This window comes from Schistocerca americana, chromosome 5, assembly GCF_021461395.2.
Source record: "Schistocerca americana isolate TAMUIC-IGC-003095 chromosome 5, iqSchAmer2.1, whole genome shotgun sequence".
NCBI classification, from domain to species: domain Eukaryota; kingdom Metazoa; phylum Arthropoda; class Insecta; order Orthoptera; family Acrididae; genus Schistocerca; species Schistocerca americana.
Genome location: NC_060123.1, coordinates 686307393 through 686379481, shown reverse-complemented (window position 1 = coordinate 686379481; position 72089 = coordinate 686307393).

The window sequence follows — 72089 nt, the reverse complement described above, 5'->3', positions numbered from 1 at the left end:
CCCTATCAGAGCCATGAAATTCCGGCAGATTTCAGTATGAGGTGTACCCGTTAACTGGGTTGGCCAAACCAATTTGACTCAAGGGCATGACGGTGCAAGCTGGAACTGTCAAACGTCATACAGCCCATTCAGGATAAAAAAGTTCACTCTCACATGTTATGTCCAAGATGATATGCAGTTCTACTGTCTGCACAGTTGGAAACTGACACTCGCTCTCTGTTCACCACAAGATACAGACTAAAAGCCTCACCCACAAGGGAGCGACCTGGAGTCTCCCGCCAGGGGACGATCAGAAGACGAAGAAGGCAAAGAACCGCAACCACTTTCCACCAAGCCTCAGTATGGGAGAAGAATTAGGAAAAACGAAACTACCCCCTATTTGCACAAAACCGATCGAATTATCCTCTACTCACTGAATTTCCCCTCTGTTCTCTTGGCCTGATAACCAACCCAGGCACAGCGCCGAAATTCCCATGCTGAGGGGAGAAAGCCTCTACCTTGCATATCCTGAGAAGAGCCAAACAACGACTCCAAGACTCTCTTGCCTGAAAAAGGGCTATTTTAGACTAGAGAGACATTGTTCCCACGGTAAGCATGGCCATGTTTGTGTCAAAAACGAAATCTACCTAGATAGGAAAACAAAACCTACCTAGATGGGACCACAGTCCCCAATTTAAGGAGAGATATAATGTTTCCAGACCGATCGCTTCCAAATTCTGAAAGCAGGACGTTAAGCTCCCCAGACAGTCGTGCCGCTGAAAGAACCTGGCGACTTCCTGACATCAGGATAGTTCCCGTGTTGCCTCTACTAAACGCGTGCACCAGCTACTGTGTCTCTTCCCAGCAAACAACCCTACGCTGGTGCAGCATGAGAATGCACAGAGTTTAATGACCTTAACATCATTTGCACAAAGGCTCTGTTTACAGCCATCTCTCTTAAATGGCTTCCTCAACCCACTTTCCACCAACAGGCTGCCTTCGCGATGTACTGCCGCCTGGCACAGGTAAAATGTTTTGTGAGCCAGAGCCATCCTGCACCAACCCTAAATGGAAATAGTGGAGAGCTTCAACCAGAAGTACTTCTGCCGGCACAATCCACTGAGTGCTGCTTCCCAGAATCACTCACACAGCCTGGTCGCTGCACACAGAATTCATGACCTGCAATCCGCGTCTCTCCCTGTTCTCTTGTGCCTCCTCTACGGTCTCTTGGGTAAACTTTACCCATGCAGTTATAAGAATATTCGACCCTTAATTTCCTCATGTAAAATAAAAAAGAAAAAAAAACATAAACCACACATACCACCAAATGTAGTTCTGCGGAACACCGACATGATGACCTAAGAACCTAAGATATGAATATTAATCTGACTGAGAATGTTGTTAAAGTGAGAGAGTGGCGTGCCATCCCTCACTACCTCCCTGTTATGCAACAATTTCTCCATTGGGAGTGTCACACTTCTACGAGGGCCACTCCAAAAGAAATGCACACTATTTTTTTAAATCCATCTTTTATTATACATGTTTGAAAGTTTTACAGTGTGTAGATATATCCTTTAGGAACAATATTTTCATTTCTGCACATAATTTCCACCCCTCTCAATTGCCTTAAGCCATATTGGAACCAGCGCCTGTATACCCGCACGGTAAAATTCTGGACCAACGTGTTGGAGCCACTCTTTGGCAGCGTGCACAAGGGAGTCATCATCTTCAAACCTTGTTCCACGAAGAGAGTCTTTCAGTTTCCCAAAGAGATGATGGTCACATGGAGCCAGGTCAGGACTGTAAGGGGGGTGTTTCAGTGTTGTCCATCCGAGTTTTGTCATCGCTTCCATGGTTTTTTGAGTGACATGTGGCCGTGCATTGTCGTGCAACAGCAAAACATCCTGCTTTTGACGATGTGGTCGAACACGACTCAGTCGAGCTTGAAGTTTCTTCAGTGTCATCACATATGCATCAAAATTTATGGTGGTTCACTTGACATGATATCCACAAGCAAGAGTCCTTCGGAATCCAAAAACACCGTAGCCATAACTTTTAAAGCAGAATGTGCGGTTTCGAATTTTTTTTTTTTTTTTGGTGAATTTGCATGCTACCACTCCATTGATTGCCTGTTCGTCTCTGGTAAAAAATGGTAGAGCCATGTTTCACCACCTGTCTCAATTCTTCCAAGAAATTCGTCTCCAACATTCTCATACTGCTCCAAAACTTCGCTACATACCGTTTTTATTGTTTCTTTGTGAGCCACTGTCAACATCCTGGGAATCCACCTGGCACAAAGGTTTTTAACGCCAACACTTTCAGTATTCTGCAAACACTTCCTTCCCCTATCCTAACGTAGCGTGACAATTCGTTCACTGTGATGCGTCTGACATCAGCCCCCAATTCGTTAACTTCCTCCACATTGTCTGGAGCGTGTGCAGTACGATGCCTGCCGCTACGAGGACAATCCTCGACATTGTCATGCCCGCTTTCATCACGTAACCTGCTTGCCCACCGACTAACTGTACTGAAATCGACAGCAGCATCTCTGTACACCTTTTTCCTCGATTTCACAGCACAGGAATTCTATGACAGCACGTTGCTCCTGACGAACGTCAAGTGTAGCAGCCATCTTGAAGACATGCTGTGACGGCCCCACTCACGGAAACAGGTTGAACTAAGTTTGCAAATAAGCGGGAAGGATGTATCTACACACTGTAAAACTTTCACACATGCAGAAAGAAAACTCTATTCTTACAAAAATAGTGTGCATTTCTTTTAGAGTGACCCTCGTATATGGAGGTTAGTATAACACGGCGCAGAAGAAATTATGACACTCTATTTGGATCTTTGAGAAATATATGCTAGACCATGACACCTTTTCCAATCAAAAACCGAAAAATACCACACGCTGCCGTAACCTCATTGAACTAGGGGTCATACACACACTCACTGCCAAATACCTGAAAGTTTTGTGGTTTACTGGGCGTCAGAATTGTTCCTGCGGACCCACGGGTCTTTGACATACACCCTTGGCCATAAATACAGTGACTGAGCAGTTAAAAGGGGATGCAGACATTTAACTAACCCATTCACTCCGAAGCTGAGGTCAGACATGATTGGTTCCCTAACCACTACACACTATCATTGAGCAGTGAATATTCTCTTCCTCAGAGATTTTGTTACTCCTGCCCAAGCATTCATAGCGGTTCACTCTTCCATGAGCCTCCATGAGATGACAAATTCTATCCAAGAATTCAGAAAAATCTAGCTTTTTTAGTACAACCGAGTAAATGGAGTTAACACAAAATAAACAACACTTAAATGACACCTAAGACTTTAAAAAATGCCAAAGACAAAATAAAAACGTGAGTCAGTTTTGAAAAGTGGTTTGAATATCTGTGTGTGTTTTGTGTGTGATCTTCTGTCAGTCTTAGATTTTAGATGAGAGTGATCTTGTACTACAGCACTCATGTAAAAATAAAGTGTTGTCCCTCATAACAAACATAGTAAGAAAGATGAGTAAAAAGATTGCATTTAACCTAACAAAATAAATACTGCACGTCATATAAAAATAAGAATTAAAAACACAAACATATTTTGTCTTCTACTGCCTTTAGCGAGTACAAATTAACTTCAAAATTAGATAGACAAATAAACGCAGCACTACACTCAAGAGGTGTGTAACAGGTTGGAAGTGGCAAGTGTAGTGGGTGTGTTGGTGGTAAGAGAGGGGATAACACTTTTACCTAATAACATCAGTGGTGGCAGGGGTGTTGGGCCTGGACTTGTCTCCAGTCTATGGCTATGGGAGCAACAGGTAGGCATCTGGACCGTTGACAGACGGTTGCACTTATTGAAGACAGTCCACCAGCAGCAGTTGTCAGTCTTGTGGCAAGTGTCCGGAGACATCAGTCACTTGGTCTGATGCTCTGTAATCTCTTCTTTCTGGTCAGCAGTGACATAGATTACATTCAGATCCAGTCCCTCGAGACTCTTGCGCCAAACAGTAATGGTCCCAGTTGGTCACGTGGTATCAGGAGCGAGCCTCCGGTACCTGTTATCTGTAGGCGAGGCATCCCTGCAGTTGCTTTCACTTTCCGTTGGCATGACTGAAAGGGATGAACGTATCTGTTACCCTTCAGCTTCTCCAGTGTCATCATGTCAGCCAATTGCTTGAAGTGTCACCTCAGGGTGGAGGGATATGTCATCTGTAGCCGAAAGCTGCCGATGTAGCCATGCCGTGAAGTCACATCAGCCTAGGGTGGTTCTGCTCTAACGTCACGCCGGCAGCTGCGCCCTGGGTAAGAGCGTGACGTTACCTGGTGGTTGCCTTCCCAACCGCTCAGCCACGCCTATTTCTCGCTAGCCATTTCGACCACCCTAATCCTCTGCATATTTCAGTGCCATGTTGTTACAATGAATATCTACAAAAACAGATACATAGAAAATCATAACAAAAATATGATCTGCTTGCTGTTAAACTTGCGAGGTGCCAGGGCTAGCAGTGTATTTAACACTAAATTCTTCTAGAATCTTCATATAGAAATGATGCTTTAAGTCCCCCCTTTTCTAACTCCGACTTTTGCTGTTGCACATGGATTAAGAAGAAACGTGAACTGACTATAATCGACACTGCAAGTGGAGTAGAAAAGAGTTTGGCACCTGCAATAATTTAATTTGATAGAAATTATTTAGATAAAGGAAAGTTTCATTAACGTAATGAGAAATGAAATGGTTGCTCTACCAATTAACAGAATGAAAGTTCAGTCCAAAATAACAATTTGATTTATTGTGGCTAAACTCAAAATAATAAACAAAACACATGAATCATTTACAATACATCAAATTGGATACTCAAAGAAATGTTGAGAAGGTGAGGTAGTCCATAAACTAGATTGTGACATTTATGACCAAGTGGTATGGGGAGCCAATTCCTTGCAACTCAAATCTTAAGAGAAACACCCAGCCAATCCAACATTAATTGCTGCTACAGTAGTGAGAACTCAGACAATGAGCACCCAAGACAGAACAAAGTTAGAAAAGATGAACAGGCGCGCTCTGCCGAGCTCTGCCGGTGCTGTGAACATACATTACCAAGCTGTCTTACTAACTGCAAGGACACGATCTGGCGTACCGAGGGCGATGGCTGGTTGCTTCGACGTCCCGTCGTGGTGATGATAATGTCGCGAGTATAGCCCGAAACAAATTATCCTGGTCTGGTTGTTCCAGACTAAAGACTTCCTAGCAATACAAATGCGCCTCTGAGGAAGACGAAAAGGCTCGCCACGCAATCACTGACGGTACAGTGATTGATTTTAACAAGCAAAGTCACACAGTAACTCTGGTACAGTCAACTTTAGCCAAAACTTCTCAAGACGGACAACATAGGCCGCTTGTACACAGAATGCTCAATTGCCAACTGTACTCGGAAAGTTACGTTGAAGTCGAAACTTCAGCAACTTCGTCAAACAGTTACAATTAAATGAAAGTGTATTAGAGAGCCAACGGAAGGTAGGCTGTCCAGAGCAGCGAGAGCTCCATCTTGTAACCTACTCCGACCGAAAGGCGAGAGCCGACTCCTTCAAGAGCACCCATACAAGCCGAACACAGAACATTCCCACCCCCACGACATTGGCCGTGGTTAAACGTTCCAATCAGCTACTCGAAAACCAGCAGAAAATTACACTCTATTGCTGAAGCACTACGATTCCACCAATGGAGATTCTTGGCGCCAATTTCTGCGCCGATTTTGCTACGTCACGGAGCTATCCCCTCAGCGAGCCAATCACAGTTATGATTTTGCAGAAAACGCGGGAATTTGCCCGTCAATACTGCCTGGGAACACAAGTCATTCCCACGCCTCGCTGGTAGCCCGCCAGAAAGTGTTTTCACTAAGTTTCTGCAAAGTAACGGAATCTCTAGCCCAGCTGCTCCGTCAGGCCCCTGTGGGCGTGTCGGCCCCGCTCTTATGACAATGTCGGCGTCTGGACAGCATCCACTCGACTCCCTCACACCTGTCGGCTTAACCCTCTCAAGATCAGCAGAACCCGCCTGTCACTGGACCACCCAGGTGACGAGAGACGCTGTGTGGGAAGTCCGCATGTGAAGGAATAGCAACTTTTCACCGCATGCAATTAGAGAGGAAAATCGAATCACTCAGAGTAAGATAGAAATATGAGATGGGGCTCATGCCACCTCTCAAACATAACAATATTATTAATGAAAAAAGTGCCTTGCTGCTTTCTTTCGCTTAAACATTGTTACTACTAATGTTCATTTGAAGAAAATTCCATTCGTCAATAATTAATTGCTTATCTAAAACACATAAACTAATCGTTTTGCAATTGTGAAGCCATGTTGCTGTTATGTTATATCAGTGCTTTGTTAGTTTCCCAACACCACATATGCACCCAAATGGTCTAAGCTGGAACATCCTACGTATTCATATTTCAGGCATTCTCATACCGTGCAGCACCTACTTCTAATCATCTTACCCATTACCAGGCTTTGCTACTTCTAACCCTTTCTTCGTTACGCTGACCTGGTCATTGATACGTCTCCTGATGTCAGTTTACCCTTTATGGTTGTTAAGTGCTAGTTATGTTTTGAAGGATGATTCAAGTGACATCTAGTTTCGTGACATTTATTTATTTGTCATGCACTTTCACTATATTAAAAAACAGTGCATTTCGCCTAATTGATTATCACTTTTTTCAGTTTTACCTTTAACTCCTAGAGGGGTCATATTTATCCCTTTAGAAAAAATTTTGTTTATAGTTATGCTATATGAGGTGTTTTAAGAATGGATCCGCTGCTGCTTACTGGTCTGTCAGGCAAGTACACGGAGCGTGGGGAGTGGGTCTTGAACGCAGTCTGACAAGAAACTTTGTTTCCTTTATTCAGTTCGTTGTGGTAGCTGGTTGAGTGCGGGTCTGTTAGGGCTTATTACCGGATTCTGTCTGCGTGAAAATGGACGTAAAAACGGAGCAACGAGTTTGTGTGCAATTTTGTTTTAAAACTGGGAAATCAGCTACCGAGACTTACGAACTATTAAAAACAGCTCTCGCAGATAATTGTATGAGCCAGTCAAATGTTTTTTTCTGGTTCAACAGATTTAAAAATGGCCACTAATCATTTGAAGTTGAACCACGGTCCGGCCGTCCTTCCACCTCAAAAACGAATGAAAATGTTGTGAAAGTTCGCGACTTCATGTGCTCTGATCTTAGACTTACAATTAGAGAGATGGCTGATGAACTTAGTTTGAGTTTCTATGCAGTTCAGTCAATTTTAGCTGAAGATCTGAACATGTGTCGAGTGTCTGCAAAATTCGTTCCAAAAGTGTTGTCAAGTGACCCGAGAATATACCGACTTGAAGTGTGCCAAGAACTGATTAATCGGACTAAAAATGACCCAGGTTTGTTAAATAGTTTAATTATATGTGACGAATCATGGATTTATGATCCTGAAACCAAAGTGCAGTCTTTACAGTGGAAGACTGCAGGTTCACCACGACCGAGAAAAGCGCAGCAAAGTCGGTCGAAGGTGAAGACAATGTTGGTGAGTTTTTCGATTCTACCGGTATTGTACATCGTGAATTTGCCGCTGGAGGACATACTATTACCAGGGAATACTACAAATGTGTCCTTGAGCGTTTGTGCGAAAAGGTGCGGAAGAAAAGGTCTGCATTGTGGAAGACAGGGTTTGGGTGCCACACCATGACTACGCTCCGGCTCATCGTGCCTTCTCCATCGTTGAATTTGTGACCAAATTCAAAATTCGTGTGCTTCCAAAACCGCCTGCGGACTTCTATCTGTTTCCTAAACTGAAGTTTTCACTGAAAGGGAAGCAATTTGACTCGATTGAAGACATCCAGGCAAACAAGGAGAGCATCCTTAGCACACTTCCGGAAAAGAATTTCCAGGAATGTTTCCAAAAGTGGAAACACCGTTGGAGTCGGTGTGTTCAGTCGGAAGGCGACTATTTTGAAGGAGATGCATCACAGTAGCATGTAAGTACCACCATTGTACAATTACAAGCCCATTCTTAAAATTGTCGAATCACATCTCGTACATTAATCTCATGCATTCTCAAGCCTCGGATACTTTACTCTGTAGTGCAATAATTTACTTTCGTTCATATTATTGCCGTACGAAATGACAACAATGGCCTCGGTTCACCATTGTTCGTCATTCCCTTGTATGAATCAAGGGTGATTGTGAGCTGCAGATTGAAATGAATCGGAAAGAATATTTACGAGATGAAGAGCTTCTTGCAGAGCCAGAAAGAGTTATGGAGTGTTCCGTCGTTATGACCACAGACAAGCAGTAAAGAATGAAAATGAAGATAAAGACGAAATGCCACAGAAGCAACGTAAATGTCAAATTCTCAAATTCTGCAAATGTGATAAAACTATTTCCAAGTACAGTGTTTGTAGGAAGATGGATTGTGGAAAATGTATAAAGGAAACTGAATAAAAATGTGTCAATTGTGTAAAAAACTGAAGTAGCTGAAATTCTGTACACTTGAGAAGTTCAATTTTTCATGCAAAGAAAAGCCTGTTACTGACTTGCACTTGTTTGGGTGTTACCAGGTTGAGCGGAATTTGTTTATATGTCAATAAATAATTTAATTTGTGTCTATGAAATGGCTATAAATCTTGTAAACATCAAAATATAAGAAATGCTTAAAATTTTCGAAATAACAGTTCAGAAAACTTTTTTTAAATGGTAGGGGTCAAAAAGACCTCTCTGGGCGTACGAGGGTGCGGGCAAAGTCTGGGCGTCCGAGTGGTAAGGATTTGCGATTTTCCGTTTTCGTGTGGTCCCTTTCGTTATTTCCTTCCTATTCATCCAGAAACGCACTACCGTGACTCGCACTTCACGTGCTCACGCCACGTAATACAAAGCTGGGCCGATGACGCACCTCTTGCGCTGGCGACTCACTATCGAAATACTACGAGCCAAACGTCATCGCACTACCGGCGATAATCCATAAGCGATAACCACAGAAGAAAAAGTACCACCAGCTAAAAAATATCGCACCATAGGCTATTATGCGTAGTTTAAGCACATACGGAAACGACCAACTAGAATATTTCACTGGCGACGAACCCTAACCGAACCACAGCGAGGAAAATAACCATACTGGAAAGCCAACACGCGTCTGGCGTGGACAGCCCAAGTCTATCTCGCAAGATACCCCAATCAGTATCGGTGGCACGATCCAATTCGGCTAAGATCCACTATAGGGTCACAAATCAACTTCTGTGGTGCCTCTATAGCCTTCTCACTCTGAATGGTGGAACATGCCGTGCACACGCCCTACCGGTAATCCACAAAATATCAACAGAAGAAACAAAGCCATTATTACATTCCAAGATGAATTGTGAGAATAATTGTGTCTTCAACAGTTGTGCAAACAGTTACGAACAAACAATGCAATTTTCACGTTGCTCCAACGTATACTTTTGCTGGGGCGTGACAAGCTACTAATACAGCAACGTTCAAGTGTTGAACCAACCACTTTTGTCATAAATCCATGTTCCCCCACGAAATCGACGCATTCCTATCATTGAAATAAATTTATATCTGAGAAACATGATAGGATATCAGTATGTCACAAATTTGCGGCAAATTATCAAAGTGAAAATGCTGGACAGAAAACTACGAACGCCAAACTCATTGATATGATACCACAGGAGAAGATCTCATCCGCTAATTATAATAATAAATAATCCAAAAAGTGGAAGCCAAAAGGGAACAGAACACTAAGGGACTAGACAAATGAATTGGAAACAAATTATTTTTTAACACTCACTTAATGATGTAATGGGGGCGCAGCGGCCTACTGTCAATTTCTACGCGGACTTCCGCTGCGTTTTCTGTTTGAGAGATTGGGTGGTCCGATTTCCACTACGTCATTCTGGTGATCACGTTCCAGACTTTTCTTGCCGATCCTCCCATTATTCCTTGCTTGCCCTGAGTTCCAGACCGGCTGCTAGAAGCATTTAGAATTTTGAATTTCCCTCCTATTTCTATTTATGTTTTCGTGAAAGTTGCTGCCCTACGTCCCCCGTCTGCTTCTGTCAATCCCCTAAGGCTCATTATTAAATGTTTCGCCTTGATATTGTTGACAAAGTCTAACTCTCGCAGTGCCCCATTAAAATACTGTATTGTGTCATTACGTTTGCCAATGAGCAGTTCGTGGTACCTCAATGGCACTTTCGTGTAGCAGCGTCACATTATCTCCTTACGGCTATACTGTCAGTCCACGGTTCTTGTTGACAAGTGTCTCGAAAAATTTTACCGGACTGCGGCACCCCGATGTTTCGTAATCCTTCCCTAACACAAACTCCTGTTTAATCCTTCCTTGGCTAGCCTGTGACCAGACGTTATTTAGGAAAACCTCTCTGAATTCGCCGTAAGTGAAGCAGTTTGCTGCAACGCGTGTGCTCTGCTACTGACCCTTCCGGGTATCCACAGATAAATTCCAATTAATTTACTAGTGGCCATGACTCGTGTAGTTCCTCTTCATACTAATCAATCCATGACTTATGTTGTAATGAATTGTGGTTCTCTCTGTAAACCTGAGAATTCTGAATTGAGAGAAAATGTCTTAAGTCGAAATATTTACAATTTTGCGCTCCTGGACTTCCTCTAAATTCTGGCGCGCGTGCGCCAAAGATTTCATGGCCGGCCGATCCCTGAATGCCGTTGTGCCCTCGTCCCGTGTCATCAGAGTCATGTATAAGTAGTAATGTTTCCGTACGTCCGAGTCGCGGGCAATTGTGGTCCGGCTCAGTTCCTTGTATGCTATGCGCCATTGACTGCGCACGCTCGGCAGAGCGTCCTACTCCGCAAAGTGAGCGCTCCTGCCGTATATCGGCCTGAGCCGTGGATGTGGCTCCTGGTTGGTTGCACTACTTTGTCTTTGACATTCCTGGTGACCAACGAACTCACGGCGACGTGCTGTTGCTTCTGGCTGAATTTCTACACGAGGGAGCCGTTCGCGTATTTGTCTCATATCATTCACCAGGTAATTCTGCTGCGTGGGAATATGTGTTTGCTCGTCTCTGATTTTTCAGATTTCTTCCTGTGTCTTTTCTGTTTCTCCACGTCCTTTTTATTTTTTATTTTTTATCTTATTTTATTTTATTTTATTATTATTTTTTTTTTTTTGAGCAGATATAGCCTTCTTCGTTGCGCTCACTTCGACCTTTACCAGCGCAATTTGGTCATTTTTCCGTGTGTCTCGTGCTACTAATCTGGCAGTCCTAGCCTCAGGTCTGGAATCTACCGCCACGTCTCGCGTCTCATTTGACGCTTTCCTAATGTCTTTAATCTCTGCTTTTACACCCTAAACTTCGTTCCTGACCTGATTTACGTTTTAAACTAGCTCATCAACCCTTCTTTGAATTTCCTTAATTTCTTTCATTACTCCGACATGTCTATTTTTCTCCTTGTTTTGTCGCTTCTGACTTTCCTTAGTTTCATTAATGAGGATACCCTGTCTTTGATCTTCTTCCTGTCGCCGTCTCTTCTCCGCCTCTTGCATAAACTGGATGATCGATTCTAACTGCGTACTTCCAGGAAACGAACGTATCCCGGAATAGACGCACGCGACTCAGCCGCTCTGCGGCACAATGACCTCGAAATCAGACTGTCACTTTCCCTGACTGTACCTCTTTCTCTATTTACGAAACCTACGTGACCTGCCACCTCAGCATCATTTTCACTTTCATTTTCTGAGTGAACTGAACCCTCATCATCGGAGTACGCAGCATTTGACATTTGTGCCCTGTTTGCGGAGTGATTTAAATTAGCTTCTTCTGCCATCCTATTTTATTCTGCATCAATGACTGTCTCGAGTTCCATTTTGGACGACATTATTGCGCAGACTTTCCCACTACACACAAGAGCTTTGCTTCTCGTAAGCGTTCACGTCAATTGCTACTTCCGCAAGTTTCCGCCTCAAATGCATTACGCGCCCTGATCTTTCTAATAGGGCACACATTTGTGCCTAAGCTCATGAAACAAAATCTGCTCTGAAATGTCGTACAAGAAACAACTGAAAGATTAGAAAACAAGTAAATCATCAGGTCCAGATGAAATCAAAGTTCGATTTTTTATAGAGTGCTCTACGGCACTGGCCTCTTACCTAGCTTGCATTTATCGTGAATCTGTTGCCAAGGACAAAGTCCCAAGCGACGGGAAAAATGAGTGGGTGGATCCAGTATACAAGAAATTTAAAAGAATGGACCCGCAAAATTACAGATCAATATCCCTAACATCTATCTGCTGCAGAATCCCTGAACATATTCTCCGTTCGAATATAATAAATTTTCTTGAGGCTAAGAAGCTTATGTTCACGAACCAGGATGATTTTAGAAACCATCGCTCTTGCGAAACTCAGCTTGCCGTTTTCTCACATGATATACTGAGAACTACAGATGGAGGGCAACAAGCAGATTCCATATTTCTAGATTTCCGGAAAGGATATGGCACGGTGCCCCATTGCTGGCTCTTAACTTAGGTATGGAATACGTTCACAGGTATGTGAGTGGCTTGAGGACTTCTTAAGTAATAGAACCCAGTTATCTTGTCTTCGACGGCGAGTGTTCATCGGAGACATGAAGAGCGCTTCATTTGTAAAGGAGACCGCATATAGGACGCTGTTGCGACCTATTCTTGAGTACCGCTAGAGTGTTTGCGATCTGCACCAGGTCGGAGTGATGGAAGACATCGAAGCAATTCAGAGCCGGGTAGCTAGATTCGTTACCGGCAGATTCGAACAGAACGTAAGTGTTAATGGAAATGCTTCGGGAACTCAAAAAGGAATCCCTGGAGAGAGGCTACGTTCTTCGCGAGAAATACTATTCAGAAAAATTAGAGAACCAGCATCTGAAGCTGACTGCCGAACGATTCTACTGCCGCAACATACATCGGGCATAAGGACCACGAAAATAAGATACAAGAAGTTATGGCTCCTACGGAGGCATACAGACAGTCGCTTTTCCCTTGCTCTGTTTGCGAGTGGAACAGGAGGAGAAATGACAAACAGTGGTACAGGGTACCCTTTCCTACACACCGTACGGTGACCTGCAGAACGTCTATGTAGATGCAGAAGTGAGTGACAAGACACAATGAGAAACAAAAATAGATGACACAAACAGTACATACACTGAAATAAAGTGACTACAATATAGTAAAAATTGCTGAGGTACAACGCGTGGCGCCAAAACCCAGTCTAGTTGATTTCAGTGAACCTTAGTCTCACGTTGAAAACTAAGGAAAACACGCCTTATCCACAAGATAACGCACTAACTATCTCATAAAGGTGAAATATCTTGGTATCCTGACAGGGTCGTCAACTGCTGATGGTTGCTTTAATCATAAGTACACACTGTGATCAAAAGTATCCGGACACATTGCTGGAAATGACTTACAAGTTCGTGGCACCCCCCAGCGGTAATGTTGGAATTCAATGTGGTGTTGACCAACCCTTAACCTTGACGACGGCTTCCTCTATCGCAGACATACGTTCAGTCAGGTGCTGGAAGGTTTCTTAGGGAATGGCAGCCCGTTCTTCATGGTGTGCTGCTCTGAGGAGAGGTATTGATGTCGGTCAGTGAGGCCTGGCACGAAGTCGGCGGTCCAAAACATCCAAAGGTGCTCTGTAGGATTCAGATCAAGACTCTGTGCAGACCAGTTCATTACAGGGATGTTATTGTCGTGTAACCACTCCGCTGCAGGCCTTGCGTTATGAACAGGTGCTCGATCGTGTTGGAGAAGAGGGATGAATCACGCTGGGGCTTGCACAGATGCACGGACAAGTTGGGCATTGACTTTTATACTGATAAAGCCTTCCCATGACGTGGTGGGGCCTGCAGTGTGTGTCAGCCGATCCGGAAGGCTCGTGCCTATCATCCAGAGTGCGACAGGCTCTTCCCTCAAGTGCTACTCGTAGTCACCTTGATGAGTACCGAAAGGAATCATCTAGCAGCCACCGTTGTAATAGAGTCTCAGCAGATCTTATCACCTACCCTGGACGAGAAATCGCGCTCCAGCTCCACACTTACAGGTATCAGCTGGACAATGGCATCCAGAGAGTAGAGGCTGGCTGGCCCTTGCTGTGGTAGTGACGCGTCTATACCACGGAGCTTTGTGGCTGATGCAGTGGTCTAGTTGGACACAGAAGTCCATCACCAGATAGTCGTCGCAGCTGGCCTGCAATTTAAACAATCGTCATACTCTCCAGTTTCGGATGCAGATAGAATAGCAACACAACCGCTTGCCTTTAGCCTATGGTTTACCTCATTTACACTTATTTTCCCATGTCATTGATATTGAGCCTCTGGAGGGAAATGAGTGGCATGTTCCTGAATAATTATAGCATGAGCTTTTTCTAGGCTGCTTCACATACAGGTTGCTAGGTCCTGTTGCAATGTACAGATTTTCCCATAGCGCGTCAGTGCCCTGTGTAGCGCCTGACTACTCTACATCTATCTCCACACTTGTTTATATTCCTGTTCGCAGTAATCCTGCTTAGCTGAGCAGTTTGCTCAATAGCAACATGGCTGCGCCCACTACATGGTATGTCCATTGGTCCCTTCTACCTTCTGGTTATAGCTGCACAAAATTTCCAATAATTATCCGGATCAATGCCTATACTTATCCATGACACAGCAGTCTGTTCAGTAAGTTCAGGGCAACAGTGTTCTAGGAAGATTGGGTGACAATTCTGCTGTCACTTTCGTACACCTGGCGTCGGTGTCATGAGAATAGGGCACGAGAGACTAGGGCTCGTGTCGAGACCTAATATAGACAGTAATTTTTTTTCGTTCATTCCATGTATGGTATAGTGTAGAATATAGTTAATACGAATTCTGGTTCAAATGTGGAATACGTGAACCTCTGTACTCAAGATGGATGGGTGAAAGGTTGTTCCTAAGAAAGCACTGCGGTCTCTTGTCGTAAATAGTATTTACCTATATTAGTGGGTAGTTCTCACGTGTTTATTCAGAAAGGCCACACGTATTGCAAAAAACTTCTTTGAGTCACACAGAGCACATAGAGCACTAATAATATTCACATTGTTATTAGGTGACGAAACATTTTCTTTATTAGCCTGTAATTGTTAAAATCGATACATCTGACACACACTGTTGATCTCGGCCAACATAGAAGTTGTGCTACAATAATACCTGCAGTTACAACCAAATGCTACGAGTTTAAGGAGACTAAGAATCTGAGGTCTCTAGTCTCATATTCACTCCCCAGTATGGAATATGTGTACCCCATCTGTGTGCGTCTGGAGTAAGGCCTGTGTGTGAGTGTATTTATATGTTCACGTAGTGTATATGAGCAGGATTTGGGTACCAGCCCATTATTCACCTAATACGATTCCTGGATTTCCATCAAAACCACATCCAGGACGGTCTGCTCACAAGTCCTCATAATTAATCCTTGAGGTGGATTGGATCCAAGGCCAGGTTAACCACGCCAAATCCTGGAGACAGTTGTCGAACGAACGTGTCTATGTAGGCGGAATCAGCAAATTATTTATATGGGGGTATGCTGAAAAGTGATGTTTCCGAAGCTTTTATTCTGCTCTAAAGATCAGTTGAGGTATTATATGTCGCGCTTATTAGTCGGTCGACTTTCGCGCTTTGCTGCAGTAGGTTGCAACCCTCAGCTGCAGAGGGCTCCAAATTATACCATTTAACATGGCACTGTGTAATGCAAGGACGTAGATGTACTATGAGACACTCAGAAAACTGAATGTACGGGTTCAAAGAATTCGTCCACGCCAGAAACACCCTCTCCATCAGCATGACAATGGCAGTTAACACTGGAGCCCTACAACATCTGGAACAATCAGACCCCTAGAGTGCACTGTCAGCGATCATCCACCATAAAGCCCTCACGTGTGTCCATCCGACTTACATCTGTTTCTAAAACTTAGAGGACACCTTCGAGGACTTCACTTTGATAGTGATGAAGCGGTGCTAGCAGAAGTGAGGTTGTGGCTCCGTCAACAATGTAGACATTCTACAGTGATATAATCAACAAACTGGCCTCGCGTTGAGAACTGAGTTCGTGATTATATTGACAAGTATATATGCATATACGAAGAATAAAGATGTAGAATGTTGAAACTTTCTGGCAGATTAAAACTGTGTGCCGGACCGAGACTCGAACTCGGGACCTTTGCCTTTCGCGGGCAAGTGCTCTACCATCTGAGCTACCCAAGCACGCCTCACGCCCCGTCCTCACAGCTTTACTTTTACCAGTTTCTCGTCTCCTACCTTTCCTTCAGGAGTGCTCGTTCTGCACTGTTCGCAGGAGAGCTTCTGTAAAGTTTGGAAGATAGGAGACGAGATACTGGCAGAAGTAAAGCTGTGAGGACCGGGCGTGAGTCGTACTTGGGTAGCTCAAATGGTAGAGCACTTGCCCGCGAAAGGCAAAGGTCCCGAGTTCGAGTCTGGGTTCGGCACACAGTTTTAATCTGCCAGGAAGTTTCATATCAACGCACGCTCCGCTGCAGAGTGAAAATCTCATTCTGCATGTGAATGTTAATAGGTTTGTTTTAATTAAAAAAGCCTTAAGAATTTTCATATAAAAATTATGAATCATTATTTTCCAGCACACCCTAGTGAATGTTGTCACTCTATAATATTGCTCTGCTATGGACCCATGTTGGGATATATATATATATATATATATATATATATATATATATATATATATATATATATATATATATATATATATATAGGGTGAACCATAAATCAGTTGTCACCAGCAGTCCTTAGACTTTGTGTCGTCCTCCCGTCGCCGTCCTGCGCAGTGATAGTCGTTTGTGAACTGGACTAGTTCGTAGTAGCTGTACGTCATGACACTAGCAGTCTGAGGTCATGTTCTTTGTTGTTATCATAGGAACAATAAATGGGAAGTGAACTACAAAACAGCGTTAAAAAAACCATTCAACAGCCAACATCAGATAAAATGTTTCTTTATTTAAAACAACGGTTTCAACAGACTTTGTAGTCATCTTTAGGTCTAAAAGAAAGAGCATATACATGGAATATTCTCGTAAGTTTGGATGTAGCATTTGATGTAAAAAATTTAGTTTGGCATTAAATGGATCTGTATATTTATATGCTTTAAAAATCTTTTAATGTAAAACATGTTCAATTTATGCTGAACCACACGCAGAAGAAATCAAATAAATAAAAATCAGGTTTGTCATCCCTAAAATATTTAAAACATAAAGTGCCTTTGCACAAGGCTATATACATATTGTTCAAAGATGTCTTTTATATCACATAGACATGGTACACAACTGCACATCTGTTTGCATGTGGTGGACATATTCTAAAAAGTCTAATCCACATTAAATTGCCTATAAGGTACCAATGACAGGTATTATTGAAAAAATAACATATGTATAGTGTGTTGCAGCCACTAGATGGCTCTTACACAGTATCATAAATAATTCTCTTTTGATATTTGAAACCGACTACCTTAGTGACTGGCCTTCAAGAATAGTAAAGGTCATAAAATATACTTTACTAACAACACAGACACATTTTTAACTCTCACGATCACCTTTACACGTTCTTATTACTCCATGTATAATAGGAAAATTAAAGTATTTACTCTGCAAGTTTGCACCTTGTTGTTGCGGCGTTTACCTGCCACAAACGTGATAGTAAAGGCCTTCATTTGCCTATTATGCATGCAGTAGTAAGAACATCCATTTCTCTTTTTAAATTTTCTAACCTACCTGCCCAGTTAAGGGATCTGATATTCCACACTCCGAGCGGTAGGACGCCAGTTTTGTTTCTGCTGATAACGATGTCCTCCTGATTGGTCTCCGCCCGGAGATCCGATTGAACGACTGTTTTACCTCCGGAATATTTTATCCAAGAGGTTGCCATTATCATTTAACCATTTGGAAAAATTACGACTGTAGTTTCCCCACCTGTCTTTTGCAGTACCAGCACAGCAAAGCCGTATTGGTTGATCTTAAAATGCCTCATCAATCATCCAATCTGCTGCCCCTGCAACTACTGAAAAGGTTGCTACCCGTCTTCATGAATGATACGTTTGTCTAGCCTCTCAACAGACACGCAAGTCTCTCCTGTAATGGCAAGCAAGGTCCGGGTTAATGTGGGAGGGGGGGGGGGGGGGGGAGAGGGGACAGATATAAGTCGGGGGGCAGGAAAGGGAAGCAATGGCTGAGAATGGAGTGGGACAGGGTTGTAGCCTTCCCCCGATGTTATTTAACCTGTATATTGAGCAAGCAGTAAAGGAAACAGAAGAAAAATTTGGAGTACGAATTAAAGTCCAGGGAGTACAAATAAAAACTTTGAGGTTTGCTGATGACATTGTAATTCTGTCAGAGACAGCAAAGAACTTGGAAGGCCAGTTCATTGGGATGGACAGTGTTTTGAAACGAGGCTATAAGACGAACATCAACAAAAGCAAAACGAGGATGACAGAATGCAGTCGAATTAAATCAGGTGATGTTGAGGAAGTTACATTAGGAAATGAGACACTTAAAGTAATTTACTATTTGGGCAAACAAGTAAATGATGATGGTAGCAGCATAGTGGATATAAATTTTAGACCGACTGTGTTAATAATAAGTTTTTTTGTTTGTTTAGTATTGCACGAAATGTATTATTCACTAGTGACTTATGACCCGCCCTATACATTGATCGTTTGTTAAAGAGCTCGATGCATCGATACTGTTTATTTTCTGATGACAATTAGAACGACCGCCAACAACGAGTCAATAATGATATGCGAACAGTAACACAGTTTCATTTTATATTCACACAAGAGCATTATCACTATGAGGTTCGTTGAACTCTACATCTGTTTCTGCGTTGATAATAATTCTGATTTTATTTGTTTAGTATTATTGCACCAAACGTATTTTTTGTAACTAACGTATGACCCACTCTGTACATTGATGGTTTGCTAAAAAGTTCGTTGAACCGATACTGTTAATTTTCTGATGACAGAACGACAATCAACAACGAATGAATAATGATATACGAATAGTAACAGTTTCGTTTTATACCCACACAAGAGCATTCTGACTCGATAGTTTCTGTGCATCAGGGCATACTTCCCAATAACTGTGCGTGCTGCACCCAGCAGTGATAACGCTATTCTTACCTACTTTGAGAGATTGCGCTGTGATCTAAATCATTTGCATACGCAGAAATGTAATACACTTTTTGCTAATTTCATGCATGTGCTAATTCGATGTATGACGCTTTCCTGGTACTGTAATTATTTTTTGAAGGTGGAGTGTGGGGAATCTCCATGTATGACGTTGCACACAGACTCTACATCACACTCCACCTGTGTATTTTCCCGCCGGCCTTGCGCAGTTTTCCCACCTCACGGGTGCACAACCACCCCGCATGCTTCTGCGACGCCGCGCCACGTAAACACAACACACAGGGACGCTGGCCACATCGCACCCCTTGCGATACAAATTTTAATTGTTTTTGCGGCCAGAGGGAGCGCTGTGTGTTTTATAGAGCCGCTCCTCCCAAATCCACCCCTGCGACCTCGGCAACCCAGCGCTACACAGCGCCGCGTATGATTAATCTCTCTCCAAAGCCGCATCATCAATTTGTGTGTGTCAGGAGGTGCTTTTCAGGTGGTAGTGGTGGTGGGGCGGCGTATGGCGGGAAAGAGAGAGAGAGAAAGAGAGAGAGAGAGAGAGAGAGAGCATCCAGATGGGCAATGGTGGTTCCGAACTATTGACCTGGAGCTTCATCAAATACGTGTTGTTTTCCAACCAGTTATTTCTTCCGGGGCTATAGTGCAAGCGCAAGTTAGTGTAAATATTCTGTATTCACGTTCTGTCCATCTGGAAAAGCGAGCGAATTGTGGATGTGACAAAGGTATATTTATATCACTGTTCAGACCAGCGGATGTAAATCTTGTTTTCCATTACGCGAATGTAGATTACTGTAGTATGTTCCGATTTATTTTCATTTTTTGTTGAACTTAACGTTTTCCCTATAACATAGAAAAAGTAATAATTCAGTAAACACTAAGCATCTCATCAATTCATGGATCCTCTGTACTGATAATTTCTTTATAAGTCGTGAGTCAGTCATTCACTTATCATACCACAATGGCCTACGAAGCCAAAAACTCGTTCATGATGAGATGAATATAATTTACAGAACATCAGAAAGGTGTTTTATTTTTAATATTATCGAAGTATGCAGTCATTCACCGAGGGATTATTCAGTTACTGTAGCTTCACCTGAAAGTCGAAATTATTTCTATGAATAAGTCATGATCTGCCTGCTGCTAGATTAAGAAAAATTTTATGTTACAGAATGAAATCTATGTACAGATTTCCACACAGAATGGTAAAAATAAATGAGTGTCAGAGAATACAACACGTAGAAATCTTGAAAATCTTGTATGCTTAGTGCTCCTCAGCTTGAAACTGTATGTTACATAGCCTGCTGTGCACCAAGAGCTGGATTTAAACTGTTTACCAGCCAGACTGAGGTAGGGCATTAAGCCCACCGTCCGTGGCATCTAACACAAAGGACAAACAAACAAACATTTGATCACGTAACAGAAATATAAGATTAATTAAATATTATGCACGTCCATGTTAAAGAAAGTATGTGTCAGTTATAAAATTTTCACAATGTCACAACTGGATTGCATCTAAAATCGCGTCAGTACTTAAAATGTAATGAGAACTATGATGACTATATAGTCAAAGACAGAGTCCAGCACTTGCCCATCTCACAGTACACAGGTCGTTCCACACAAGCCACAGTCGTCAACCGCCAAACTATTGTTCTCTTGGTCAGAGAACAAAACCAAGGAACTGGTGCACAGGCCAAAGAGTCTCTTTTACTGGTCTCTTGTTACCTCTGAATTCATATCTACACTACTGGCCATTAAAATTGCTACACCACAAAGATGGCGTGCTACAGACGCGAAATTTAACCGACAGGAAGAAGATGCTGTGATATGCAAATGATTAGCTTTTCAGAGCATTCACACAGGGTTGGCGCCGGTGGCGACACCTACAACGTGCTGACATGAAGAAAGTTTCCAACCGATTTCTCATACACAAACAGCAGTTGACCGGCGTTGCCTGCTGAAACGTTATTGTGATGCCTCCTGTAAGGAGGAGAAAAGCGTACCGTCACGTTTCCGACTTTCATAAACGTCGTACTGTAGCCTATCGCTATTGCGGTTTATCGTATCGCGACATTGCTGCTCGCGTTAGTCGAGATCCAATGACTGTTAGCAGAATATGGAATCGGTGGTTTCAGGAGGGCAATACGGAACGCTGTGCTGGATCCCAACGGCCTCGTATCAGTAGCAGTCGAGATGACAGGCATCTTATCCGCATGGCTGTAACTGATCATGCAGCCACGACTCGATCCCTGCGTCAACAGATGGGGACGTTTGCAAGACAACAACCATCTGCACGAACAGTTCGACGACGTTTGCAGCAGCATGGACTATCAGCTCGGAGACCATGGCTGCGGTTACCCTTGACGCTGCATCACAGACAGGAGCGCCTGCGATGGTGTACTCAACGACGAACCTGGGTGCACGAATGGCAAAAAGGCATTTTTCGGATGAATCCAGGTTCTGTTTACAGCATCGTGATAGTGGCATCCGTGTTTGGCGACATCGAGGTGAACCCACAATGGAAGCGTGTATTCGTCATCGCCATACCGGCGTGATGGAATGGTGTGCCATTGGTTACACGTCTCGGTCCACCTCTTGGTCGCACTGACGGAACTTTGAACAGTGGACGTTACATTTCAGATGTGTTTCGACCCGTGGCTCTACCCTTCATTCGATCACTGCGAAACCCTACATATCAGCAGGATAATGCACGACCGTATGTTGCAGGTCCTGTACGGGCCTTTCTGGATACAGAAAATATTCGACTGCTGCCCTGACCAGCACATTCTCCAGATAACTCACCTATTGAAAACGTGTGGTTAATGGTGGCCGAGCAACTGGCTCGTCACAATACGGCAGTCACTACCTTTGATGAACTGTGGTATCGTGTTGAAGCTGCATGGGCAGCTGTATCTGTACACGCCATCCAAGCTGTGTTTGGCTCAATGCCCAGGCGTGTCAATGCCGTTATTACGTCCAGAGGTGGTTGTTCTGGGTACTGATTTCTCAGGATCTATGCACCCAGATTCCGTGAAAATGTAATCACACGTCAGTTTTAGTATAATATATTTGTCCAATGAATACCCGTTTATCATCTGCAGTTCTTCTTGGTGTAGCAATTTTAATGGCCAGTAGCGTATATACCTCTGTGACATAGACTTCCATACGATTGAATAACATGCTTGGATTAACAGAATATAAGGGTAGAACATATACATTGCGTAATAGCAGGATATATACAAAGAAATGAAACTGATGTCGACAGTCACGAACAAAAGACTCAGCTAGATGGACATGGTGCAAAAAAATCTTTGTCTCCCATATAATGAGATTATCATTTCGAACATGGAATTAAGGTGAATCAACATACCTTGTCAAAAACTGTTGTGTTTAGCTTCCAGGAAAACGGAGCAGTATCGATTCCAAACCTGTAAGATGTATATACAGACCTTAACATACTTTTAACATAAGAGGTTTGGATGAGAGTTTACTCGGGTTTTCTGCATGTTCAATTGACAAAATTTTGACACGATATTTTGGTTCACGATTATACCCATGTCCGAGTTGATGCTAATTGCCCAAGCGCGTTATTCAGTACTCGTATGTGAGTGGATGTCACATAAGAAGACAGGTGTAATATACACTATGGCCTGTGCACCATTTACATTTTTTTTTTTTTTTTTGTTCTCCGACAGTAGCGTCCAGTGTGACCAGAAAGTGAGGCAGTTTGGCGGTTGACGATTGTGACATTTGCGAGTGACCATCTGCGTACTGTCAGGTGCGACATGTGATGGATCCTGTCGTGACCACATAGACATGGTTTTGGTTAGTCCTTTGTGTTAGATGGCACTTGCGATGCCATTTATGCTTGAGTACTAGTCTGGTTAATAAATAATTTAAACGCAGTTCATGGCGGGCAACTATATTTCAATAACATGTCAATTCAATCAGTTTTGAGTCGATTGTGCGTCAAGAATTGTAGTGCTGGGGCTAGAAAAAGAGAAAAGGACGATGCTGGGCGACAACTCTTAGTCTTTCATTTCAGTTGTACACCCGCGACTTGAAAATATGAGCCGAAACGGTTGGCCGTGTGTGTCTGAGGCCTCCCAGTTGGATAGTTATAGTTCTTTAAGCTATTTGTAATATTTTAGAGAGGGAAAATGTAGCACGGTCACTAATATTTTCGTAGCTGTGTTATAAATGGCATAACTTGATATTGATCCATTTAACTTTCAGGGTCCTTACTTCCACAAGCTGTACACAGGTAAAGTAATTCAAAAATTTTGTGTATCGAATCACATGAAATTTAGGAAAGCTGGGATAAAATGGAAGTACAGTACACACAACGTGGAGGCACTGATTTCCAGAATGGCTTTGATATCGATCTCCCAGTTACCGTGACATTACGATGAAAATTTGTTGCAGCACAAGTACTGACAATAGTGAAACATGGGAAAACTACATCCAAAAACGTCAGATATTAGCGAATGATTCTAAAAAAGAAATTAAGGGTCGAAGAACTTGAGTCACTAGCATAGGGGCTGTAATTCTCATTACAAAGACAGTACAAATATTGACGCATATTTGGGATCATGTGAAGAATTTGCTGTTATTCAAACCTGTCGAGACTGTAAAAAAGATTTGCTTCTTTGGATTTAAGAAGCTTTCGATACCTTCAGACATACATTGACGAAAAAAATATCGCCACAGCAAAAAATTATTAATGCAGGGAAATGAAATTTCGGCAAACATTTGTCTGCCTAACATATTCAAGTAATTAACATTGCAAGATTACTGCTTCGTGTAAGAGACCGATAAGCCATTGTAAATGTGAAACGGTGATACATAAATAACTGTTGTAACTGCTCGAAAGCTGAAAGTAAGCATGCAAACATGCATGCTTTGTGTTTTGTATGTGGGATGGAGTTGCATGCCTGCTACGGTTGGTTAGTTAGTATAGGGACGTCTGTGTATGACGTCCGATGATGTCAAATATGTGCTCCATTGGAGACAGATCTGGCAACTCAGCAGGCGAAGGCAACACGTCGACAGTCTGTAGATCATGGTGGGTCACAACAGCGGAACGTGGAAAACATCTCATGGAATGCTTTACATGAACGGCAGCACAGCAGGTCGTTTTGCAGTCAGAGTGCGTGGGATAAGAGAGTTCTGCTGCTTTCATACGGAATGATACCACAGGTTATGTATGTAAGTCCGATGTGTCTAGGCTGCAAACAGTTGCAGGCACACATCAGGCCTCCATCAAACCAACACACGGTCATCACTACACCGAAACAGAACCAGCTTTCTTCAGAAAACACAACAGACCTCCACCCTACCCTCTCGCTTGACACCACTGAAGTCGTAAATGGTAGTGGTTTGGGATCAGTGGAATGCAAATGCGTCTGGCTCGGAGCTCTCCCTGAAGTAGCTGATTTGTAGCTGTTCGGTGTGTCACTGTGGTTTCAAGTGCATTGAGATTGCTGCTACAGATGCAGTACAATGCGCCAGAGCCATTCACATGATGGTCTTCCTTCTCAGTTGTGCCATGTGGCCATCCGGAGCCACGTCTTCGTGCGACCGTACATTCTCTTGAGCACCACTGTGAGAGTCATGTAAGGTGGCTTCATTCCTTCTAAGCCTTTCTGCATTAGCACAGAAGGGACATCCAGCTTGGTTGGTTGGTTGGTTTAAAAGAGTGGGTGAGGGTCCAAACTGCTAGGTCATCGGTCCCTCGTTGTGATTAAAATAATTCCACAAGGGTGCGAGTAAAATAATCGAGGCATACAAAACACAGCTGGAAGAAACGAGAAAACCGCAAGAATGACAGAAGGGCATCAAACAGTAAAATGGACCAAATCGGACAGGAAAACCACAGAGAGACGCAAGAAACATGTAGAAGAGATCAAAACAAGAGAGCAGATTACCATGGCTCGCTGACAATGAGAAGCCAGCCACTCTGCAACACATTGAAACCTCCACCCTAAAAGCGCAAGGGTGGAGAACACAGAGGGACAAAGGACATGTGCTCAAATTTAGATCAAATGATAAAACCCACCCTCACGAATAAAACGTAAAACTAAATCTGCTGTTGAGGCATTTTCGCCCAGCAACGAAGGTAGGGTGTTGGGAAAGTTAAAAGTCCGTCGCAGAGCGGCTAAAAGTAGGCAGTCCAGCAAGAGATGGATGACCGTCATTTTTGAACCACAGCGACACAGAGGTGGGTTCTCGCGACGGAGGAGGTAACCATGCGTTAGCCACGTGTGGGCAATGCAGAGCCGGTAGAGGAATTGAAGACTTCCACACATTCGAAGTCTCCTTAATGGCATGCAGTTTATCGTGCGTACTGCTACGCCATTCTGTCTCCCAAACCTGAAAAACCCTGCGGCGTAAGACAGAACACAGGTCTGTTTCGGAGATGCCCATCTCCAGAAGAGGTTTCCGCGTAGCCTGTTTGGCCAGTCCGTCGGCAAGTTCGTTGCCTGGGATTCCGACGTGTTGTGGGGTCCACACAAACGCAACTGAACGGCGGGACCGTTCCAGGGCATCGATGGACTCCTGACTGGACGCTACCAAAGGATGGCGAGGGTAGCACTGGTCGATAGCGTGTAGGCTGCTCAAGGAGTCAGTACACAGGAGAAATTACTCGCCAGGGCATATGTGCTCAAGCACGAGATATGACAGCCAGCTATGCAGTGAAAACACTGCAGCCATCTGGCAAGGAGTGCTGTTCAATATGTCCTCCATGAACATACGCAAAGCCTACGTGACGATCATCCATCGAACCATAGGTGTAAACGACTTCATGGCCCCGGCATATGTGGAGAATCGAGAGGAAGTGATAGCGGAAGGCCGCTGGGTTAATTGAATCCTTAGAGGCATGTGAAAAGTCCAGAAGAATCTGCGACCTAGGTCTACACCACGGATGTGTGCGTGAGTGGACCTCGAAGAGAGGTGGTAATGGGAACGACTCCAGTTCAGGCAGAAGGGACCGGACGTGAACCGCAATTGTAAGCCCTAACCTGGCCCGCCGATGCGGGAGATGAACCGTCGTGGTTGGGAAAAGGGGACAGTAATTCGGATGCACAGGAGAACTACGAACGTGTGCAACGTAACTGGCGAGCAGCTGTTCACGCCTAACCTTCAGTGGAGGACTCCGGCCTCCATCCAGGACAGGAGGTCAGCTCCCGTCACTAGGCCAACGCCACAGTGATGCGTTGGATCGAGTAAACGCAACGCTGAGGGCGCCGCCGAACGGTAAACCAGACTCCCACAGTCAAGGCGGGATTGAACAAGGGCTCTGTAGAGCTGCAGCAGCGTTGAGCGATCTGCACACCAGTTGGTGTTGCTCAGGCAGCGAAGGGCATTGAGGTGCTGCCAGCACTTCCGCATAAACTGATGAAGGTGACGTAGCCAAGTCAATTGGGTGTCGAAAACCAATCTTAAGGATGGATATGTTTCCACTACAGTCAGTGGATCGTCATTAAGGTAAAGTTCTGGTTCTGGATGAACGGTGCAACGCCCACACAAGTAGATGACACATGAAATTGTGGCTGAAAACTGGAAGCCATGGACTAGAGCTCATGACTGCGCCATGTGATTAGCTCCCTGTAGGCGCCGCTGAGCAACACCAGTACTGGACGAGCAGTACGAAATGCAGAAGTCATTCGCATCTAGAGAAGGTGATACCAACGGCCGGACAATTGCTGCTAGACCGCTTGCAGTCGGACGAGAGATGTTTAATCATCTGACTGTGGATTCGATCCGGCCCAGGAACTGTATATGGGCGATGTGCAAGGGCGCTGAGGAGCTCCCAGTCTGTAACTGGAGCGCTATGAGGTTCACTGTGGCGTGTAGTGAACGATAGGACTTCCCTTTCCATCCGCCGTTTAAGGGTGCAAATGGCTGGGGGGGGGGGGGGGGGAATTCTCCGATGCAGAGGCTCGATCATAGTGCTCAGCAAAGTGCTTGGGAATCGCGTTTGTGTCGTTAGATAACACGTCATTGATGTTAACGCCAGGAACACCTCTTGGAGTCTGGTGCCCAAAAACATGTTTGATCTTCATCCAGACTTCGGAAGGTGTCGTATGGCACTCAATGGTCGAGACGTACCTCTCCCAACACTCCTGTTTCCGTCTTTTGATAAGCTGGCGAACACGGGCACGGAGCCGTGTAAAGGCTGTTAGGTGCTCTAGGGAACGGGGCCACTTATGTCGCTGAAGAGCTCGCCGACGCTCTTTAATTGCCACTGCAACTTCTGCCGACCACCTAGGTACTGACTTTCGCCGGGGGCACGCCAAAGAACGAGGGATCGCGTTTTCCGCCGCAGGAACGATCGTTGTAGTGACCTGCTCAACAACAAGATCGATGGCACCATGTGGGGGAGATTCAACAGTGACAGCTGAGGTGAAGGCTTCCTAGTCTGCCTTGTTGAAAACCCATCTCGGTAGGCGTCCGTGGGCATGACGCGGGGCAGTGACAGGAAGATGGGGAAGGGGTCACAACCACACAGGCGATCTCAAAGGTAACTAACGCTTACGACCGTTGTGGCGGGTATTTAAAGATTTTCATCGGGATAGTGGTGCTACTAACGTCATTCTTATGTGAGTGGCGCGAAATTTCAGTTGATATCATTTTGCAGATATAGAAACACGCCCACCGACTTTCGTTTTTGTCGCACAAATCCTTCTTCGTGCTGCGATTTTTTTGCCATCAGTGCATGTTACGTGTCCTCACCAAGTATGACAGTCCAGTCGCACCAAATGTACGTTTTTTTAGAAACTGAGGAGGGAAATGTTGAGTTGTTACCGTTCCAGAAAATATCAGTAACGATAAAAGGCTGAACTGTAATGGCCAACTTTAGTACTAAAGGGCCTTCTTCTTCCATGACTTCATCTGACCTAGAGAAGAGACTGGGAGTTACGATCGATACATACATTAAATGAAATGTAATGTTAGTGATGAAAATGAAAGTTGTGTTCAGCCATACTTTTCGTTCAACAAACCATTAGTGTTGTGTATTTTCCTGGACTTTCAGTCCCTTTCAGAACAAAGCTCATATTTCTTAAGTGAACTCTACCTTTCTGGTTTGTAAAGTAAATGAGCAAAAGTTCTAAATAGTTTACAAAAGAAAGACCAGGTCAGGGTGTCTATGAGACTAAGGACTGTATGGTGGCTACCTTTGCTCACATCTGTGTTATTATAGCTGCTACTTACCGTTTCTCAACCAAGGGTTTCGACTGCCTCCAACTAAGAACAAATGGAGAAATGTAGGAGGTCATTTCCAACCTCCATGTTAACCGAAACATTGAGGTCCGAACAGCGCTTGCAGGTTTAGTGTCTCTGTGTTTCTCATTATTTTAATGCTGGCGTTTTTTTAGATATCCTGGTGTTCCAAATCACTATGGACACTGCCCACCGCCAGATTAAGTTTCTCTTGGCGGCTCTGCGGGCACATCATGCGTTAAGAAAGGTATATAAGGGGAGTACAGACGAACTGGGACTTACTCTGTCGGCGATACGGGCCGCAAATGGAGAAGAAGAAAGAAGGAAGGTTAATGTCTAATGGACGTCGTTCATGAAAAACACATATTTTTAAAAAGATGCATGAAATCCATAATTTTGAAGATATAGCAATTGAATTTTGTGCGATGTTTTACATAAAATTAACTCATTCACTGTTAAGTTCCTTGAATTACGCAGTGTGAACACTAATGAAACTAACAAACTGCAGGTGCAGATTTCTCACAGAAGTGGAGGAAAAAAAAGAGTCCTATGAACATGCGTCTGGGAACGTATCGTTGTCATGGTAGGTTGGCGCTGACGAATGAATGTTGCTCTGATCACGTGGCGTGTGTTTTTTGCGTGTTGCAGGCTGTGTGATTGACACACTCTCTGCTGTAAGCATTAGAATGGTCTGGTGTTCATGTCGGGAACAAGCCGAGGTATTGTTTACGTACAGCCAAGCAGATGGAAACGCTCGAGAGGCAGAACCCGGACCTCCAAATCTGGTTTTACGCACAGCGGCCGCCTAGATGCAAGTTTGCCTGTCTGAAAGAACCCAAGATCACACACACAACCAAAAAGAACTTAAAATGTTTGTGTCTGTAGGAGTACTTATTTTGGTATAGCCGTGCTGCCTCTCGACCGTTTCCATCCATTTGTCCATACATAAATACCATCTCGGCTTGTTTCAGCCATGAATACTGGACCATTCTGCTGCTTACAGTACGCTGCGTCAGTCACACAGTCTGAAACACACAAGGAAGACACGATACGTGGTCATAGTTACTTTCATTCGTCAGCGTCATCTACCATGACAACGATGAGTTTTCAGATACATGTTCATGGGACCTTTTTTCTATCCATCTCTAGTCGGGAATCTGTCCCTGTAGTTTGACTGTTTTATTAATGTTCTCGCTGTATATATTTAACTTTTCTATGGAATTCAAAAATTTTATTGTCCAACCATAATATAAGGACCTTTATCTCAGAAATCGCTCAAGATACTTTACAAATTTTTCTCTGTTTAATCTCTTCGCACATTGTAAGATTCTCTCATGAGAATTTTGAATATACAGAACGGGAGAATTTTCATAATTTTTTAATTGCAGTTCTCTAAGTATACTAAAAAGTACATGCAAATTTTCAAGCATTTTGCCCTATAACTCATCTTACATTCAAAATTTCAAAATCTGGAGACAACATCAGTGTGTTTGTAGAGATATTGTTGTTGTTGTTGTTGTGGACTTCAGTCCTGAGACTGGTTTGATGTAGCTCTCCATGCTACTCTATCCTGTGCAAGCTTCTTCATCTCCCAGTACCTACTGCAGCCTACATCCTTCTGAATCTGCTTAGTGTATTCATGTCTTGGTCTCCCTCTACGATTTTTACCCTCCACGCTGCCCTCCAATACTAAAATGGTGATCCCTTGATGCCTCACAACATGTCCAAGTTCTGACACAAACTCCTCTTCTCCCCAATTCTATTCAGTATATCCTCATTAGTTATATGATCTACCCATCAAATCTTCAGCATTCTTCTGTAGCACCACATTTCGAAAGCTTCTATTCTCTTCTTGTCCAAACTATTTATGGTCCATGTTTCACTTCCATACATGGCTACACTCCATACAAATACTTTCAGAAACGACTTCCTGACACTTAAATCTATACTCGATGTTAACAAATTTCTCTTCCTCAGAAACGCTTTCCTTGCCATTGCCAGTCTACATTGTACATCCTCTCTACTTCGACCATCAGCAGTTATTTTGCTCCCCAAATAGTAAAACTCCTCTACTCCGTTAAGTGTCTCATTTCCTAATCTAATTCCCTCATCATCACCCGATTTAATTCGACTACATTCCATTATCCTCGTTTTGCTCTTGTTGATGTTCATCTTATACCCTCCTTTCAAGACACTGTTCATTCCATTCAACTGCTCTTCCAAGTCCTTTGCTGTGTCTGACAGAATTACAATGTCATTGGCGAACCTCAAAGTTTTTATTTCTTCTCCATGGATTTTAATACCTACTCCGAACTTTTCTTTCGTTTCCTTTACTGTTTGCTCAATATACAGATTGAATAGCATCGGGGAGAGGCTACAACCCTGTCTCACACCCTTCCCAACCACTGCTTCCCTTTCATGTCCCTCGACTCTTATATCTGCCATCTGCTTTCTGTATAAATGGTAAATAGCCTTTCCCTCCCTGTATTTTACCCCTGCCACCTTCAGAATTTGGAAGAGATTATTCCAGTCAACATTGTCAAAAGCTTTCTCTAAGTCTACAAATGCTAGAAACTTAGGTTTGCCTTTCCTTAATCTTTCTTATAAGATAAGTCGTAGGGTCAGTATTGCCTCACGTGTTCCAACATATCTACAGAATCCGAACTGATCGTCCCCGAGGTCGGCTTCTACCAGTTTTTCCATTCGTCTGTAAAGAATTCGCGTTAGTATTTTGCAGCTGTGACTTATTAAACTGATAGTTTTGGTAATTTTCACATCTGTCAACACCTGCTTTCTTTGGGATTGGAATTATTATATTCTTCTTGAAGTCTAAGGGAATTTCGCCTGTCTCATACATCTTGCTCACCAGATGGTAGAGTTTTGTCAGGACTGGCTCTCCCAAGGCTGTCAATAGTTCTAATGGAATGTTATCTATTCCCGGGGAGTTGTTTCGACTCAGGTCTTTCAGTGCTCTGTCTAACTCTTCACGCAGTATCATATCTCCCATTTCATCTTTATCTATCTCCTCTTGCATTTCCATAATATTGTCCTCAAGAACATCGCCTCTGTATAGACCCTCTGTATACTCGTTCCATCTTTCTGCTTTCCTTTCTTTGCTTAGAACTGGGTTTCCATCTGAGCTCTTGATATTCATGCAAGTGGATCTCTTTTCTCCAAAGGTCTCTTTAATTTTCCTGTAGGCAGTATCTATCTTACTCCTCGTGAGATAAACCTCTACATCCTTACATTTGTCCTCTAGCCATCCATGCTTAGCCATTTTGCACTTCCCGTCGATTTCATTTTTGAGACGTTTGTATTCCTTTTTGCCTTCTTCACTTACTGCATTTCTGTATTTTCTCGTTTCATCAATTAAATTCAGTATCTCTTCTGTTACCCAACGATTTCTACTAGCCCCCTTTTACCTACTTGATCCTCTGCTGCCTTCACTATTTCATTCCTCAAAGCTACCCATTCTTCTTCTACTGTATTTCTTTCCCCCATTCCCGTCAATTGTTCACTTATGCTCTCCCTGAAACTCTGTACAACCTCTGGTTTAGTCAGTTTATCCAGGTCCCATCACCTTAAATTCCCACCTTTCAGCAGTTTCTTCAGTTTTAATCTACAGTTAGCGATAAGTGCAAAAAATTTCGTAAGTCTAGCCTTCGTAGATTCTGAAAAAATGGTACATAAGTTTAATAAAATACATAATTTTCAGGGAATGCAATTTAGATTTCAACTCAGGGTCGTCTTTCTCTTCAAGACTTCTCTTCTGGTTTCTTGTTTTCTGCCCTCTTTCCTTTATTAAGTCTCCAACTGACTTTTCAGCTGCAGAGAGGCGCTGTAAATCTATGTTTGTCGAGATGTCTTCAGTAAAGTTTCATATCTTAAAATCCATTCCCTCTAATACGTTCATACTTCCTGGGTTCCCATTATTATATGCAAGAACTGCATTATTATTTGCAATTCTGACAACTGTAGGAGATGAAAATATGATGTTAGGGCATCGCTTCCATACGAGTGAATTTAGAGACTCATTTGGGTTCTGAGTCTTGCCATGAACATACTTTCTTAGATGTTCAGGTTCGAGCAGAAACTTGTTCGTGGGCTTGACAGCATCCAGGATACAATTTGGGTGCGTCATCTTGTGAATGTGGAGTTCGCTATCTACCTGAGCCTGTAGATATTTGTACCAGCTAAAGTGGCACGGATGACGATGTTCATTCTTTGACACCATGTGGAAATACATGGTTTTCTATACATACTTTTTGTGATCTTGGCATTAACGAATGACGAAAGAATCGAACACTTGCGTAAATATCCGTCAGTAGCACAAGACAAAACTAGAATTGTTTCTTGACAAAGAAAGGAGCTTGTTTGTTTTCGTCTCCAAAGACAGGGACAGAGTGACAGATGATCTACAAATCCAAAGTGTACATATCACAGTCTACTAGATGTATCCCGTGCAAGTTTGCTTGACTGTAAGCCACGAAGTCGTTGTTCACTGAGCCAGTATTGAAACGTTGCTCAAAAAGTGGGCGCGATAGGAACGTAGTGTCACACATTTAATTACTTTTCAGATATTTCGGATGCAATTTCATCGTTGAAACCTTCTGAAATTACTGTCTATGAGTTCTACTAACAAATATAAAAAAATTTGAAGTTGGTATTTTCGGTCAATTTGATGAATGTCTCCTTAATGCCCCGTCGACAATGAATTTCGAAAGGATGGGAGAGAAAATCGGCCGTTCACTTTTCAAAGGAAATATCCCGCATTTTGCCTAGATCGATTTAAAGAATCCTCGGAAGACCTGAATCTGGATGGCCAGAAGGGAATTTCAATAGTCATCCTTCCGAATACGAGTCCAGTGTACTAACGACTGCGTCACCTTGCTCGGTGCAAATAAGGAAATCTACTGAGATAAGCTACTCTGGCGAAACGCGGATTGTTATGGTCTGACGACCGGAGCGGGACAGGAGGCAAAATTTGTCGGACATTATGAGACAGTACAATTATAGTACAGGCACAAGTGTTTCATGAGCGCATCGTTCAGTGCTCATTGTTGAACACAGGATTCCGCAGTAACGCCCCTTACATGTCCCAAAGTTGAGCGAAAGACACCGTCAATTATGTGTACAATGAGCACAGTATTGTAGAGGCAGGTCTTTTTAGCCCAAGTGATGGTTGTATCTAGACACGCCGTCGTCTTTAGGTGAGCGGCCGCTTGGAACATGCACTCCGCCACCGAGTCAAGCCACTGGAAGCACTATCATGCTGTGGAAGGGCAGCAACCTAGACCTGTGAGAGTAACCGAAGGCACCATCATAGCTGTGGACTTTGTTAACCTTACCATGGAGCACCTTCATTCCTTTGCCCTTAATATAATAATAGAAGATATGAAGTTTACGGTGTTTCCAATAGAGTGCTAAAAACGCGTTCCAATATAATAAGCCCTGTCATATCTGAAATATGTAATGTACCCCTTACTAAAGACATTTTTACAGAGAGATTGAAATACGTCATTCTTGAAGTCCATTGAAAGGTGATTGGTGACATGTCAATAATTACCGACCTGTTTCAGTATTGACAACATTTTGTAAAATTGTTAAGGTAATGTATTGTAGAATAGTTTTGTACATGAGCAACAATAATATCCTCATTACATCATAGTTGGGATTTCAGAAGAGTTACTCTACCGATAATTTGATTTACACGTTCACCCACGAAATTTTACAAGCATTAAACAACAAAAAGCACCGGGTGATATTTTCTGTGACATATCTCAGGCATCTGGCTGTGTGAACCACAATGTCTTCCAGGACAAACTGAGGTTATAAGGTTCAAAAAATGGCTTTGAGCACTATGGGACTCAACTGCTGAGGTCATTAGTCCCCTAGAACTTAGAAATAGTTAAACCGAACTAACCTAAGGACATCACAAACATCCATGCCCGAGGCAGGATTCGAACCTGCGACGGTAGCGGTCTTGCGGTTCCAGACTGCAGCGCCTTTAACCGCACGGCCACTTCGGCCGGCGAGGTTATAAGGAACTGAAGGTGTAATCAACATACGGATAGTGTCATACTTAACCAGAAGAATACGGAAAGTTGTGCTTAGTAATCCAAATAAAGTAATCAGGAGAGATTATTTTGTAAACTCTAGTCGACGGTTTTGTAAAGCTGTTTTGTAAAGGTCTCGTCACTACTGCTGTGGAGGCCGAGTTGCCACTGTTGATACGGCAGGCCGAGTTCGTGATTTCTCTCTACCAGTATTACACAGATATTCCCCAGGGTCAGGTAACAGGATACAACACTGCACAAATTAGTAACAAAGTCACACAAATGACTTAAAAAGGTTTACTCATCTTTGTGACTTGATGAATAATGAAATCTGCAACGCTGCTTGTAATATAACGCAAAAAAGATCCTCGATGGCTAACTGCGAGTAATCGTTGGTAAATTTAGCAGTACACAATAAATTCAATTTATGGAAACTGTCTGTTCGCTTCTAGGAGTTCACTAAACGACGTTCCCTGTTTATGTCAGCCCAGAACCATGATTTATTACCAAGTGGGTGAGAGCTGCTCTTCTATCTTCCGAGTAGGCTTCTGTCCGTTGTCGTCCAGTCATTGGCGGATTATAGTCAGCCGGAAACCTGTCAAGACAGCCGAAAGCGCTAACGCGCTGATTCCTGGACTCGAGTAGGCGCTGCGGCCCCGGATCGAACCCGCCCGGCAAATTAACGACGACGGTCGCTGTGCCGTCCAGCCTGGATGTGGTTTTTAGGCAGTTTTCCACATCCTATTAGGTGAATATCGGGCTTGTCCCCACGTCCCTCCTCAGTTATACGACTCGCAGACATTTGCAACGGGACTGATGACCTTAGCTGTTTAGTCCCCCTTAAACATCTCCCCCCCCCCCCCCCCCCATTTGCAACACATTCACACTATTTCACGATTTACACTAGACGCAGACAGCTGGGGTACACTAATTCTGTTCCGGGGGGTATGGGGTGGCGGCAGGAAGGGCATCTGTCCACCCCTTAATCATAACCATGCCGGATCTGTACTTAACCCTGCCGACACTGCGCGCAATGCGGGATAAAGGCAGTAGCAAAAGAAAGAAAGACTCGGCTGGCAACTGGCCGATGTCTTCATCCTCGCCACCGCTCGTGGCGCTGGTAGAACTGGCGCAAGTGGCGAGTCTCCATGGCACTGGCACCAGCTCGCATTTTTGCGCCTGTGGTGCTTTTGCCCTGGCATTTCATAGTCAAAGTTAATAAATTTCTCTCATTCTTGCACAACTAGCTCCTTACACACACGAAGTGTTGAGTGCTATTGACAAGGGATTTCAGATTGATTGCGTATTTCTAGATTTCTAGAAGTCTTTTGACACTGTACCATACTTGTAGTTAAATTGCGTGCTTATGGAATATCGTCACAGTTACAGACTAGATTCATGATTTCCTTCCCGAGAGCAGACAGTTCGTAGTAACTGACGGAAAGCCATCGAGTAAAACAGAAGCGATTTTTGGCGATCCCCAAGGAAGTGTCATAGGCCCTCCGCTGTGACATATCTCAGGCATCTGTCTGTGTGAACCACAATGTCTTCCAGGATGAACTGAGGTTATAAGAAACTGAAGGTACAACCAACCTACGGATAATGTCATGTCTAACCAGAACAATACAAAAGGTTTACAATTACAGGAGCTGTGTTAGGTTTTTTTGCAGCTGATGCTGTAGTAAATCGTCCAGTAAAATCATAAGAAGATCAAAACAAGTTGCAAAACGGTTTAGGAAACATACCTGTATGGTGCGAAAATTGGCAACTGACCCTAAATTATGAGAAGTGTGAAGCCATCTACATGAGTACTAAAATCAATCCGTTAAACTTCGGTTACACCTTAAACCAATCTAATCTAAAGGCCGTAAATTCAACTAAATACTTATGTTTTACAATTACGAACAATTTCAACCAAAAAGAACACATATAAAAGTTGTGAGGAAGGCAAAGAAAAGAAAATTTGGCAGATTTACTGAAGAATCTGCCTACACCACGCTAATGCGTCCCGTTTTGGAGTACTGCTGTGCGTTCTGGGATCCTTACCAGATAGGGTTAACGGAGTACATCAAGAAAGTTCAAAGACGGGCATCACGTTTTGAATTATCAAGAAATAGGAAACAGTTTGTCACTGACTTGATACAGCATTTGGGATGAACATCATAAAAACAAAGGCGTTTTTCATAACGGCAGAATCCTGTCACGAAATTTCGATCACCAACTGTCTCCGAATGCGAAAATATTTTGTTGACGCCTACTTACCTAGGGAAAAACGACCATGATAATAAAATAAGGGAAATCAGAGCACGGCCGAATATAGGTTCAAAATGGCTCTGAGCACTATGGGACTTAACATCTATGGTCATCAGCCCCTAGAACTTAGAACTACTTAAACCTAACTAACCTAAGGACATCACACAACACCCAGCCATCACGAGGCAGGGAAAATCCCTGACCCCGCCGGGAATCGAACCCGGGAACCCGGGCGTGGGAAGCGAGAACGCTACCGCACGACCACGAGATGCGGGCTCCGAATATAGGTGTTTGTTTTTTTTTTCCGTGAGCTGTTCGAGAATTATTGTGAAGGTGGTTCGGTGATCTCTCCGTAGGGCGCTTAAGTGCGATTTGCATAGGATCCGTGTAGATTTAGATGTAGATGTATTCTGAAATACTTTGATTGTTATTCCAAGTCTCTGTTTTACATCCTATTTACTTCTTCCAACATCAGTTCCTTCGTTGCTCAAACAGCAACTCAGATCTATTACTTTTGATGTCTTATTTTCTAATCTAATTCCCGCAGCATCGCCTGCTAAATTTCCATTACCCTTGTTTTGGTTTATTTGACGTACATCTTACTACATTTATTCTAGACACTGCCTGTCCAGTTCACCTGTTCTAAGTCTTTTGCCACGTCCGGCCTAATTATAGTTATCGGCAAACCTCGTTGTTTCTCTTTATTCTCCGTGAACTTATGAATCTAATTCTCTTTCTAAAATGCTCTTCAACTTTATTTACTGCTCCTTCAATGTGCAAATTCAGTAACTTACACGGGTATCAGTAGACCTATTAATCACGGGTTTCGATGATTGTTAGGTATGCTGTAGAGCGACTTATTCTCAGTACCTGGCTACCGGCTTTTCCTGTGAAGGCCCCTCGTTTCCGACAAAAATGAAGTTAAAATTTTATGTGCAACAAGAAACAAAGGAGCTAATGGTATTAGCTGCCACTGAGCGTTGATTTAAATCAATGGAAAAGCTGAAAATTTGTGCCGGACAGTGATTCGAACCTGAGTCTCCTACTTACAAGGCGAATGCACTGAACGCTACGGCCACGCAACTGCCGGTCCGGCGCAGATTTTCAACTTTCCCCATTGATTTAAATCAGTTCTCACTTGCAGATAGTGTCATTAATTTATTTGTGTCTTGATTCGTAGTGTCTGCAGGATTAAAATAGTGTCTGTTCTTTCGGACATATCTGAAGGAACAGACACTACATATGCACGGTGAAGCACTTACAACTTGCACGACAAACGTGCGGAAATTGAATGTGTTATTGATGTGTTACTTTCACAGAATGGACTGGTAGTCAGGGGCTCGTATTATTTGCCAATAGACAGATTGTAATAATAGTTAGAAAGTGAATTGTTCGTACAGGCTTACACTTTTTAAATGAAACAATGACTATTGATATTAAGAAACTGAAAGTAGTGTAAATTAAAATTTCTGTGGTGTTTGCAGCAGGATTCTGGAGCGAATCGATTGCGAGATATCTTGTTCTGAATAGCTTTCACTCCGAGACTTGTTTGTGCCATTCAACCTGTGTAGCTGCTAGGTAAAATGTTGTTATGTTTTCTTACAGTGTGCTTATGTGTTCCTTGCGTGCATTGTGTTTTGCTAGTCAGTTAGTCTGTGACAGTCCGAGCAATAGGTCGTGATTGGACGGTGCGATTTACCACTCCAGAAAAAGTCGACGTGCTCATGGTGTATCGAGAGTGTAGGAAGAATGCATTTCATTCGTGTACGGTATATGCGGCAAGAAAACCCGGTAGACATCAACCCATCTCGAGAAGCTGTCAACCTGTTCAACCAGTTACGTGAATTGGTACATAGCGTAACAGAAGGAAATAACTGGTGGCAAAAGGGAGGCAAGTTAATGTCCTTGCTTCTGTTGCAGTTGATACACACGCTAGCTCCAACGCAAACGCACACGGATGTGGAACGAGTCAAGCAAGTGTCCCACACATTCTCCATCGACGGTTGTATCATTACCACATCTCTCTCCATCAAGAGCTGCATTAAAACGACTATGACAATCGTGTTAACTTCTGTACATGGGCAATGAGACAGGTTACCCTAGATGTAATATGCATCTTCTTTAATGCCGAAGCAACGTTTATCTGTTGATAATCTCGGTGTTGAGTGCCCGTAAGGTCCTACTCCGGAGCGACGTTTACCAATCGTGGCCAGATAATCCACCGAAACATGCACTATTGGTCTTTTGACAATCCCCGTTGGCTTCGGCAGGTGGAACATGATCGTCCATGGAGTGTAAAAATGTTGAGTGGGACAGAGAACAATGAGCTCATAGACCAGTTTTTCATAGGCGGAACGCTGAACATGCACAAGTATCGCAGCCTCCTAACAGATCATCTTCCACGGACGCTAGAAGACTTTCGTCTACAGACTAGGAGGATCCTGTTGAACCAACGTGATGGCTGTGCAGCCAGTAGTGCGAGAAGTACTACAGGTTGTCTTAAGGAACTATTTCAAAATCGATGGACCGGACTCAGAGAACCTCTACCATGGCCGGTCCGTTCCCCAGATTTGACGTCTGTGGACTTTTTTCTGTTAGGAAAGCTGTAAGACGCTGTCTACGAGGACGCACCAACTACACCTGGTAATATGCAACTGCGTATTACTGCAGTCTGCTTGGATCCTTCCACACCAGACTGAAAGCATGTACTTCCTCCGCCGGTGATCATTTTGATCACAACCTGTGATGTTCAATTGTCTCGTTGTGGTCAGAATCCAAATAACTGCAGTATGCACTTGTGTAGTTCTTTAGTGTGTACTACCACAGGCACTGTACGAGGATCGGTACGGGAACTTTTCAAAATACGGTGTCTTGTACACGACTCGCACTAGAATCCTGCAACAAACACCAATGGGACTGTTTATAGTTTTTTGATGTCAGTGGGCATTGTTACACATAAAAAGTGTATGTTTGCACAGAAAATACACTTTCTAAGTATTATTACAATCTGTTTATTGGCTAGCAGTACGTGCTACTGACTGCCAATCCATTCTCTGAAAACTGCACATCAGTAGCACTTACGTTTCCGCAATGTTTGCGGTGAAACTTTTAGGTGATTCACCCTGTATATTAGACTCTAAAGTCTGCGATCACTTGCAGGTGCAAAAAATGTACAGCTCTACGTCAGTGCATTCAAAAGGTGCGGCAGTTTATGTTACAAATCTTGATACTCGCAAAGTCACTCACCAAAATCCGTAGGGTGCTTCCCGTTGACGTGTTATAATAAAGCTTGGCAAGAAATACGGTTCCACAGGAGACGTAAAGGGAAAAATCAGAACGTCTTTAATTTTTGGTTACATTAGATAATATTCTATCTTTGCCATTTGTTTTCCGTCTGTTGAGACCCTTTTTTTTCAGTAACAGATAGAGGTACGGCTTTGAAATTTATGTCAAATATAGAAGTCTACGCTGCCTTGGCGAGGTAAAAAAAAATATGCTTTTTATTGAATGCAATTAAATGATACGGCCAGTTACCTCATACGCGCAGACTCGTTCATCAAAACCTGTGGATGAACTATCTGTATATGTAAGTGTGTACGGAACGCTCGGATCGCAAGTCTGAATCGCAGCTTTGAGGTTTTTAGAAGTTTATTCCAACATATACGTCCTTCTTTTGTGATTATGAGGAGTATAGCAATATTTTAAATTGGTATATATAATATACAACGATACCCAGTCAATAAGTTGCAAACTAACTTGATCGGAGAATATGGTGATATGCTTTGATTTTCATATAGGCCCCGGGAATAGACAACATTGCATTACAAATACTGACAGCCTTGGGAGAGCCAGGCCTACCATCTAGCGAGGAAGATGTATGAGACAGGCGAAATACCCTCAGACTTCAAGAAGAACATAATAATTCCGATCCCAAAGAAAGCAGGTGTTGACAGATGTGACAATTACCGAACTATCAGTTTAATAAGCCACGGCTGCAAAATAATAACACGAATTCTTTACAGATAAATGAAAAAACTGGTAGAAGCCGACCTCAGGGAAGATCAGTTTGGATTCCGTAGAAATGTTGGAACGCGTGAGGCAATACTGACCCTATGACTTATCTTAGAAAATAGATTAAGGAAAGGCAAACCTACGTTTCTAGCATTTGTAGACTTAGAGAAAGCTTTCGACAACGTTGACTGGAATACTCTCTTTCAAATTCTGAAGGTGGCAGGGGTAAAACACAGGGAACGAAAGGCTAGTTACAATCTATACAGAAACCAGATGGCAGTTATAAGAGTCGAGGGGCATGAAAGGGAAGCAGTCGTTGGGAAGGGAGTGAGACAGGGCTGTAGCCTCTCCCCCATGTTATTCAATCTTTATATTGAGCAAGCAGTGAAGGAAACAAAAGAAAAATTCGGAGTAGGAATTAAAATCCATGGAGAAGAAATAAAAACTCTGAGGTTCGCCGATGACATTGTAATTCTGTCAGAGACAGCAAAGGACGTGGAAAAGCAGTTGAACGGAATGGACAGTGTCTTGAAAGGTGGATATAAGACGAACATCAACAAAATCAAAACGAGGGTAGTGGAATGTAGTCGAATTACGTCGGGTGATGCTGAGGGAATTAGATTAGGAAATGAGACACTTAAAGTAGTCAAGGAGTTTTGCTATTTGGGGAGCAAAATAACTGCTGATGGTCGAAGTAGAGAGGATATAAAATGTAGACTGGCAATGGCGAGGAAAGCGTGGCTGAAGAAGAGAAATTTGTTAACGTCGAGTACAGATTTAAGTGTCAGGAAGTCGTTTGTGAAAGTATTTGTATGGAGTGTAGCCATGTATGGAAGTGAAACATGGACGATAATTAGTTTGGACAAGAAGCGAATAGAAGCTTTCGAAATGTGGTGTTCCAGAAGAATGCTGAAGATTAGATGGGTAGATCACATAACTAATGAGGAGGTATTGAATAGAATTGGAGACAAGAAGAGTTTGTGGCACAACTTGACTGGAAGAAGAGATCGATTGGTAGGACAAGTTCTGAGGCACCAATTTAGTATTGGAGGGAAGCGTGGAGGGTAAAAATCGTAGAGGGAGACCAAGAGATGAATACACTAAGCAGATTCAGAGGGATGTAGGCTGCAGTAGGTACTGGGAGATGAAGCTTGCACAGGATAGAGTAGCATGGAGAGCTGCATCAAACCAGTCTTTGGACTGAAGACCACAACAACAACAATGTAACAAGTGCATGGTAGTAGCTATAGAAACAAGTCAGCCTTCCACACACCCACCCCTTGGTGCTTAGGAGTTTTCTCCAAGTTCCGAAAGGTTCTCGGTAGATAGAATCACCTGTAAGATCTATGACCAAAGCTTTGTGTCACCTTAGTGAGACATATTACTCATTTTATTAACAACGAAAGCCTAAAATACTGAAACTACTAACATCATTTCATGCACACTACATACAAATTATTACTTCGTCCTCCTTTTACCCTCCGTGTTTGTGGTTGGTAAGAGGGATAATAGAGACAAGGAGAAGAAGAGTGAGGGAGAGAGGGAGGGAGGGAACGTGAGAGAGAGAGAGAGAGAGAGAGAGAGAGAGAGAGAGAGAGGGAGGGAGGGAGAGAGAGAGATTATTTGCATTGGCGTGTGCGTGGGCGTGTTGGCAGCAGCGGGCCAGATGGAAGCTGGCGAGCCAGGCCCGTGCTAATGAAAACGCGGAGGTTCGCGCATGCGCACAATGCCGCGGCCATTACGGTGATTGTCAGCTTCCTCCGCGCGCCGCACAATGCTGCCGGCGGAAGCGCTGTCTGTGGCTCCGATGGAAAATAACTGCAGCGTGCGTACCCTCCTCCTCCTCCTCCTCCTCCTCCTCCTCCTGCTACACCACTCCTTTTTTTTACTTTCCTTTTTTTTTTTTTTGCCGCTTCAGCTCCTTTTTTCGCAGTATGGGCGCTGGGCACGCGCGCGTCAGCGCACACAGCAGCAACAACAACAACAACAACGGCGACGCACAAAAAACAGAGCGTATACACAAGCGGCCACACTGCCCCCACTCGCCGCTTCCGCCGGGCCTGCAACAATGAGCGATCCCGCAGCCGCGCTGTCAGGGGGTCGCGACCCGCTGAAATACCGGCGCGGCCGCCTGCCTGTTGCTGCGGGGTCAGTTTGGGACACCGCAGTGTTTTGTCCCATTGTACCCGATGAGGCGCGTGTGGTGTGGTGATAAACGCGCGATAGTCACGTTGTTGGAGCGCGGACCACGGTCGTAAGTGTCATGTTAATCATCTATGTAACAGTGTGGATCAGGCACGGATCCAAGGAACGGGAGACGTAAGGGAAACGTTAAAAAATGTATCGGCGCAACCACTTGTTTATAGTGTAAAATGGCTCTGAGCACTATGGGACTTAACATCTGAGGTCATCAGTCCCCTAGAACGTAGAACTACTTAAACCTAACTAACCTAAGGACATCACACACATCCATGCCCGAGGCAGGATTCGAACCTGAGCCCGTAGCAGTCTCGCGGTTCCGGACTGAAGCGCCTAGAACCGCACGTCCACTGCGGCCGGCTATTTATAGTGTAAAACACTAAGATTGACGCGTTTCGAAAGTCAAGCTTCCATCATCAGAATAATAAAAAGTAAATGAACCTGTTAAAACTCGCTAAGGACCAATAATACGCTGCGGTTTAAACTAAGAAATAATTTACAGCAGGAAAGCGATAAATATGAGAGAGCTGGGGTCTATAAAATTCAGTGTAGCACGTGCAAGGCAAGCTATACAGGGTGTTACAAAAAGGTACGGCCAAACTTTCAGGAAACATTCCTCACACACAAATAAAGAAAAGATGTTATGTGGACATGTGTCCGGGAACGCTTAATTTCCATGTTAGAGCTCATTTTAGTTTCGTCCACCTACGCTCAATGGAGCACGTTATCATGATTTCATACGGGATACTCTACCTGTGCTGCTAGAGCATGTGCCTTTACAAGTACGACACAACATGTGGTTCATGCGCGATGGAGCTCCTGCACATTTCAGTCGAAGTGGTCGTACGCTTCTCAACAACAGATTCGGTGACCGATGGATTGGTAGAGGCGGACCAATTCCATGGCCTCCACGCTCTCCTGACCTCAACCCTCTTGACTTTCATTTATGGGGGCATTTGAAAGCTGTTGTCTACGCAACCCCGGTACCAAATGTAGAGACTCTTCGTGCTCGTATTGTGGACGGCTGTGATACAATACGTCATTCTCCAGGGCTGCATCAGCGCATCAGGGATTCCATGAGACGGAGGGTGGATGCATGTATCCTCGCTAACGGAGGACATTTTGAACATTTCCTGTAACAAAGTGTTAGAAGTCACGCTGATACGTTCTGTTGCTGTGTGTTTCCACTCCATGATTAATGTGATTTGAAGAGAAGTAATAAAATGAGCTCTAACATGCAAAGTAAGCCTTTCGGGACACATGTCCACATAACATATTTTCTTTCTTTGTGTGTGAGGAACGTTTCCTGAAAGTTTGGCCGTTCCTTTTTGTAACACCCTGTATAGGCCAAACTGGTAGGTCCTTTAACGTCCCATACAAAGAACATAGCGATGCTTTCCGGCTTAATAATTTCGAGAAGTCAGCTGTAGCTACGCATATTTGGGAAACGGGACACCGCATGTTGGGAATAGATCTGGATCTCGTTATTTTACATAGACAGGACAAAGGCAAAAAGCTGGATCTACTAGAACAGCTGGAAATTACGATACATAGCGTGGATAATCAGAGCACACTGAATGAACATCTGACTGGTGATACAAATAACTTTTTGAAACATTTCACTAGTTTCTTTTTGTAACTACACGTTTAGCAATTGGCAGGATACCATCATTTCATGAGGTCCTTGGAACATGTATACGTTATCTGTTTGTATAGACATCTCTGTGACTTCCTTGTTTACTTGCGCGTGAGCTCACTCGCGTTTCAGTCTCGTGTTTGGCTACGTGGTGTGTGGTATCAACGAAGACGCACGGTCGGTTTACGGCTATAGAGGAGAGAGCCATGTGGTTAGACGTCGAACACCGTTGGCGACACTATTTTAGAGTTTTTTATATTTTGACGACCATGTAGAGATGTACCTTGGAAGACATTGCTGCAACAAGGGAAGTAGCCACGATGTTTTAATTTTACTGTCAATTTTATTGTGCCTGGTGCATGTTCCTTTTTAGCGAGTTTTAACAGGTTCTTCTACTTTTTATTATTTGATGATGGGTGCTTGACTTCCGAAAAGCGTCAATCTTAGTGTTTTACACTAAAAACAAGTGGTTGAGCCGATATATTTTTTAACATTGACATTCACAACCATGACCTCCCCCCAGCCCCCCCCCCCCCCCTCCCCTGCGACCCAACCATCCCTCCCTTGCCTCCTTCCTCCGCTAGTTAATAAAAATTATGTGTGCCTCAAAAGCCGGCTGTAAATTTTTCAATTGGACGTAACTTCGGGCAGTATAGTGTCCCTATCTGACGCCAATTATCCAACCGGAAAAACAGGACCTACGGTGAAATGCCAACTGCATGTGAGAAGCTAAGTACGACTGATGGACTCCAGCGTTTACAATAAATTGAGATAATCGTCATTATTCATTACAAAGTGTGGAACTAATTTATTTCCATTCTGCTTTAGGCATCATCAACTTCAATACTGCAGGACTGGTTCTGCAAAGTACCCATTATCAATTTTATCGGACAAACCAGTTAAAATTGCGTTTGAAAATACATATATGCATCTATGAAACAAACATATGTAGATGTCCACTTGTGACACGAAGATGCTTGCAGGTGTCCGTTTTTTTATGCAAAGGGATTCACTCTATAAGGCTCTGAATCTTTTACATGAGTACAAGCTAGTAAATTGTAGGAACTTGCACAGTAAGTGAAAGAAAATAAGTCTTATAAACTCTATCACATTATTGAAAAAAGAAAAAAAGCTACAATAATCTGAGTGCCGAACACAAAATGAGATATCTATTTTAATTTTGTGTAACATGTTTTGCACATTTACACGATTCTGAGTAGTAATGAAACCTGTTTCTGTTTTAAAGTCCTTGTGTTATGATAAAATTGCCAGAGGAACTCAAAACTGTAATGTAGACTTGAAAATCTGAATGTAAACAGGCGTGAATGTGATCTCAAACACACATTAAAACGAGATTATTGCCAAAATCATTCCACTCTGTTTCACACTTACATCGATCATCAGGAAAATCCGAGTCACATTTTAGTTGCAGTTTTCTCCAAAATGTTTCATTAGCAACCTGTCAACATCTCTAAGTTTCTCTGCCTTTATTGGTACACTAGTAACAGTTTATCTCTTCCAGTTTGCTGCTGACCTTAGAGATTGGTCTCTCTGCTCCCATAGCTATGCCGTAACCAAGTTAGCCTTTGACCACAGCTTTGTCTGCCTTTATTTCCCGGTAGATTATGCGTTTACACACTGATAGTTTAAGATGGAGATGACATGCTGACCGCATATGCCGCTTTGCTTGTTCTTCGCAATCTTCCTATTAGTTCAGGGTTCCAAACTTCTCAAAAACTTTGTGATATTCAGTTTTATTAACGATGGTGTCTTTTTTCCTTAGATATCTTTCTATTAAGTCGAACACTCTATCTGCAGATAGCAAAGGATGGCCAGTAACTGGGAAGAGTGTTTCAATCTTCGTTATGTTTGCTTGGATGCGACATGTGGCATTAATGGAAAACACACTGATAGTTGCGAATCACTTGCACCCTTTCATAGATGTCTTCCTAGACCATAGCGAATATACGTATAAACAGCCGGCCCGTGTGGCTGAGCGGTTCTAGGCGCTACAGTCTGGAACCGCGTGACCGCTACGGTCGCAGGTTCGAATCCTGCCTCGGGAATGGATGTGTGTGATTTCCTTAAGTTAGTTAGGTTTACGTAGTTCTAAGCTCTAGGGGACTGATGACCTCAGCAGTTAAGTCCCATAGTGCTCAGAGCCATTTGAACCTTTTGTGAATATATATAAACCATCAAAAACTGTACATTCGGAGTTAATAGCTCTCAAATTACTTTGCCCGATCGCTGACTCAAGACTTCCTTATTTCCCCTGCTAACAGCCTCGGAATAAGTAATGCAAACCAAACAAAACTGAGCACCAGGCACTCTTTGGAATAATTCACCGTGCATCATGCGCATGGTATTTTCCTAGCCGTAATGAAGAGAGAAATTCTTGACGCCAGGCCGTCTCAGGCAAGGCTCTTCACGCCTTCAGAACTGCCGACACTCGCCAGATTTATTTCGACCGGTTTCCTGCATTCCAGTCCTGATCTCACTGCACAACGTTTGCGCTCCAAATTGCCCTCCATTACCGAATGGACGATTCCCCTATGTCATATCAGCCTATCTCTAGCTGTTCCAGTAATCTCTCTTCTCACGTAATGGATTCAGTATCTCTTCATTAGTAACTCAATGAGAAGAATTCCGCAACTCCAACAGGTATTTCTGTTCTTGTAATACTGTGAAAGACAAGGAAGTGTCTGAGTAATGCGACAGATGTTAAAAGTTTTGATGAGAGGCCTTAGGACAAGCCGTTTCATTGTTTTAAGGAAAAATGAGTTCAATTGGAAAAAGTAATCAGGGAGATGTCGTATCCTCTGTGAGTTCCTTGCACGGATTCCGGAGAACGGCTTGTTGAAACACGGTTTAATAGGCATCACATACGTTTCGCTGCGATAGGCACCACAGAACATTGTACGAGGAGCGTCCAACAAGTAATGCAACGAACACATTTATTACCTCAACCAATTTCGGTTGAAAAAGTGCGGAATTTATTGTGAGACATCGTAGAATATTCCCGATTACGATTCTATAGCTTCATGAAGTTTCGATGGGTAGAGGTGTTATATGTAGTCTTCAAAACGGCGTCTGTAACGAAGGCGCGTTCGAAGCCGAGGGCTGTCAACGAATTTCGTTTTAATGGCGCAGATGTTCATAGGCGCTTGCAGAGTGTCTGCAGACACCTGACAGTGAACAAAAGCACGGCGAGTCGTTGGGAGAAGCGCCTGTCATCATCGCAATAAGGTCGCCCAAACCTGTCCCGTCTCCCTCACGCTGGCCGGCCGCACACAACTTTGACTCCTGCAATACTGGATCGTGGGGACACTCTCAACTGGATGTCTCTGCTGGTAGTGCTGATACATGTGTCAAACAGCTGGGTCACTCAGAGGCGTGTGCTCTGCTGGATTCCTCGCCGCCTAACAGAAGACCAGAAACAGCAACGAAGGACCATCTGTGCAGAATAAATTGTGCGTTGGCGAACATCGTCACAGACGATGAAATGTGGCTTCATAACTTCGAATCGAAAGCTAAACAGCAGTCCATGGATCGGCGTCACACCAGCTCTCCTCCGAAGAAAATATTCAGAGCCACACACTCAGCCGGTAAAGTCATGGCGACTGTCTTCTGGGACTGATGGGGCTATTCCCTTTGATGTCCTCCCTCGCTGTACAAAGACCAACTCTGAGTGTATTGTGCTACCCTCAAAATACTGAAGAAACGACTTTAGCGTTTACTTCGCCACGGAAATGCAAAGGAACTTATTCTTCATAACAGCGCAAGACCTCACACAAGTCTGCAGACCCGAGAGCAGCCCACAGGACTTAATTCGATCGTTCTTCCTCATCCACCCGACAGTCCGGATCTCGTACCCTCCGACTTCCATCTTTTCATCCCATTGAAGGATGCACTCAGTGGAAGGCAGTACCTGGATGATGGGAGGTTACTGATGTAGCACGAGGACTGCTCCAACGAAGACAGGTAGAGTGGTACCATGCGGGCATACATACCCTTGCAGTAACGTGGCATAAGGCCGTCGCATTGAATGCAGATAATGTGAAAAACAGGATTCTGTAATGAAGAGTGAAGAATAATGAGGTGTACTGCAATCCTTGCCAAAACCAACCTGCTTTCAGAAAAAAATGTGTTGCATCAGTTGTTGAACGTCCATCGTACGTGGCAGTTGGGGATACCGGACAATCTATTACTGTTTATGCTGTGCCTATGAATCGTTTCGTGCTCAGCGCAATTTTTATTTTATTTTTCAATCGAAAAATGGAAAACTATTGTATCACGAAGAAACGAATTGTGAAAAATTACTTGGTTGCTACCAAACGTCCGTTCGTCTAGTGTTTTTCTCATAAGGATTATCCACCACACCATTGCCTACAAATGAATAGAGCACCATCTACGTCTATGACAATAGAGGAAATTCTGGATTGGCAGATGAAAAATAATAATGGTTTTAGAAAATCTATGTTGTGTTGTTCTTTGGAATGCTTGCACAAAAATGATTGGTGTGCTACGGTTCCGTGAAGCAAAGTCGATACTGCTCGATCACGGAGCGTGTGAGTATACATCGAGTACGGGCAGCACATCTGTTACTGTCACGGACATGGTTAGGATAGCGGTGAACCGACAACATTGCCTCCCTCCATTCCCAACTGTCAACCAGTTCGCTATTTTGATCCGAAGAGAGTATGATATCACAGAAATGGTAAACACTGTCCAATGGGCGATGTTAGACGAAGAGTATACTGTATAACGGCGTGGGGTATCTTCAATGTTTCAAGAGCCCAAGTTCCAAAAGTAAACATTTTGCTGTTATTTCCACAGGATACATCTCGTGAAATGATCATGATCGTAATAGTGGTTCATTAGACAGTACTTGGACATATCCCAACTAACATTTCTCTCACGTGACGTTTGTGAGCGGAAGAAAAGAGGCACTGGGGCAGTACTGAAATTCATGCACTGATGTGCAAAACTTAAGGCCAAAAGTAACAAAGCTCGAAGCATCTTGGACTGTACTCAGAAAGAGCTGCTACAATATAGTACAGAAGGTAACTAAAAGAAATACGCAATGAGACATAAATAAATGATACTGTTATTCAGAGACAGTAATTACCTGAAGTCTCCGTGATTCATGGTGGTCCCTGGAAACTGAAAAATGTGGGACGTGGTTTTAATAGTGTGTGTAATCACCACATACAGCAAAGTAAACTTTGCAACTTGTTCCCATGCTGGCTGCTAGGTTGGACGTTCCATTCCTCAAACAACGAGGTTGAGAACTGCTGAATGGTCGTTGGTGTATGTGGATGTGCTGCAGTACGTTCTGCTGTTGTAGCTGACCGTTGTCAACCATCTCCTCTCCCTCGTGCAGCACTGCATGTCGTTCGGAAGGCACCCGATACACCTGAATCAACGCAGTGGGCATTACGAAACCGCTGGGCTACACTTCTCACACTTCGTCCCTCTCGCACTTTGCCGATAATTCTTCCTCGTCTGAAGTCATCCAACTGTTGACTGCGGGCCACACTGCAATGAAGGACACCACCACAATGCACCCTAACTGCTCGCTGATTGATACGTACCGTCTTTTACTGTTCCTTCAACTGCTTCGTAGTGCGCCGTCGGCCCCATTTGGTGCTATAGTCATGCCACATGACATCAAACTTTCTATGCAGGACTGGGAGACCTCTGGTAACACTCACTCGCACATCCATTCATTTCCACCAGGTATTTAAAGTTGTTAATACGTTACAGTAATTTATGAAAGTCGCCTTAAGTTCTGGAGAGCAGGTATATTATCCAGCTTCCAGTGCAAACCATATAATGTGCTTCCGACTAGAGATAAAGATTCGAATACCTAGAGACACCACACCAGACAACAGTAGTTCGGTATTTTCAGTTTGGAACAGTGATCAGAAGACTGTAAATAAGAATAGACGGACAATATAAATAAGTGGACTTGCAATGGTTTCGTAAGTTGGTGCTACAGCTAAAATGTATTTTCTGTAGGACATCATCTTCTCAGGCTTTGCATATTTGTCAAATGGTCAGTTACTGTCGACGTATGCTGAGGCCCTGTTTCAAGCACTTGATAATGGCCTAAATTCGGAAATTGCCACTGTGTACTGAAAGTACTCTCTTATGAATTTTCTGTTTCCTGTATCCCATTTCTCCAAGATTTCTTTATACCTCTTGGATACAGCATACTTTGATTCTCTTATTGAATATCTACTGTGTGAATTACCCTAGTCCATTTTGGATATACGTGATGAATGTAGGTCTTTCCTTCCTGTTGTTGTTCACACTCGTTTTTACCTGGCGGTACTCTTGTGTAGTAGAGACCATTTAATTAAGAACTACAAGAAAGGCCACTGACCGGAGACACGTCTGCTTAAAGTACATAACGAGAACGTCGCCCAAGTCATTAAGGCCCGAGAGATCTCTACTGTACTGTCTGCCATAGGGTTCCCCTAAATGGCAGGCAGCACCGCATAACAGCCACGCTATGAGGGAAAAAACCAACAGCCAAACAGGCGAAGACATCAGGTAAACACGCCGAAGATTCCAGTCGATTAATAGGAACCTTTCCTTGCAGAGGTCGCCGCAACATATCCGGCCACAGATTCCTACGCCGGGTTTCTATTGGCTCCAGCTCGCTATATAGGCCCGGCTGGTCGAAGGCAGACCAGTCTTCGTCTGCTGCCAATGGCAACCGCTATAGCAGAGTCTCCGAGAAGGTATCACCGAAACCGCTGTACTGCACCGCCGATCGAAGTACCAGCCGACCGAGAGGAACCACATCACCGGCTAGATCGACGGATGTCTACATCTATTGTACAGCCAGCTATTATATTGTAGAAGCAGTCACGTTCAATAAACTGTTGGAGAACACAACATCTACCAGGCGCCGTGACGTCCTCTGTCTTCCAGTGCCATGCAAATTCAGTATGGAGGGGCATGTGGTCAGCACACTGCTCTCTCGACCGTCTTGCATCCTTTGGAGACCTTCTTATTCAAGTAGTTTGTCACCTGGCATCACGAGGCTGAGTGCAGCTGTACAAGTCTTCCCACCAAGGAAAAGTCCTTGCTAGAGCGGGAAATCGAACCTGGTTCTCAACAGGAGAAGCATTCATGCTGACCACTCGGGTCTGGAGGCGAACAGTGAAATCATGTACAGAAATACGGGGTTAACATTAATAAAAAAAGTCAAACTGCAGTGACTGATTCCTGACTGGAAATGGAGGAAAAAAGGTCGTGTGTGTGGAAATGTATCATTGCCGCAATAGATGGTGTGACGAATGAAAGTTCCTCTGACCACGTGCCATTTATCCTTGTGTGCTGCAGGCTCTATCAGTGGCGCAGCTTACTGTTAGCAACATAATGGTCGGGATTCATGATGGAAACAAGCCAAGATGGTATTTTTGTGCTGTCCAGCACATGGAAATGGTCGAGAGGCAGCACAGCTATACCTATACAAGTACAAAATCTATTCGAAAAAGTAAGGTCCTATCGGTCGCAAAATGGAAACCACTGTGAAAATAAAAAACGTTTTATTTGCAATAGTTACCTATACCTTCCAGCTACTTCTCTACATAGTCGCCACTCCTATTTAGACACTTGTCGTAGCGTTGTACCAACTTTTTCAATACCCTCGTCATAGATGGAAGCCACCTATGCTTCCTGCCAATTCTCTACATTGTCTGTCTTCATAGCTCGTGGTTCATCTGAGCAGAGGTGAAAGTCAGGGAGAGTCTATTATGGACTCTATTGTGGGCAATTAAACATTTCCCTCCGAAAACGCTGCAATAGCATCTTCATTGACCCTTCAGAATTTTCATGCAGGAGTAAACGCATGGTAGTTATGTTACGTGGGCTGTATGACATCAGGCGAAATGTCTCGCCAGGTTCTCACACTTGCCAAGAGACACTATTGTTCTGAGTATCCTTACGTGCTCACTATGCACTCAGGACTTGAGAGACGTGACACGCTCAAAGGGCATACTAGACACACTGCCCAACACATCTGTGCAAAGCTTCATCAGATTTTCACTGTGGTTTCCATTTCACACCCCATTGGACCTAACTTTCTAAATAGCCCTCGTACCTTCACAGCCACTAACCATATCACACAACGTTTCAAGCCCCGTAGGGAGTTTGTGTGATCATGGCTACTTTCTGACATGAATGGGCAGGGAGGTGGTGGACTGAGCATACACCAGATATGGAGGACTGGGTTGTACAGGATAACGAGACAAACCTTAGTACAAGCTCCAGGAAAGTGGCCTGCCAACATTATATAAAATGCTCATATGTCACTTAACTTCTAAGGTCCTCAGTCCCCTAAAAGTTAGAACCACTTAAACCTAACTAACCTAAGGATATCACACACATCCATGACCGAGGCAGGATTCGAACCTGCGACCGTAGCGGTCCTGGGGTTCCAGACTGTAGCGCCCAGAACCGCTCAGCCACCCCAGCCAGCAACATGCTATGAGCCAAAGTATGATTGTGCGTATCTTGCATGACAACCGCTACTACCATTATCACCTGCAACAGACAAGCAACACACACATGTGTTCAGAGGAACTGTCTTTCGTCAGCACCATCTACTGTGGCAACGATGAATTTCCCAAAACACATCCACAGGGCATTTCTTGTGAAACCTCCCCTTAGAAAAATTGATGAATGATTGTGCTCATAAACCCCTTACGTTATTTGAGTTTCAAACAGCTGAGCAAAACTGAACGTGCACAGACATTTCCTCTTTACTTATTCAGATCATCAATAAACTGATACACAATATTTTTAGCACAACGCAATCTCACTTCAATAATCCCTACAAAAGAATGGCCCTGACTAATAATAACCTATACCTTTCATGAATCAGTTACATCACAAAAATCTTCGTTACTTGAACTACTGCAATACAGCGAGCGCCAATACTGCCAGCTAAATAAAAGACTCTAACTACTGAAGTCACTGACTACTGACAGACATAGTTAGCAAATGAAAGATTTTGATAGAGAACAAACAATGTATTTGTCTTTATAGTGTTCAAAAGTTATTATATATATATATATATATATATATATATATATATATATATATATATATATATATTGTTGTGGTCTTCAGTCCTGAGACTGGTTTGATGTAGCTCTCCATGCTACTCTGTCCTGTGCAAGCTTCTTCATCTCCCAGTACCTACTGCAGCCTACATCCTTCTGAATTTGCTTAGTGTATTCATCTCTTGGTCTCCCCCTACGATTTTTACCCTCCACACTGCCCTTGAATGTTAAATTTGTGATCCCTCAATGTCCCGGAACATGTCCTACCAATCGATTCCTTCTTCTAGTCAAGTTGTGCCACGAGCTCCTCTTCTCCCCAATTCTATTCAATACCTCCTCATATATATCAATTCATGACATCCAGTCTTAAAAATTTACTGTCTCTGATGGACATACATCCATATCATCCGCTCACAAAACTATGCCATCTCTCTCCGCACATCCACCACTGCTGGCGGCTCACCTCCAACTGCGCAACGCTACGTGCTGTTCACACCCAACTGCCCAAGACTACAATAGCGAATATTCCAACAATCCCAACCAGCCACAGACTGCACACAGCACAGCCAGTGATTTTCATACAGAGCGCCATGTGACATTACCAACACAAAAATCTAAACAGCCTACTTACACTTGCTCCACTAGCAGTTCGGAATCTGTCCCTGAAGTTTTTCAGTTTTATTAAGGTTCACACCGTATATTAAAGTAACATCGCTTGAGACCTTACAGGGTGACAATAAATATGTGTGAAGAGCAGGCAAAAAAGAAGTTCCCCAGTCGGGTTTCGGAAGCCTAATTCACTTTCACGCGGTATCACAGGACTGTATTGCGGAGGTGAATGCACGGGAGGAGAGGCGGCTATTTCGAGCCTCATCTCAAATAAAGGACGTATCTGCAGCAATGATCGGACAAATTGGCGAGGATGTGGCGAGTGCCGGGGGCGGCAGAGGGCGGGAGGGCGAGAGCGTACCGGCCGCCGAGCGGCCATAAATCAGCTGACTTACGGGACATGGCAACAGCGTGCGACGTGGCAACAGCGCCGGCGGCGGGCGCAGCTGGGCGGCGTTGCCAGATTGATGAGAGCCGAACATCGCCGGGGCGGGCGCGGACAGCGGCAATTAGTTACTAGGCAGACCGGCGGGCGCGCTGCGCGCGGCGCCGCGGCACTCGTGCATCATACAGTGATACACGCCCGCGCCGGCTGCGCTCTGCGGCTGACAGCTGACACCGCCGACTGCCCGGCCGGGGCAGGCGGGCCGGGGGGCGCGGGCTGCAGCCTCACCCGGCGCTGGGCGGCCCGCTGGCTGCTCTGCGGCCGCGGCCTCCACTGTCTCTACCGCGACGGCAAGTAGTTCTCGAGGTGTTAAACACTTTGGCGGCCACGCCCGAGCGTAACTCGGGCCACACTGGTTCGACTGAGCCCGAGTGTAGCTCGGGCTTCGATTTTCTCAACGATACCCATCGCTGGAAAATACGACGCATTTCGTATCTACAACTACACTACTGGTCATTAAAATTGCTACACCAAGAACAAATGCAGATGATAAACGAGTATTCATTGCACAAATATACTGGAACTGACATGTGGCTACATTTTCACGCAGTTTGGGTGCATAAATAATGGTTCAAATGGCTCTGAGCACTTTGGGACTTAACTTCTGTGGTCATCAGTCCCCTAGAACTTAGAACTACTTAAACCTAACTAACCTAAGGACATCACACGCATCCATGCCCGAGGCAGGATTCGAACCTGCGACCGTAGCAGTCGCGCGGTACCGGACTGAGCGCCTTAACCGCGAGACCACCGCGGCCGGCTTGGGTGCATAGATCTTGAGAAATCAGTACCCAGAAAAACCACCTCTGGCCGTTATAACGGCCTTCATACGCCTGTGCATTGAGTCAGACGGAGCTTGGATGGCGTGTACAGGTGCAGCTGCCCATGCAGCTGCAACACGAGACCACAGTTCATCGAGAGTAGTGACTGTGTATTGTAACGAGCCACTTACTCGGCCACCATTAACCAGACGTTTTCAATCGGTGAGAGATCTGGAGAATGTGCTGACCAGGGCAGCAGTCGAACATTTTCTGTATCGAGAAAGGCCCGTACAGGACCTGCAAACATGCGGTCGTGCATTATCCTGCTGAAATGTAGGGTTTTGCAGGGATCGAATGGAGGGTACAGCCACCGGTCGTAAAAGGTCTGAAATGTAACGTCCACTGTTCAAAGTGGCGTCAATGCGAAAAAGAGGCCACCGAGACATGTAACCAATGGCACCCCACACGCCGTGTGATAAGCCAGTGACGAATACACGCTTCCAATGTGCATTTAGCGCGATGTCGCCAAACACGGATGCGACCATCATGATGCTGTAAACAGAACCTGGATTCACTCGAAAAAATGACGTTTTGCCATTCGCGCACCCAGGTTCGTCGTTGAGTACACCATCGCAGGCGCTCCTGTCTGCGATGCAGCGTCAAGGGTAACCGCAGCCATGGTCTCCGAGCTGATAGTCCATGCTGCTGCAAACAGCGTCGAACTGTTCGTGCAGATCGGTCTTGTCGCCATCAGTTGACTCAGGGATCTAGACGTGGCTGCAAGATCCATTACAGCCATGCGGATAAGATGCCTGTCATGTCGACTGCTAGTGATACGAGGCCGTTGGGATCCAGCACGGCGTTCCGTATTACCCTCCTGAACCCATATTCTGCTAACAGTCATTGGATCTCGACCAACGAGAGCAGCAATGTCGCGATACGATAAACCGCAATTGCGATAGGCTACAATCGGATCTTTATCAAAGTCGGAAACGTGATGGTACGCATTTCTCCTCCTTACACGAGGCACCACAACAAGGATTCACCAGGCAACGCCGGTCAACTGCTGTTTGTATATGAGAAATCGGTTGGAAACTTTCCTCATGTCAGCACGTTGTAGCTGTCGCCACCGGCGCCAACCTTGTGTGAATGCTCTGAAAAGCTAATAATTTGCATATCACAGCATCTTCATCCTGTCGGTCAAGTTTCGCGTCTGTAGCACGTCATCTTCTTGGTGTAGCAATTGTAATGGCCAGTAGAGGACATCAATATCTACGTTCATAATCCACAATCCACCTCGTGGAAGGTCGAAGGCAGACCGTACCACCTAGTCATTCTCTTTCCTGATCCACTCGCAAACAGAACGAAGGAAAGAAACCTATGCGTATGCCTTCGTATGAGCCCTAGTTTCTCGTATCTTACAGGTCCTCGTGCGCAGTGTATGTTGGAGGCAGCAGAACGATGGTGCAGTCAGGTTCTATTGCAGGTACCTTGAATTTTCTGAGTAGTTTTCCCTCGAAATAATGTCGTCTTCCTTCCAGATATTCCCATCTGACTTCCCGAAGCATCTCTGCGTTGTTAAGAGGTTACCTGTCACAAATCTAGTAGCCTGTCTCTTAATTACTTCCATGTCCTCCTTTGCTCGCGTATCATGTTATTTCTGGAAACTCAGAATCTACTCTGTAGGAATCAACATGGATTCCGGAAACAGCGATCGTGTGAGACCCAACTCGCTTTATTTGTTCTTGAGACCCAGAAAATATTAGATACAGGCTCCCAGGTAGATTCTATTTTCCTTGACTTCCGGAAGGCATTCGATACAGTTCCGCACTGTCGCCTGATAAACAAAGTAAGAGCCTACGGAATATCAGACCAGCTGTGTGGCTGGATTCAAGAGTTTTTAGCAAACAGAACACAGCATGTAGTTCTCAAAGGAGAGACGCCTACAGACGTTAAAGTAACCTCTAGCGTACCACAAGTGAGTGTTATGGGACCATTTCTTTTCACAATATATATAAATAACCTAGTAGATAGTGTCGGAAGTTCGATGCGGCTTTTCGCGGATGATGCTGCAGTATACAGAGAAGTTGCATCATTAGAAAATTGCAGCGAAATGCAGGAAGATCTGCAGCGGATAGGCACTTGGTGCAGGGAGTAGCAACTGTCCCTTAACATAGACAAATGTAATGTATTGTGAATACATAGAAAGAAGGATCCTTTATTGTATGATTATATGGTAGTGTAACAAACACTGGTAGCAGTTACTTCTGTAAAACATCTGGGAGTATGCGTGCGGAACGATTTGAAGTGGAATGATCTTATAAAATTAATTGTTGATAAGGCGGGTACCAGGTTGAGATTCATTGGGAGAGTCCTTAGAAAATGTAGTCCATCAACAAAGGAGGTGGCTTACAAAACACTCGTTCGACCTATACGTGGTTATTGCTCATCAGTGTGGGATCCTCACCAGGTCGGGTTGACAGAGGAGATAGAGAAGATCCAAAGAAGAGCTGCACGTTTCGTCACAGGGTTATTTGGTAAGCGTGATAGCGTTACGGAGATGTTTAGCAAACTCAAGTGGCAGACTCGGCAAGAGAGGTGCTCTGCATCGCGGTGTAGCTTGCTGCCCAGGTTTCGAGAGGGTGCGTTTCTGGATAAGGTATCGAATATATTGCTTCCCCCTACTTATACCTCCCGAGGAGATCACGAATGTAAAATTAGAGAGATTCGAGACCACACGGAGGCTTTCCGGCAGTCGTTCTTCCCGCGAACCATACGCGACTGGAACAGGAAAGGGAGGTAATGACAAAATGGTTCAAATGGCTCTGAGCACTATGGGACTCAACTGCTGAGGTCATTAGTCCCGTAAAACTTAGAACTACTTAAACCTAACTAACCTAAGGACATCACACACATCCATGCCGGAGGCAGGATTCGAACCTGCGACCGTAGCGGTCTCGCGGTTCCAGACTGCAGCGCCTAGAACCGCACGGCCAATCGGCCTGCAGGTAATGACAGTGGCACGTAAAGTGCCCTCCGCCACACACCGTTGGCTGACTTGCGGAGTATACATGTAAATGTACACTCCTGGAAATGGAAAAAAGAACACATTGACACCGGTGTGTCAGACCCACCATACTTGCTCCGGACACTGCGAGAGGGCTGTACAAGCAATGATCACACGCACGGCACAGCGGACACACCAGGAACCGCGGTGTTGGCCGTCGAATGGCGCTAGCTGCGCAGCATTTGTGCACCGCCGCCGTCAGTGTCAGCCAGTTTGCCGTGGCATACGGAGCTCCATCGCAGTCTTTAACACTGGTAGCATGCCGCGACAGCGTGGACGTGACCCGTATGTGCAGTTGACGGACTTTGAGCGAGGGCGTATAGTGGGCATGCGGGAGGCCGGGTGGACGTACCGCCGAATTGCTCAACACGTGGGGCGTGAGGTCTCCACAGTACATCGATGTTGTCGCCAGTGGTCGGCGGAAGGTGCACGTGCCCGTCGACCTGGGACCGGACCGCAGCGACGCACGGATGCACGCCAAGACCGTAGGATCCTACGCAGTGCCGTAGGGGACCGCACCGCCACTTCCCAGCAAATTAGGGACACTGTTGCTCCTGGGGTATCGGCGAGGACCATTCGCAACCGTCTCCATGAAGCTGGGCTACGGTCCCGCACACCGTTAGGCCGTCTTCCGCTCACGCCCCAACATCGTGCAGCCCGCCTCCAGTGGTGTCGCGACAGGCGTGAATGGAGGGACGAATGGAGACGTGTCGTCTTCAGCGATGAGAGTCGCTTCTGCCTTGGTGCCAATGATGGTCGTATGCGTGTTTGGCGCCGTGCAGGTGAGCGCCACAATCAGGACTGCATACGACCGAGGCACACAGGGCCAACACCCGGCATCATGGTGTGGGGAGCGATCTCCTACACTGGCCGTACACCACTGGTGATCGTCGAGGGGACACTGAATAGTGCACGGTACATCCAAACCGTCATCGAACCCATCGTTCTACCATTCCTAGACCGGCAAGGGAACTTGCTGTTCCAACAGGACAATGCACGTCCGCATGTATCCCGTGCCACCCAACGTGCTCTAGAAGGTGTAAGTCAACTACCCTGGCCAGCAAGATCTCCGGATCTGTCCCCCATTGAGCATGTTTGGGACTGGATGAAGCGTCGTCTCACGCGGTCTGCACGTCCAGCACGAACGCTGGTCCAACTGAGGCGCCAGGTGGAAATGGCATGGCAAGCCGTTCCACAGGACTACATCCAGCATCTCTACGATCGTCTCCATGGGAGAATAGCAGCCTGCATTGCTGCGAAAGGTGGATATACACTGTACTAGTGCCGACATTGTGCATGCTCTGTTGCCTGTGTCTATGTGCCTGTGGTTCTGTCGGTGTGATCATGTGATGTATCTGACCCCAGGAATGTGTCAATAAAGTTTCCCCTTCCTGGGACAATGAATTCACGGTGTTCTTATTTCAATTTCCAGGAGTGTAGATGTAATCCGACCTGATACGGATCCCAAGCAATCGAACAGTACTCAAGAACTGGCGTCCTATGTGTGCTGTCCTTTACAGATGAACCACAATTTCCTAGGATTATCCCAATAAACAAATACGACCATTCGCCTTTCCTACTATAATCCTCGCATGCTCGTTCTATTTCTTGTCGCTCTGCAACGTATGTAAACGACGTGACTGTGTCAAGGAGGACTTTACTAATCCCAACACTATGGGTTTACTTTTCCTACTCATTCGCGTTAACTTTCGTTTTTCTACGCTTAGAGCTAGCTGCCATTCATCACACCAACTGCAAATCTTGTCTAATTCATCTTGTTACGTCCTACAGTCGCTCAACGACAACATCTCACTGTACACCACAGCATCATCAACAAACAACCGCACACTGCTGCCCGCCCTGTCACCGAAATCATTTATGTATATAAGTGAGCAACAGATGGTTCAAATGGTTCAAATGGCTCCGAGCACTATGGGACTTAACATCTGAGGTCATCAGTCCCCCAGAACTTAGAACTACTTAAACCTAACTAACCGAAGGACATCACACATATCCATGCCCGAGGCAGCAATCGAACCTGCGGCCGAAGCGGTCGCGCGGTTCCAAGCTGAAGCGCCTAGAACCGCTCGGCCACATCGCCCGGCTGAGCAACAAAGGTCCTGTAACACTTCCCTGGGGCATTCTTGACGATATCCTTGTCTCTGATGAACATTAGCCATCGAGGACAACACACTTAAGAAATTTTCGAGTCACTCAAATAACTCTGGATCTACTCCATATGCTCGTCCCTTCTTTATAACCTGCTGAGAAGCACCGTGTCAAACGCTTTCCGAAAATTTAGAAATTTGGAATCAACCTGTTGCCCTTTATCCATGAGAACAACATACAGACGCCTAGCTACCTGCTGCTTGATGGGTGCTGCCTTCTATTGTCAATTTCTAGAATTATTTCGAAACAAACGTCAACCGACATAACAGCTAAAATCGCGAATGGCTGAACCAATGTTTCGATCACGTTGTCATAGTTCTGTGCTTTCACTCGTTAGGTTTCACAGTTTGCTGTAATTATGCTACAAATACAGAGTGTCTGTTGAGAGATCAAGAAAATTTGGAAGCTCAAGAGGCCAAATTCAAGAAACCATTGGCCATTGGCCAAATTCAAGAAATCATTCCAAGCTCAACAATGAAAAAGAGCTACCAGAATCTAAAAGGGCACAAATAGGTTCGCCACCTATCCGTGAACAAGTATAAGGAAGAGGCGGTGATGATGGGGCGGCGACACCAGTACACCAATGCTTAAAGGCTGGATTCCGAAGTCGCTGCTCAACCCAGCGTTATTTCTCGACTCCGGGCACGCGCGGTTGAAGGCAACAACAAATTAAATGACCTGTCTGACCACACCTCAAACAACGCCGCGGTTGCCTCTTAGCACCCTCCGCCGATGTCGCGAATTCGGAGTTTTCCTTGACAACACCTGCGGGCTTTAGTCTTATGGCATCCCTCGTCCGTGAGTGGTAACGCAGATATCGCTACAACGGCGGCAGCACGGAGTTCTTCCCAGTGTGAAGGACGATCACAAAAAACAAGGTACGACTCACGGCTCGCATTCCCCTTAGGACAATAGAAACCAGCTCCCTTTCTCGCAAATCGACCAACAAGGCCAAGCAGGCAGTCTTTGTTCACATATTGATGGAACTCCTCCTTATCTTGCTACATCTGCCAGATATAGCGACACTCGAGTTGTTTGCGAACCCCCGTCGTCAATCTTTCATTAATTACCGACTGCCTCAATTGCTGCAAAGAGAAACCCTCTGCCAGGGTTCGGGATACGAGGGTCCTCAATTCGCCTCTAGCTAACGGATATAATAGCGACAAAACGATGCGAAATGCCAAAGGCAGGAGCGTGTTGCTCAAGGCAAACCAACAACCATAATAAGCTTTCAATTTGCTGGAGTCGATCTATAAGTAATTCTGTGATGTCACGAAGGAGGTGCATCAAAGAGTTAGGCAACTTAGCAAAGGCTGCATCTAACTTATCGGAAGACACAAAAGCATCACTCCCGGACTGGCTTCCACGCCCCTTTGGAGATAGCGAGGCCTGATCCTCTCTCCTTGTTCCATCAAGTTCTAAACATGTAAGCTTAAACTGGAAATCATTAACCAAGGACCCAAATTTAACGGTTCATTTCTTATAACGATCCTCCAACCTCAACGCTGCTAAATCGGCTACCCGGTGACAAGATGCCAAGCAATAAACAGCTTGAACACGAGCGACGCACGGCTCAAGATGTAATCTACGTTTACGTCGTACTCCGCAAGACACTTAATGGTATTTGGAGGAAGGTACGTCTGGTACTGCTAACTGATCCCTGATTGGCTGTCCTACACTAGAATGGCACTTGGGAATATTGATTGTCGGCAAGCCTCTGTATTCTCGATTTTTCTCATCGTGGTCATTTCGTGAAATGTATGTGGGAGGAAGTAGTTTGCAATCCAACTCTTTCCGGACAGTGTTCTCTCGAAATTTCAATAGTAAATCTATTCGTGATGCACAGCGCTTCTCTTGTAACGTCTGCCAGATGAATTTATCGAGCATCTCTGTAACGCTCTCGCGCCGACTAAACCAATGAGTCGCTCTTAATTGGATCTCCTCTATCTCTTCTATCAGTACTACCGGGTACGGATCACAGATTGGTTACAATATTCATGAATCAGTCAAACAAGCGCCTTGTAAGCCACTTCCTTGTGGATGTGTTACACTGCCTTAAGAATCTCAGCTTGGCATCTATTTTTCCTAGTATTGGTTTTTGTGTGCTAACTCCACCTAACGTACCTCTGTATAGTTACTCCTAGATATTTTACGGTGGATACTGTCCCCAGAAATTTGTCATTAAGAGTGTAGTTGTACAGTAACGATTTCTGTTCCCATGTATGCGCAAAATGGTCAACCACCAGAGCCTGCACCATTTATCATTGCTCTGCAGTTAATTCTTGAAATCGATACTGTCTTCTGCAGTTGCTACTTTGTTACGAACTTCCGCATCATCTGCGAACAGTCTTAAAGAGCATCCGACGCTTTCCACTAGACCATTCATTGTAAACAGTACGAGTGGTATCACACTCCCTTGGCGTACTGCAGTAACTGCCTTACATTTATCTATATTGTTTCGTCAAGAGCGACGTGTTGAGTTCTATCTGCACGCAAGTCACGGACCGAGTCGCAAATCTGGTCCGATACTCGGTAAGTCCATACTTTTTTCCTCTATCCTACAGTACAGGACGGTGTCAAATGCCTTCTTGAAGTCAAGGAACACTATCTCAACCTGAGCCTACAGCACTATGGATCTCATGGAGGAACAGGGCGAGCTCAGTTTCGTAAGATCTCTGTTTGCAGATTCTATGTTTATTTTTATGGAGGAGATTTTCGCTCTCCAAAAACGTCACAATGATGAGCGTAAACCATGTTCCATAATACTACAACAGACTAACGTCAACGATACAGGTCCATAATTGTGTGAATCTGTCCTACGACCCTTTTTGACAAAGTGAATGGCCTGCTCCTTTTTGAAATCGCTACGTTGCCTCACTTCTTCTGCCGACCTACGATAAACTGCTGCTAGAATAGAAGCAAGTTCTTTAGCGTAACCTTTGTAGCAGCTTATATGCCTCCCGTCTTGTTCTCATAACTTTTCACTACTAAGATATTGTAGTTGTTTTTGTATTCCTGCCGCGCGGAATTAGCCGAGCGGTCTAGGCGCTGAAGTCATGGACTGTGCGGCTGGTCCCGGCGGAGGTTCGAGTCCTCCCTCGGGCATGGGTGTGTGTGTTTGTCCTTAGGATAAGTTAGGTTAAATAGTGTATGAGCTTAGGCACTGATGACCTTAGCAGTTAAGTCACCTAAGAATTCACACATATTTGAATTTTTTTTTTTTTTTTTTTTGTATTCCGCAATCGGTTATTTCTGTATCTCCCATTTTGACGTTCGTACGATGATTGGAAGGAGGGACCGTGTTACGATCTTCCACAACCATAAAAATTTCGAAAGACTGAAATCAGTATTTCGGCGCTCTCTCTGTTATCTATCGTTTCGGTGCCAGTATGGTCAGGAGAAAGAAAACTGGCGTTCTATGGATCGGAGCGTGGAATATCAGATCCCTTAATAGGGCAGGTAGGTTAGAAAATTTAAAAAAAGAAATGGATAGGTTAAAGTTAAGATATAGTGTGAATTAGTGAAGTTCGGTGGCAGGAGGAACAACACTTTTGGTCAGGTGAATACAAGGTTATAAATTCAAAATCAAATAGACGTAATGCAGGAGTAGGTTTAATAATGAATAAAATATAGGAGTGCGGGTAAGCTACTACAAACAGCATAGTGAACGCATTATTGTGGCCAAGATAGACACGAAGCCCACGCCTACTACAGTAGTACAAGTTTATATGCCAAAAGGCACTGCAGATGATGAAGAAATAGATGAAATGTATGACGAGATAAAAGAAATTATTCAGGTAGTGAAGGGAGACGAAAATTTAATAGCCATGGGTGACCGGAATTCGAGTGTAGGAAAAGGGAGAGAAGGAAACATAGTGGGTGAATATGGATTGGGGGAGAGAAAGGAAAGAGGAAGCCGCCTGGTAGAATTTTGCACAGAGCATAACTTAATCATAGCTAACGCTTGGTTCAAGAAACATAAAAGAAGGTTCTATACATGGAAGAATCCTGGAGATATTAGAAGGTATCAGATAGATTATTTAATGGTAAGACAGATATTTAGGAACCAGGTTTTAAATTGTAAGACATTTCCAGGGGCAGATGTGCACTCTGACCACAATCTATTGGTTATGAGATGTAGGTTAAAACTGAAGAAACTACAAAAAGGTGGGAATTTAAGGAGATGGGACCTGGATAAACTGACTAAAGCAGAGGTTGCACAGAGTTTCAGGGAGAGCATAAGGGAACAATTGACAAGGAGGGGAAAACGAAATAAAGTAGAAGAAGAATGGGTAGCTTTGAGGGATGAAGTAGTGAAGGCTGCAGAGTATCAAGTAGGTAAAAAGACGAGGGCTAGTAGAAATCCTTGGGTAACAGAAAAAATATTGTATTTAATTGATGAAAGGAGAAAATATAAAAATGCAGTAAATGAAGCAGGCAAAAAGGAATACAAACGTCTCAAAAATGAGATCGACAGGAAGTGCAAAATGGCTAAGCAGCGATGGCTAGAGGCCAAATGTAAGGATGTAGAGGCTTATCTCACTAGGAGTAAGATAGATATTGCCTACAGGAAAATTAAAAGAGACCTTTGGAGGGAAGAGAACCGCTTGTATGAATATCAAGAGCTCAGATGGAAAGCTAGTTCTGAGCAAAGAAGGGAAAGCAGAAAGGTGGAAGGAGTATATAGAGGGTCTATACAAGGGTGATGTACTTGAGGACAATATTACGGAAATGGAAGAGGATGTACATGAAGATGAAGTGGGAGATACGATACTGCGTGGAAAGTTTGACAGAGCACTGAAAGACCTCAGTCGAAATAAGTCCCCCAGGAGTAGACAACATTCCATTACAACTACTGATGGCCTTGGGAGAGCCACTCCTGACAAAACTCTACCATCTGGTGAGCAAGATGTATGAGACAGGCGAGATACCCTCAGATTTCAAGAAGAATATAATAATTCCAATCCCAAAGAAAGCAGGTGTTGACAGATGTGAAAATTACCGAATTATCAGTTTAATAAGTAACGCGAATTCTTTACAGACGAATGGGAAAACTGGTAGAAGCCGACCTCGGGGAAGATCAGTTTGGATTCCGCAGAAATATTGGAACACGTGAGGCAATGCTGACTTTATGACTTATCTTAGACGATAGATTAAGGAAAGGCATATCTACGTTTCTAGCATTTGTAGACCTCGAGAAAGCTTTTGACAATGTTGACTGGAATACTCTCTTTTAAATTCTAAAGGTGGCAAGGGTGAAATATGTGGAGCGAAAAGGTATTTACAATTTGTACAGAAACCAGATGGCAGGGACATGAAAGAGAAGCAGTGGTTGGGAAGGGAGTGAGACAGCGTTGTAGCCTCTCCCCGATGTTATTCAATCTGTATACTGAGCAAGCAGCAAAGGAAACAAAAGAAAAATTCGGAGTAGGTATTAAAATCCATGGAGAAGAAATAAAAACTTTGAGGTTCGCCGATGACATTGTAATTCTGTCAGAGACAGCAAAGGACTTGGAAGAGCAGTTGAACGGAATGGAGGGTGTCTTGAAAGGAGGATATAAGATGAATATCAACAAAAGCAAAACGAGGATAATGGAATGTAGTCGAATTAAGTCGGGTGATGCTGAGCGAATTATATTAGGAAATGAGATACTTAAAATAGTAATGGAGTCTTGCTATTTGGGGAGCAAAATAACTGGTGATGGTCGAAGTAGAGAAGATATAAATTGTAGACTGGCAATGGCAAGGAAAACGTGGCTGAAGAAGAGAAATTTGTTAACATCGAGTATAGATTTAAGTGTCATGAAGTCGTTTCTGAAAGTATTTGTATGGATTGTAGCCATGTATGGAAGTGAAACATGGACCATAAATAGTTTGAACAAGAAGAGAATATAAGTTTTTGAAATGTGATCTACAGAAGAATGCTGAAGATTATATGGGTAGATCATATAACTATTGAGGAAGTCTTGGATAGAATTGGGGAGGAGAGGAGTTTGTGGCGCAGCTTGGCAAAAAGAAGGGACCGGTTTGTGGGACATGTTCTGAGGGATCAACGAATCACAAATTTATCATTGGAGGGCAGCGTGGAGGGTAAAAATCGTAGAGGGAGACCAAGAGATGAAAACACTAAGCAGATTCAGAAGGATGTAGATTGCAGTAAGTACTGGGAGATGAAGAAGCTTGCACAGGATAGGGTAGCATGGAGGGCTGCATCAAACCAGGACTGAAGACCACAACAACAACAACATGGTCACTGACTGAATGGATAGGGGATTCCAGCCGCTTACTGATTTTACGTAAGACCAAAATCACTTGGGAGTTTTACTCAGACCATATGACAAAATCTTACTTTCAAAGTCATTGAACGCTTCACGTATTGCCCTCCTTTCGTTCATTTTCCCTTTGTTCAGCTTTTCTTTGTCAGCTATGTTTTGACTTCTCTTGAATCTGCAATGAAGCTCTCTTTGTTTGCGTAGAAGTTTTCTGACTCGGATCTTAAACCACGTGCGTTCTTCGCATGCTCTATGTCATTGCTCGGAACATAACTGTATCAGCATACTGAACGATAATTTTCAATTTTTTCCATCAGTGCTCCACATCTTCGTTCTCAGTATTGAATATTTGTTGCTGACTACTCAGATAATCTATAGTCATAGTTGTTACCGTAGCCTTATAGCCTTATGATCGATGATACCTTCGTCAGTGTTAACTGATTAAATATGTTCAGGTCTGTTTGTTGCAAGAAGGTCTACGACGTTACTTTTACGATCTGGTTCTCCAATTATCTGTTGGAATTAATTTTCACAGATCATTCAGAATAATGTCACACGAATCCCTCTCTCTGGTACCAGCTTTGATAGCATGACTCTTTAGTTTTATACCTGGCCAGCTGAGTCAACCCCTATTACAACGGCATTAAATTACTAAAGATATTCTGCAAGTTTTCTCCGAAGAATTGTACCACTACCGCTCCTGACCCAGGTGGTCCATAAAAGAATCCCATTATTATTTTTGACCGATTTCGATACGTAGTTTCAGCCTTATTAACTCAAATTCAGAATCTGTGATAACTTCTCTAAATTATATCGAATTCTTTACTGCAAAACCGAGCGAGGTGGCGCAGTGGTTAGCACACTAGACTCGCATACGGGAGGACTGCGGTTCAATCCCGCGTCCTGCCATCCTGATTTAGATTTTCCGTGATTTCCCTAAATCGCTCCAGGCAAATGTCGGGATGGTTTCTTTGAAAGGGCATGGCCGACTTCCTTCCCCGTCCTTCCCTAATCCAATGAGACCGATGAACTCGCTCTCTGGTCTCGTCTCCCAAAAACAACCCAGCCCCTTTACTACCATAAATCCGCCACCACCATTGGCGACTAACCTGTCTTTACGATTAATATTACAATTTGAACTAAAGGTTTCAATGCTGTTCACTTCAGGTTTCAACCAACTTTCTGTTCCTGGTCTTCAGTCCTGGGTCTGGTTTGACGCAGCTCTCCATGCTACTCTATCCTGTGCAAGCTGCTTCATCTCCCAGTACGTACTGCAGCCTACATCCTTCTGAATTTGCTTTGTGTTTTCATCTCTTGGTCTCCTTCTACGATTTTTACCCTCCACGCTGCCCTCCAATACTAAATGGGTGATCCCTTGATGCCTCAGAAAATGTCCTACCAACCGTTCCCTTCTTCTGGTCAAGTTGTGCCACAAACTTCTCTTCTCCCCAATTCCATTCAGTACCTCCTCATTAGTTATGTGATCTACCCATCTAATCTTCAGCATTCTTCTGTAGCACCACATTTTAAAAGCTTCTATTCTCTTCTTGTTCAAACTATTTATCACCCATGTTTTACTTCCATACATGGCTACACTCTGTACAAATACTTTCAGAAACGACTTCCTGACACTTAAATCTCTACTCGACGTTAACAAATTTCTCTTCTTCAGAAACGCTTTCCTTGCCATTGCCAGTCTACATTTTATATCCTCTCTACTTCGACCATCATCAGTTATTTTGCTCCCAGTGGCAAAACTCCTTTACTACTGTAAGTGTCTCATTTTCTAATCTATTTCCCTCAGCATCACCCGAGTTAACTCGACTACATTCCATTACCCTCGTTTTGATTTTGTTGATGTTCATCTTATATCCTCCTTTCAAGACACTGTCCATTACGTTCAATTGCTCTTCCAAGTCCTTTGCTGTCTCTGACAGAATTACAATGTCATCGGCGAACCTCAAAGTTTTTATTTCTTCTCCATGGATTTTAATACCTACTCCGAATTTCTCTTTTGATTCCTTTACTGCTCGCTCAATAACATTGGGGAGAGTCTACAACTCTGTCTCACTCCCTTCCCAACTACTGTTTCTCTTTCATGTCCCTCGACTCTTATAACTGCCATCTGTTTTCTGTACAAATTGTAAATAGCCTTTCGCTCCCTATATTTTCCCCCTGCCACCTTCAGAATTTGAAAGAGAGTATTCCAGTCAACATTGTCAAAAGCTTTCTCTAAGTCTACAAATGCTAGAAACGTAGGTTTGCCGTTTCTTAATGTAGCTTCTATGATAAGCCTTAGGGTCAGTGTTGCCTCACGTGTTCCAACATTTCTACGGAATCCAATCCGATCTTCCCGGAGGTCGGCTTCTACCAGTTTTTCCATTCGTCTGTAAAGAATTCGCGTTAGTATTTTGCAGCCGTGACTTATTAAACTGATAGTTCGGTAATTTTCACATCTCTCAACACTTGCTTTCTTTGGGATTGGAATCATTACATTCTTCCTGAAGTCTGATGGTATTTCTGCTGTCTCATACATTTTGGTCACCAGATGGTAGAGTTTTGTCACGACTTTCTGTCCCATGGCTGTCAGTAGTTCAAATGGAATGTTGTCTACTCCCGGGGCCTTGTTTCGACTTAGGTCTTTCAGTGCTCTGTCAAACTCTTCACGCAGTATCATATCTCCCTTTTCATCTCCATGTACATCCTCTTCAATTTCCATAATATGATATATTATAACTTCAATAAATGATACTAATTCTGGGATATTTCCTTGAATGCTCCTGCAGCCTACTAACATCATACTAACTTTTCTATATCTGCTATCCGAGGACGAGCATTTTCTGACAATGGTGTGGCTGATGGAAGGTCGATTATGGCCACCAGTTCGTCACGGATGGCAAGATGGGATTTCTCTATCCTAAAAGAAACTCCATGCGAGCGCCACATGTACCCTAGTAACCTAGTAGCTGCTTTCTGCGCGTAGTGCACGTCCGACCTATCAAGAAGAGCAGTACAATTCTGCACAGCACAGCGGAGGTCTAGAAATTCGCGTCCAGTAGCTTCGCAGTGTCGCCTGAGCCTCAGGTTTGAACGTTCCACTCTTTTCTAAACCAGAGGACCGCCATCGGTGCTGGGTACAATGCTTACCCTGAATCCTGCAAGCGATGTTAACTGCCTTCACCAACTCAGCCATTTGCCCAAGGAAAACGAGGATGGCCTCACACATCAAGTGACAGGTATCAGCGGTACCGACATGTGGCACTATCTGCAGCCAGTTGCGCCCAGTGCACTCGATAGCTGCCGGCAGGGCTTCTTCCACGCCAAGGGTGAGAGCGAGCCCACCCCCCCCCCCCCCCCCCCCGCCCCCACCGCACCCACCCCTTGGCAACCACACCGAGTGCACACAGGCATTCTTTCCTGCCATGGAAGCTATTTCCCTGATGGGCTCCATTACCCGTCTGGAGTTCCCAGTGACTAACATATCCGCCCTCTGCACTTGTCCTGATTGGGCAGCAAAATCGGTCGCCAACTCAACAGGAGAGGCATCCTGTGCTGGGTCAGAAATAGTATCAACACTCAATAGTACCACGTACCTGTTGCCAAGCCATAAGGAGCCAGCTTTGTGGCCTATTACCTTTTCCTCTTTCTGTCCAATGACACACGAAGCCACCACTTTTAGCCAGTCACCCCCGAGTGAAGAAATGGTCTGATACTGCGTATCAGAAGACGTAGCAACAACCTGGTTACCAGCCGATTCCAAAGGCACCAAAAGCCTCGCATGTGTCGTCATCGGCGCCCTTCTGTCGCAGCAGCTTTGAGCAGTAGCCAGAAGCCTGTCGACTGTGGTGGCCAATGCAGCCACCAGCTCTTGATCTCAATAAGCACAGTTGCTATGCATATCATACTGTCTATGTGTGTGTGTGTGAGTGTGCGTGTGTGTAGCGGAAAGAAAGTACCTAAATTTGGAATGTAGGCAAAACATAAAGGAGGAGAGTAAACAGACACTAAAATCTACTGTGCAGGGTTTTTATTCCTGCCTAAGATAGCAAGAGCCGCTATCTCTGAAGACAGGAGTTAATTTGAACAGTTCTCGGGTATCCCACCGAGTAGCGTCGTAATTTCTCACAATATTTCGGCAGATGTACACGCTGCCATCTTCAGGTGGTTCCTGACGAATGCTGTGCTGTTACTCTCGGTGCCCTATATATACTAGCCGTTACCCCCTCCACCGTTCCTCTCCTGGTGTCTTTGGTGCTGCCGGCGCAGCGTCTACTGGAGGTGGTGGGGGAAGCGGCGCCTGGGTCTGAACTGGGGTCTGCAGTCTCCCTGCTGCCGCTCGTAATGCCACCAGGCGACATCTAACGTCGCGGTGGGCAGTGGCCATAATGCTTTGACTTATCAGTGTGTTTATTTATTAATTTAGTTCCGTTGTCCTGTATTTCTAAGAGGAAGTGAACTCTGTGTATCTTACTGTGTCAACTAGTGCTTACTGACTTCCTCTAAGTCTCTTTCGCGTAAATTTTAGTGCAGATCTGAGTGAGGTGACCACCGCCAGAAGAGGCACGTCATGCCATGCCGTTTAAATCTGGTTTTAATATACAGTATATAGATTAGAACAGTGCTTTAGAGTTAGCATACTTACTTTCTGCAATAGATTCTACTGATACATCCATTCTTAGTTGTTTCTACTGGTAAATCCATTTTCAGTAGTAAATTAACTACTTGATATGCGATCTGAAGTTTTCCCGGCGTATTTCCAATTTGAGCAGTTCTTGGGTATCCGACCGGGTAGCGTCGTAATTTCTCCACAATATTTCGGCAGACGTACACGCTGCCATCTTCAGGTGGTTCCTGACGAATGCTGTGCTGTTCCTCTCGGCGCCCTATATACACTAGCCGTTACCCGCCGCCGACGCCGCCGCCGCCGACGCGGTAACAAAAGTGTGTAAGCGGAGCACACACAGAAGGGGATCACCCTAGCTATGGACTGCAATTGGAGAAATCCACCGAGATAAGCGACGTTGGCAATGGGCAGATTATTATTACGCAGAGCCTGTGAACGAGTATCTCGAAAACAGCGAAGCTTATCGAATGTTCGAGTGCTGCTGTCGTGAGGATC